Genomic DNA, 72,089 nt, shown 5'->3' on the forward strand with positions numbered 1-72,089 from the left:
TTAGGGTTGGGGTGAGAGACAGGCAGAATCCAGAAGTTCACAGGCCAGCATATCTAGATCAAATGGTGAACTTCAAGTTTAAGGGCAGACAGAGCCTATGTTGGTAGAATAAAGCAAAGAGCAATAAAGGTGGATTCCCCATATGCTTGAACATGAATGCATGTACTTACACAACACACACACACACACACACACACACACACACATGCACACACACATTTAAAAAGTAAAAGAGGACAATGATTTGAGAGCAATGAAAAATAATGGGCACAAGAAGGAAACCATTACAACCAAATAAGCAGTTTGAGCTGCTGAATGTTGTTTATGTTTGCCACTTTTGCTGGGTTTAGTCTTGGACTTCACCCTGAACCCAAATGTAGAGTATTATGCAGCCCAGTCCTTCACGTTTTGTCTGTTTTTTTTTTTTTTGCTTCTGTCATTCTTGGACAATGGGTGATGTCTCTATGGAGTTCTAATCTACTGCTCTGTTCAACATCAACCCAAAAGTTCTAGCTATTACTTAGACCAGTGATGAGAAATATCTCTTGCTCAAAGATTAATGGTTTAACTAAAGAGAGGGCAACAGATTCTCAAGCATTTTAAGTAATCTTATATCCCTGGAACAGGGTTGCACAATTGAAAAAAGTTGGAAATAGAAATCAGAGGAATTCCTTGGTACAAGAGGTCAGTGAGATAGTCTCTGCAGCTGGATGACAGATCATGTAGTTCAATGGCCTCAGGAAAGTCAAGACAGGCACTTGAAGCCAATTGCTTTGTCTTTCCTCCAGGCCAGCTGCGAATGGTTTCTTTCTCAAAGCTGTAACTTGTGGTGTCAAAAGCCCATGCCTTAAGTGAAGATCCTTCAGCTAAATGTTCCTTGGTGGATGATTTGGGACTTGTATCTTCTTTGAGCAACTTGTATAATGATGCTCTTATGTTCCCCCTATAAAACAGTTGGAAGAGTTACCTGTATTAAAAGAATGAGAACATATCGAGTGCCTGGGTCTTCTTTTAGAAATGAAAAGTTGATATTCTTGTTTTTAAGTGGATTTTAGTGCAAGAAAAAATCTAGTATGAAAATAGTGTCTACTGAACATTCTCTGTTAGGTTGATAGCTGTCATTTACAATGCTGCGGTAAATTCTTACTTCCCTTGCAGTCACACTTTCAGTTGAGCATTGCCTGATTTTTATGGCAGTTATATAATACACCTCTAATACCAGTATTGACTGAAGACTTTCACAATGGAGTGGAATAAACTGTCATAGTCACAGTATTGACAAGTGTCACTTCCCACTAAGAAGAGGAAGGTCAAATGACAATGAAGAGAAGCAAAGGAGAGGGGATTTTAAAAAGATTGGACAGAAAGGTAACAAAAGAACTTAGTGACTAATATCTACTGCTGTTACATTTTCAGGCACTCCTTGTGCCCCCATTAAGATACTCTGTGAAATATTTGTGAACAGGAATGACATGAATGTGATGAAATTCCATTTTCAAGGGAAAATAAAAACTTTTTCCATGTTTTGGGATTGACTGCTTTATGGTTATTGCCGATTTAATTCTTTGATTTGTTTTGCTATTTTTCTTAGAAGAGTGGTAATGACTTGGTATGCTATACTCTCTGGTGACTGACTATAACGTGTAAATCATATAAATCATTTGCTTTCCATGAGTTTCTTTTAGTCATGATATTTATCACCACAACAGGATAGTAACTCGTAAAGAAATTGGTACAGGAAACATACGATGTTGCCTTCATAGACATGACCATGTTTCTTTAGGGGCGAATTGTGGAGGACTTTTAGAGTGTTGGGCTGGAAAAACCATGGAGTGCTCAGAGCTTAATGAACTGTTGTAGGAACTTAGAAGATAGCAAAATGAGAGAGTTGTAGGCAACAGAGGCCTGGATTGAGAAGTTCCGTAGTGAAACAGAGATAATTTGTGTGATAGGTTAGAGTAAGAATCATTGGAAGTGATATCTGTAAAGAGGAGCTTTATCTTTGCTAGCCACTTGGTTTATCACCCGCCAGTCACCTGGGTTCTGCCACATTGTAGTCCCCAAATAACACACAAGACGCTGTATTAATTATGAAGCTGTTGGCCTTGCTTTTTTCTTACTGGCTAGCTCTGACTTAAGTATTTACCCCATAATTGTTAATCTAAGTATGTCTCTTACCGGAGAGGTTTCCGAGCTTCCTACCCCAATGGCGGTTACATCTCGACTCTCTCGTGTTTCTCCTACCCAGAGTCCTCCTGGACTCCTAGTCCCTCCTATCTAGATTCCCTATTGGCCAGACAGTACTTTATTGACAAATGCACAGGCAAATAACAGGACTTCCCCAACATCTCCTCTTTTCTGTTTAAACAAAAAGAAAGGTCTTAACTTTAACACAGTCAAATTGTATATAACAGAACAGTTATCAAATAAGAACATAGTTGCAAGATTTAAAGAAAATATCATCCAGCCCATCCTTGTGAGTCCAAAGTTCTATATGTAGCTTATCTTTTATCATAACTAAGGAGACCTATAATTATAACTATCTATCTTCAACTCCATCAAAGACCACAGAAGGATAATATATAAACACTAGGATTGACAGAGACATCTTACTGCCTGGACAGTCACCCGAAGTTCCACTGTAATGTTGGGGCATCCATCTTCAGCCCATAGGCCACAATGTATCCAGAAGATTTCTCAGCCAAGCAGGAAATTTCAAAACTGTCCATCTGCATTGGCAGTCTGTCGGTCATTTTTCTTTGTCCTGCAGAACATCTCCTAGACTCTTCCATGAAGCAGGAACCCTGTAAGACTGAGTTCAGCAGTCACTTTCCTGTGGGTCCTGCATGTCCCGATTATACAACAACAGTCAAGCAGTACAGACAAGAGCAGTTTCTTGCCCAAATGGCTAATGTTGAAAGTAAACTCCATAACAAGTTTCTTCGATGCCCATCTTCCTCTCAGACATAATTGGTGCTGCCAGGAGCAGACATTTCTCATTGTCAAAAAAAAACCCTAGACCATTTTAAATGCCATGTTCTGAAGGTCTTTGAGAGGTTTGAAGACTGTCTATCTGTCTCAAATATATTTCTGTATATCTAGAAAACCTAACTTACCTAACTATAAATTCTATTGTAAGTAACTATCTATAGTCTGTATTCAATTATGCATTACATTTTAGAAGATCAGTATAAGCACAATGCTTAATCAAGAGGAGAAATATAAGCATCACAAAATTAACCTTGAATTTGTATCCATAAATGAAAAACAATACCCATACCATAATTCCCCTTTTTTCCATTAAAAAAGGATTGGCTGTGATCACTAGCCAATTATTAACAATCCCATTTAAATGAAAACAAAGATTTATAAACAAGATGGGAATTGGGACGTCGCTCATTCTAAACTGCTTCCCGCTGGAAGGGGGCGCCTTTCATACTATGGGGATCATGACAAAACTCAGAAACCTGTATAAGTCCATATTTTCGGGGTCTGTAAGACTGCATCATCTTAGCTGTTTCAATTGTTGGAACATCTGATCCACTGCTTCCGGGAGTCTTGGTTCGTTGAACCACAAAAGCCTGGAAGGAATCCTCAGCTTTTCATTTTCTGTATAAACATAAGCAAAAACTCCTTTTCCGAGTAACATATCCTTATACTTAAATTTTGAAGTCAAGGCATTTTCAAAAGATAGAAGTTGGATTAATTCAGCAGCATTTATAATCAAGTGTACTTTAGCAGCTGTTCCTTCCTTGGCAATCAAAAAACTGAAAAACACAATACCATACAGTATCCAGACTCTCTGTGTATTTTTCATCTTTACGTGGCTTATTTATTTATCTATTATAACTTTATTTATTTCACTTTTGTTTATTTTTCTTTGAGACAGGGTTTCTCTTTGGAAATCTGCCTGCCTCTGCCTCTGGAGTAAGTCCTACCAGCGTGCGCCACCACAACACTGGCTTTTGTATTTATATCCACTTTGCCGTTTCATTTTCTCTCTCAATCTCACGTATATTTTTAAACACACTGTAAACCTTTAGAGGCTTTGTTCATCCAAGTCTGACTTTACTGTAAATCTTTATGTTTTTCTGGCCACGTGCCTTATCTGTAAAACCACGGCTGTTTTAAACTGCCGTTTCAAGATGGCGGGCATAAGCGTGATTCCAGCTTACCGCCTCAGTCCATGCTGACATCCAGCAAAAGCTGTCACTTCCAGCTGTACGTACACACCTTTCAATCGTTAGCAGAGTCTCTTAAAACAACCTTGTTGGTTTTGTTTTTTCTTTTCTTTCTTTCTTTTTATGTCGAGTCAGGGGGACTCCAGGAAGCGAGCCACGTGAGTCTCGGCTTGTTGCTAGCAAAACAGAGAACACCTGAGAAAAATGCTGCTACCAAAAATCTGTGCTTCTCACCGTTCTTCTGTTTCTAAAATTCCTTTAAATCTTTTGTTATTTTGCGTGGAAATTCAATCCCGCTCCTGACAACCATTCTGTAAAGAGAAGCTTTATCTTTGCTAGCCAATTGGTTGATCACCCGCCAGTCACCTGGGCTCTGCCACATTGTAGTCCCCAAATAACACACAAGACGCTGTATTAATTATGAAGCTGTTGGCCTTGCTTTTTTCTTACTGGCTAGCTCTGACTTAAGTATTTACCCCATAATTGTTAATCTAAGTATGTCTCTTACCGGAGAGGTTTCCTAGCTTCCTACCCCAATGGCGGTTACATCTCGACTCTCTCGTGTTTCTCCTACCCAGAGTCCTCCTGGACTCCTAGTCCCTCCTATCTAGATTCCCTATTGGCCAGACAGTACTTTATTGACAAATGCACAGGCAAATAACAGGACTTCCCCAACAGATATCTCTGCTTTACTGAGACAATTTTGATTAGCTGAAGCTAAAGGACCAGATTGAAGAATTCATAGAAAGAAACTTGGGCTTGGAAGGGTTGGAGTTCCTGAAAAGTTCATTAGTGATAGTGCAGTCATTGTTGAGACTCTAGGATACTGGAATGCAAGGATAGTGGCAAATATAGAGTGAGGCAGTCCTGATCAATACATAAAGGCTGTGTGTGCTGTGGAGAGCTAAAGACATACAGATGCCCAAGCATTTTGGAGCCCTAAAGATCATGACTGAGTTCCAGCTGCCAGACATTGAGCTACAGGATTTGGTTTGCACAATAGATGTGCTAGGGGTTGGCTTTGATGTGCCCTAGGTTCTTCCCTCTTAGAATAAGAAAATGTATAAGTTTCAACTTATTTTATAGGATCCCATAGTTAAATGAATTTGTATTTTTAAAGAGATAAACTTTTAAAGTGTTGGATTAAAAGTACTTTTGAGTTTCCGTTATACTAAGTTTCAAGCTCTCCCAGAGATGTCCCCTGATTCCAGCTGTCTCTTGTAGTACTCTCTCACTCTAATCTCCCTCCATCTGGTCCCTCCTATTCTCATCCCTACCACCCCATCTAGAACCCTCCCCCTATCCACTGGAGATGCCTATTTCACCTTCACAGTGAGATTCATGCGTACCTCCTTGAGACTTCCATTTTACTTAGCTTCTCTGTGTCTGTGGATTGGATGATGGTTATCCTTTACTTTTCAGCTAACATCCACTATAAGTGAATACATACCATGTTTGTCTTTCTGGATCTGGTTTACCTCACTCAGGATGATCTTTTCTAGTTCCATCCATTTACCAGCAAAGTTCCTTATGTCATTGTTTTTAACAGCTGAGTAATATTCAATTGTGTAAATGTACCACATTTTCTTTATTCATTCTTGGGTTGATGGACATCTCTAAAGTGGCTGTACAAGTTTGCTCTCCTACCAACAACAGAGGATTATTTTCCTTGTTCCAGCATGAACTGTCACTTGTGGTTTTGATCTTAGCCATTTTGACAGGTATAAGATGGAATCTCAGAGTTGTTTCAATTTGTATTTCCCCTATGGCTAAGGATATTAAATATTTCTTTAAGTTCTTTGCAGTTATTTGAGATTCTTCTGTTGAGAATTCTCTGTTTAGATATGTATCCCATTTTTAATTGAATTATTTGGTTTGTTGATGTTTAGCTTCCATGAGGATGACCCTAAATAAGACTCCTAGCAATGGGGGGATATAGAGCTTGAATTGGCCATCTTCTGTAATCAGTAGAGGGATTGGACTACCAACCCAGTCACAAAACTGGTGACTTGCAATTTGTCCTGCTTATAAAATGGGCTGTGTAGATGTGGTGCAGAAGTTGTAGAAGTGACCAACCAATGACTTGTCCAGTTTGAGACACATGCCATAAGAGGGAGCCCACCCCTGACACCGACTAAATGTCCAAGACCCATAAGCTGGAGAACCCAGAGATCTAGGAATGCACTAAACATGACAGGTAAAATATGTCAATGAAATGATTCCTATGATATTCTCCTATGCTCATAGGTTGGTGCCTAGTCCAGTTGTCATCACAGAGGTTTCATCCATCAACTAATGGAAACAGATGCAGAGACACACAGCCAAATATTAGGCAAAGCTCTAGGAATCCTGCAGAAGATGGGAGAAATGATTGTAGGAACCAGGTTCAAGGACACCAAAAGAAAACCACAGTTCATAGGGACTCTCACAGACTGAGCCAACAATCAAAGAGCCTGCATGGGACTGACCTAGGTTCTCTGCATAAATGTTATACTTGACTTGGTCTTCTTGTGGGATTCCTAACAGTGGGAGCAGGGACTGTCTGTCACTCTGTTGTCTGCTTTTGGTACTCTTTCATCCTACTGAGTTGCCTTGTTCAGCATTAATAGGAGAGGAGGTATCTAGTCTTTCTACAACTTGATATGCCATTACTGGTTGATATCTATGTGAGGCCTGCAATTTTCTGAAGAGAATGGGAAGAGTAGATGTGGAGGGGCTCTTAAAGATGTTTTGCATCTTCTTCTGTGATTTTTTCCTGAGTCTTAGGTATGGAAGTTGTATTGCTGATCTATTATTTGGGGTTGGAGATCCCATAGTCTAAACTTTTAGAATATTGAAAAGATTTTAGGAGTTTTAAGAGTTGCATTGTGTTTTATATTGGCATATTGATTTGACATCTTGGGATTGAAGAACAAGGAAAAGTTAAAGTGATATGTTTTTATGTCAAAGTTGACAGGAGGTGGAACGTCATAGTTAAAATGTTCACTGAATCTAGACTCCTATGAACTACTGCTGATTTCTTCCCAAATCAGTATCTATACCAAAGAGAAAAGAACCCTATCCTTGATATGTATCTGTGATAGAAGGAAACAAAACATATGTAAAAATTTTTATTAAAAGCATGAAACGTATATAAACATGAGTGTATAGCTTGCTACATTTTCAAATTGGAAAACATTCATGCAAATGGCACTCAGATGAAGATTCAGCGAATCAGAAATCCCATCTCTATTTATGTTCCCTGCAGTCATTACTGCTTATCTTGTCTTCCAGGATCATAACCAAAATTGCCTGTGATTTTCATTTTCTGTAAATGGAATCACAGGTGTCTGGATTCATTCAGTTAAAATGTGTGTGCATTTCATGTTAATAAGCATGGTCTATAAGTAATTTATTCTAGCAGAACTATGTGAGTAAATCAGAATTTATCCATCCATTATAGTGTTAAAGGCATTTTAGTTATTCTTAGTTTTATTTACCATGAATATCGATGCTATGAACATTCCTGTACATGTCTATGGTGAACGTGGGTATGAAGTCCACTGGAATGTGCCTGTTATGTTTTAATGTGGGTATACATCTACCTTTAGAGAATACTGACAAACAACCTTCCAATGTGATGTTAAGTACTAGTGACATGCCCATCATACGTGAATGAAGACTCCTATGTCCTTTATATTCTCATTGAAATTTAATAGTGATTGTCACTATATTTTACTCTTTTCAATGACTATAAATGTAAACAAAATAACAGCAACATAGGCCAACAAAGAGCTGAGTATCAATATCATCAGAACCAATTCTAGCATTTCATTATACTGCTATACTAGAGCTGTTCTATTGATATATACAGTGAAGATAGTTCAGGAAGTACTTTAGGTATGCCATTACTACATATCCTAAAATTCTTTTCGGGGAGGATTCATGGAAATATTTTTATACTCTCTGTATCAGAAGGGATAAATAGCTTTAATTACTACAAGGGGGAATAAGTACATTTGAGAGAGCAAAAGAACCTAAGATCTATAGAGGTCATTTTGTTAGGTCTCTAACACTATAATCTCTGGGATAGGACTCCATACTTCTTGGTGCTAGACACCAGAAATCTGTAGTTACCATGGAAGATTTTAAAACATGAAGCTACAGTATTTCCCCAAGTGTTCTTTCATAGCATGGATATAACATTGAGAATGGAAGATAGTTATTTTTGGTATTTAAAAACTGATCACTTTAGTAAAATAAGGATGACATGTTTTCAGGAGTGCACCACTGAGACAATGGTTAGTAATATTAAGGTCAAATTTAATTATATTTTTGTCAGATGATATTAGTTATGGTTGATGTAATTTTCTGAGCTTCTACTCGTCTCGGAATGCTGAATGAAAAAATACTAACTAACAACAGTAACTTGTTCCATCTTATATCAACTATGCATTGCTAGAACAATACTGAGTTCCCATAAAACCATCCTTTATAGGTAGCCACAAACATCTACTTGCTTTTTTTGAGTTTGGTGATTCAGCAGATTTGTGCTAGACTTGGCTGACTCTGGCTGAGCTTGTTTGTGATCCTATTTGGTACAGACTGGTTACTCCAGTGAACTTGGTTGAGCTTGCTCAAAGTTTAGAGGTTAGCTCATTTAGAATGGGCACAACTGAGATGACAGAGAGCTCCTTGGTTCTCCCTATCAACTCAGTGGCACCCAATAGACATTTACTCTACTCCCAAAGATAACAAATTTGCAGTGGCTCTGATGTCAGTTGGTGTGTTAGTGATCTATTGCAACATGGGAAGTTGTACAAACAGAAGATTAAAATTATACACATCATAGGCCAGGTGTGGTCCTGCCTGCCTTTCATCCTAGCATTCAAGAAGAAGGAGCAAGCAGATCTCTATGAGCTCTAGGTCACCTTGTTCTATGTAGTGTGTGCTAAATCAGCCAGCCAAGGCCACTTAGTGAGATTTCATTGTTTAAAGTGCTCTTCTCCCTCTTCTTTCTCTTCCTTTCCCCCTTCTCTTTCTTCAGTTTATTTGGTTTCTGCTTTTGCATGTCACCAGGTAATGGATACTGATATCTGGGCTGTTCTTTCATCTGGAGGTTCAATAGAGGAGGAACCTACTTCCAATTAATCCAGGTTATTGGCCAAATTCAGTTCTTGGAGGCTGTAGGATTGAGGTGTTGTATTCCTAGTTTAATTCTTTATCCTGATACAAGAGCCTCTTTCACTGTTCAGATGTATCCATTTCCTTCTTCATGATTGGCCGAAGGGCAAGAATAGCTCTAATGAGATGATTTTCTATGTACACTAATACCATCATAGGAGTGGCATTTTTATTTAAATTGTGTCACAAGTCACCCTCATACTCTAAGGAAGAGATTTCACAGAGGCATGGATAGATTTTCTGTCAACAGATATGAGGGGCAATGCTCAATGGCAAAATCCAAGGCAAGTGAAGGAGCGAAAATGCAGAAATGATTTATTGTTTCATCTCCTGTCACCTCCTTTGCCAAACTATGTTACATATTTAGAGACATGACGGGGTGGGTAGTGAAAACTATGTGGTAAATAGTCTAGAGAAAGGAAAAGTGGCAAACTGGGGCAATGAACAGGATATTTTCTTCAGGTGTGGGATGCAAACCTTAGCTCTATGTAAATCTCTGATCACCCTCTCCTCTGGCCAATACTTCTAAAAGAGCCAAAGACCCTCTGTATGGCCACACAAGTGCTCACCATCCTCCTTGCCTCACTTTTCTTGCTTTGTCACCTCCTGTAGGCTGTCTGCTGCTGGCTGAGTGGGAGCATAATTATGTGCACTCTCTGCCATCTCTCTTCCATGAGACAAGCTGAGCAGACCTGCTATTTCCAGGACTCCCAAAGCCAAGCAACTGTCTGCTTCTTACCAGAAAAAGAGATAATATTGCTTTATTCATCTTTGTCATCTTCCTTCTCTCAGGCAATCATTCATGAAATCAGTTTCTACTCATCATTCTTCTCTTGTTGAGGGTGAGGCTAATTCACGGTACCCTATCCACCCACCAGCATACACTAGGATATCTGTAAAGTATCACGGTGCTTTCTACTGACTTACATGCTTTAGAATGTCATGTGGTCTAGTATGTCTCAGCACTATGCAGAAAGTCACCTGGGACCTTTCAAAATCCCGATGTCCAGGGCTGGGAGTATAGCTCAGAGGGATAGCATTTAATGAGCCTGCATAAGGTCAAGGTTCTGTTTCTAAAAGAAGTAAGCACCCACGATGCATCCAAAACAGTCTCTAGGAGCCCAGGTACTGAGAGACATCCCCAGAAGATTCTCTGATGTGAGAAGCACTCCTGTTAATAGATTAGAAAACCAATGTTAGGCTCAAGATGGGTATAAACATTTGCTTGGTCTTGATTGTAATAAGAAGCATTACTTGTTGTGAAATTTTTAGTGAAAAAGTCTTTATGTTTATATGTAGATGGAACTAAGTTTACTGTTAAGCATCCTCTCATGGACCTCTTTGAGCCCCAGATGAGAACAACAAAATTGTGCTAGGATTAATTCACCAACTCAAGGTCATAAAACTAAACAAAGCCAGGACTTGGTCCAAACTAGCAAGATTTTCTATTTTCAAAATGTGTACCTTAAAATTTATACATCAAATTTTTTATTGTTACTATTTTTCATCAAATGTTGAAGAAGATGCTACAGAAGTTAGTGGCATTCTCTGGAAAACGAAGTAAATGGATCTCACTAGAGTGAAACATCAAAGTAGTTATCAAGATATACAAGGCTATCTTTCTGATCTCTGAAAATTAAGTAGCAAGTTTTAAAGTCTATATTAAAAAGTCACCTATTTATTTTTTACAATTTTTATTGTCTTTTGGTTAGTATATACATTTTAGGGATATAATGAAAGAAAAATATATTATTACTTGAAACTTTTGTGTACTAAATTTCTTCTGAAAGAAATGCCTCCAAATGCTCTGTAGATGTACTTTTAACATTGAAACTTTTAATCCCTACTTTTTGAGGGGAGAAGGAAGTGAAATGTGTCTTATTTGCTAATTTTTTCCTGTTCTGTATGCAGCACAAGAGTTCCTGAACTGAGGGTTCATAGAAAGAGATCTTCGCTTCAGCCCTCAGTTTCTGGATCTGTAGGCCATATATATGCGAGCTGAGCTCACTTTTAATTCACTATATCCTGATGCTTTGTGTTCTGGGGTCTTGTAGGTCCTGAACCAAATGTTCCCCACTCACAACATTTTCTAGTTTATAGAGATAATAGCTCTGTTGCCCACTTCAAATACAAAACAACCAATTCAGGGTTTACTCTTCTGGTCCACTCTATATTTACCTAAATCACCCACGGGCTGAGCAACAGGGAGCTTCAGTTCTGAGTTTTCAGCAATTATTCTAACTACTTGATCTTGAATCCGCCTACCCCTTCTAATGTCTCCTTCTTAGAGGGATCAGTTTCCCCCGAAATACCCCATAGCTTTTCCTTGCCAGGGTGCCCCAAGCACTTGAAAACTGTATGCAATAAACTATCATCTCAGTGGCAATCATTCTCTGCCTCTCATAGGTTAATCACCTTTTATATAAATAGCAAAGATATATTGAAATAAGTGAGATACAGGAGTTTTCACTGTAACATCTCCACAGATGAGCCATTTACTAATGGTCTTGGGTACACACTTTTAGCAATTCTTTCCTAAATATTTGATAGTTATCATATTCATGTCTCTTCATGGAAGAGGTAAGAGGCAAAGTGGATGGAAGCATGGGAAAATATGGATATGATCTCAAATACCAAGGTTTCTGCTCCTTATAGGACAATACAGAATAAGGGTTATTAGCATTGGGTTCAAGTTCAGTGGTGATTCTATCTTGGAAAATCCTACTTTCTCTTGTTTCTTAGCAACAATGATCTGTTGGTCTTTTGTGATGCCATAATAGAATTTGTTTGTCATAGTCCTTAGGATTGGGAATTCCAAAATCAAAATGCCAGCAGGATGTAGCGTTGGGTGCAGAATAGCTTTCTTTTAGGTAGTACCTTCACACTATGTCCTCACATGGTGAAAAGGCACAGCTAGCTCTCTGGACTCTACTTTTCAAAGTAGTTCCATTCATGAGAACCTACCCATCGTCTTGGAAGTTAGGAGTTGAATTAGGAGTTTCAACAGGACACAAACATTTAATGCATTTCACAACCTCATAGGATTTCTATAATGATTAAATGAACTAAATACTAGAAATGTTTGAGTATAGCCTATGGCCCATGACTAGATTTCAAAATGTAAGCTATTGTTATTGAAGTTATTTTAGGGTACAAAACGTATGTCACAATAAGTTTTTTGTCTTCCATTTATATAATATAACTTTGTGTCCTGAGTTTTGAATTAAGAACAATAGTTACATGATTAGAGAATCTAAGAATAAAATTCTACTATATAAGGCAAAACCCAGAATCCCCAGAAGAAACCCCCTAAGATGTACTCTAAGTAATAAAATTACAATCAATTAAATGTTACTCCAGGATTTCAGGTAGAAGAAAGCCCGGATATCCAGGTTGCTTCAGCTTCCATTTTCCTGTTGGCAAAGCCAATTGTGTAGTGATGTAACTCTTGTGTAGCTACATGGTCAGAGTTGTAGCTATGCAAAACCAGTCCCTCCTGGTTTCCCACTGACTATGCAATGTGCCTTGAGCTAAGGACCTGCCTGTCATAGGCAAGCTTTACCTGGAAGCACTTTGAGTGTCTCATAGGAATCATAGGAAGCTAGGTAATTACTAGTCTTTCTCCTTTGTTTGTTTGTTTCTTTCTTCCTTCCTTCCTTTCTTTCTTCCCTTTCTCTGTCTCACTCCTCCCTCCCCTCCCCTCTTTCTCTTCATTCTTTCCTTTCTTTTTTGTCTACTATTGTCTTATGAGAACAAAATTGGTAGGAAACATATTTAAATTTCCAGATAGCCAGTTGTATAGGGATTGATTTTAATTTTTATGCATTTTATGGAACATGTTCCACAATAAAACACAATTCATGTGACTTTTCTTTTTGAGTTAAAAAATAGACAATTAGACTAAGGGAACAGAATGTATTTTAGTGGGAAAGGAAAGAAGCTGGAGAAAAATCCTTCAGGTGAAGTGTGGATTCCCATCAGCCAGTGAGGATGAATAATAGGTGCTGGCAGATGGCTGTGTGGTGGGGTAAATATATAAATGGAATGTGGTCAGGGAAAGACTGTAACCAATATTGCCTCAAGTATAGGCAGTAATTCTTAAACTGTGTCTGACAACACAGCTAGCAGTTTTAAATTAAATATGGTGTAGCTAAAATTTCCTGAAAGCATTGTATTATTTAAGATTTTTGTGTTTGTGTGTGTATGTTTGTGTGTGTTTATGAAGTTTGCAATATGACTCATTGCCAGTGGATTATGACTAAAATATTAGAGAAATACTACCTTGACTATTTCCTGAAGTGATTTATTTAGGATACCAACATAGGCAAGAGCTAAATAACTTTGAATTAAGAGCAATTTTGTGAAATCAAAAGAATTGAAAAATAACATTACTGTATTTGTTGTTTTACAGAATTCCCAGAAGAAGCACCCTGAGATTGCTGTCTACATGATAAAAGTACAGCCAATGTGATCTTATCTGGGGATTTTATGTCAAGAGAATTGGCTTCTAGCCCAGTCCTTTGGCACTCCTGTCCCACCCTTGTCACTTCTCTAGGTCAGACAGACTACCTCTGCTTGCTTCTCACTTGTCTCTGCCTCCTTGCTCATCTTGGGGGTCCCCTTTGTAGAAGAGAAGCAGGCCTGGGGCCTGGAGCCTGGGACAGGAAGGCTTGCTGCTTATGTCAAGTTCTGCTGATTTTCTGTTCTGTTCCATTGCAGTTTCCCACAGACTTGGATTCCATGACTCTGCTTCCAATTGGTCCCACAAGGATTTCATTGTTTCCTTATTTGGTGATTTTCCTGAAGCATAAAATTGATGCAAAGAAAATATTAAATAGTACAGCTATAGCAAACAAGGCTGAAAGTTGTGTGGAACTGGCTGGGGAGTTTGAGGACAGTGCATTTGGGTGTCATTGCTGAATCCTCCCCTCTAGAATTCTGGGTGGTCTTGTGGATTTCCTCTGGTTAGCACTTTAAGAGTCCTTTTCATAGAGCAAATCAGACTGATAATCACATATACTCCCAGAACTCAGGTACAGTTTCTTTTCTTCCATAAAAATGAAGATACTCCTGGGGGACATGTTCTAGAAGTCTCTTCTATTGGTGCGGCATTGCCATTTTAACTCAGATATCTTGGGTATTGGAACTATTATTTTTCTTTGACTGGCCACATCCATGGAGAGAGAGAGAGAAAGAGAGATAGATAGATAGATAGAGAGAGAGAGAGAGAGAGAGAGAGAGAGTATGTGTGTGTGTGTCGTGTGTCTGTGTGATGACTAGACACTGCTTCAGCAGAGAGAAAGCAAATGCATGAGGGAATAGAATAGGGTAGATAAGACAGAAATCCCACTGGAGACAGATAACTAAGCTTACATGCCTGGACAGATTCAGTGGCTTCCCAAAATCAGGTTGTACTGCCTAGCCAGGTCATTATGGAAAAACATTTAGACCTTTGTGTGTAGAGAGCTGGAGAAAACCATGTGTGGCCCAAGGTCTGAAGTACACCTGTCCTTGTCCTCGTTTTCTGAATGGAAGATCCTAAAAATAAAACACAGGCAGCAAGTGTTAACACAGCCTTCGGTTTTTCCTGCTGTAGACAAGAACCCTTTCAGTGCAACAGAAAGCAGACCAGCAGGCTCAAGAGAGAGATGCCTTTGTCCCAGCTGAGACTTTTCTGTTTCAACACCAGGGCTAATTTTCCCTTTCTTTCAGTCAGCTTGGCACAGTCCTCATTGCCATCCACCACCCGCTGCCTCCCAGCAGCGTGAGAGCAGGAGAACTGCCAAAATATTCATCTGGGCACTTGCTGAATTGACCACTTCTCTCTGCCCCTTCCTCATGGATAACAGGTTGTTTCCTTTACTAGTGTAGGAACCTTGATAGTTCCTTGTGTTTTAAGACTTGAGATTTTTTATACTTCTTTCTTGTTCTTGAATGCATCCTTCTCTGAACTATATAATTTGAGAAGTGATGCTTTGATCCCAAGAGAGGACAGTTTTGTTGAAAAGAGGTGGCAGATTTTGAAGGAAAGTCCAAATTGCCTTCTGTATGGTTTGGGCTGCACTTGTTTGACAATTTGCTTAGAGGGGACAGTGCAGACAGAATGAATTGCCTGGCCAATTTGTGCCATTGGCAAGTGGTTCAGGATTGAAGAAAAGAAGAGGGCCCCCAAGGTTCCAGTTACAAGTTAAAAATAGCAATCCTTGGGCTCCTCCCCTTCCTGCTCCTGTCTCCTCTTCCAACAGGGAGAGCTTTTGAAAGGGAGTGCCCTCCCTTTGCCCTCCCCCAACCCTCTTTCTACCCCACCACTGACGCCAGTACATTTGAATGGAAAGATTTTTCTCAGCTGGGATAAGTGAGATACAGGAAATCACTATTGAAAGACGCCTTTATGCTTGGTGTTATCATTACCTTAGCATGAGCGAAACTCAGAGGCTCAGTGACGAAAGCCATTTTCTGAGTTGCAAGGGTGTCCAAGAGCTCAAAGCAATGGAGATGCAGCCATTCATCTCACATAGCTCTGAGGCAGAGGCAAGGTGAAAACCTTACTTCCTAGGATCAAATCAATGAGATCATACTTGACTCTTGAATAGTTCTTTTCTTTCTTCCTTCCTTCCTTTTTTCCTTTCTTTCTTTCTTTTTTTCTTTCTTCCTCCCTCCCTTCCCCCTCTCTTTATTTTGTGTGTGTGTGTGTTGCATGCATATGCATATGCATGTGCAGAAGCCAGAGTTTGACACTATCTGTTCTGTTCCTCAATCTCTCTGCATGTAAATTTGTAGACAGGATCTCTCACTGAACCTGGAGTTCGTTATTTTGCTGGTCTGTCTGGCCAACCCTGAGATCTGCCCATCTTGTCTCCACACTCCCTTACCTCCCACAGTGCTGAGGTTATAGACAGTTGGCAAAGCCCAACTTTTTTTTATAGGGATATTGGAATCCAAAATCAGGAACTCATGCCTTCACTGCAAGCCTTTTAGCTTCTGAGCCATCTCACCAGCCCCTCAACAGGTTTTAGATGATACATTGCTGCATTGCTAATGAGAGTCATGAGATTGGGGTTGGAGTGTTCTAAAAACACCCTCTTTCCTACCTCTGAAAGTGCTTGATACTCTGTACATGCTCTAAAATGTCTACTTTAATATTTAAAAATATTTGAGAAGAAGTAATCATTTTTATCATAACCCAGATGCATGTGTCATCATTTTGAGTTTATAGGCTCTGCAACAAATGATGGTTAACCCATTATACAAATTGGAATGAATAATATTCTGTCTTTACTTTTCAGGTTTCTTCTAGAAATAACATGTTTTCTTTCCATTAGTCAGGCCCCACCCTCCAGTATTTTATAAGTAGCTTTAGGAAAGAGCAAAATGATTCCATTGAAAGAAGAAAGTATTCTATGGGCAGAGGTACATCTGAGTGACACACAGTTGTGAGACATGAGATCTGGGACATTTCAGTATGTAACATCATTAACTAAATTTTTATACTTTATATAATGAGATATAAAGTAAACCGTCACAATGTTCTGCATGCCCCAATACATGTGGCACATTAACTTCACATATCTAATACAGTGACCACAATTAGAATAAATATAGAACATACTGTGTATCAAAAAGCAAGAATTTAGAATCCATTGAGATCAAATGAAATGGGCTATAGCTTTGCATAGCAAGTACCAGTTCTGCAAAGGATGTTTTTCTGAAATTGCCATGGGTTTGTAAAGTCACTGTTGCCCTTTGCTGAGAACATTAGCAAATGATTGATTTGGGTGGTCTTGTAAACTCAAATCAGCTTTCCCAATCCTTCTACTTCAAACAATTTAATTTTGCTAAAAGTACATGTCTTCTACAATTTTCAATCACTCTGAAGGAAATAAAACTTACGTTTGAACTTTCTAGATGCATGAACAAGTCATTTATGATCTCAGTATTAGGAAAGCAAATGCACAAAATATTTGAGTTGATTATTTTTTTTAATTAAATTATACTGTGGTTGAGTTCTCTTCAGGAACCTACTTGTTTTCTGTGTTGCCTCATTTGCCAATTAGTCTTTCTTAAGAACAAAGCTTCCTACACTCGGGTTTCCTGTGTGAGAATAAAATGAAGGCTTAATAAATTCACTGTCTCCTGATCTGCCAATTCATGTCTAGAATTAATTCTGCTTTTAATTTTCCATGTAACTAAAGTAGATTTGCTATTGTCATCTGGAACTTATACTTTCAGAACCAAAGGGAACCTTTGCTCTAACATTGTCCAGGCTTGTGATTTTTTTAGTGAGCAAACTATAGTGTAGAAATGTTAACTGAACATTATACAGATATTTCAGGGGTGGGAGAGAGTTCCCAAGGAGAATCTAAGGATGCTTCAATCTCCACACTGTGTGTCCCCTCAGTGTTCACCAAACAAAGTCTGAAGCCGTATGCTATCCCCAGTGTCTGGTTCATTACTCAGCTCCTTTGTGTGTTTCAATCAACTGAAGAACACAAGAACACAGGTTTCTCATCTTTTCTTTTTTTTTTTTTTTTTTTTTTTTTTTTGGTTTTTACGAGACAGGGTTTTTCTGTATTGTTTTGGAGGCTATCGGTCCAGCCCGGCCTCAAACTCACAGCGATCCGCCTGCCTCTGCCTCCCAAGTGCTGGGATTAAAGGCGTGCGCCACCACCGCCCAGCAGTTTCTCATCTTTTGAACGTGTAGATTATTTGTGTTATCATGGTCATTCCTGGAAAATAATCCTTAGCTGAAAAGACACTTTTCCATTACTTAAGATACAGTTTCTTTGGTCTAGTGTTATTTGTCCCCACTTTTTTTAATAATAAAATTTCATCATGCTTATTTTCAAACAGACTTTTATAAGGAGAGAGAGAATTTGATTAATTCCTCATAATCTACTCCAGATTTAACAATTGCCAAGGACTTGTGATTCTGACTAATTTTTTTAGTCTCTATTTTTCTTATTAATTTTAAAGCATATATCAGACATCATTTCTTTCCACCCTTACATTCCTCAGTACACATCTCTACTATATATGCCTAATGTGATTATCACATCTAAAATTAGAATTACAAGGTCATTAATTTCAGTTAACATTGAAATCCCTGATTGTATCAATGAATATTGTTAGAATTGCCTTTTCTTCATTTTTAATATGTATGGCTATAAATTCAGGGTTCTGTCACATGTTTTTAACTTAAAAAAGAAAAATGATGAAATAGTCAACTTTGCAAGAAGGATTTTCCAAAATTCTCACAGCTGTAATCTGGACACCGTTCAGTGTGACAAGCTTTGCACTGGGTTCCCACAGCTGGTTAGTGTTTTGAATTCCAGCTCCATGAACTCATCCCAGGCCACAAGGGCTACTGCTTAGCGCCCAACCTAGAGCTGATTATTTCTGATGACAGAGTAATGGAGAAAACTCAAGAATCGCCCACCCTTTCTAAATGCACTGTCATCTGCATTACTCTTCACCTCTGTTGGGAGAAAGTGGTTCTAACGATTCTTCCATTAATCTAACCCATGATAGAGACACACATGATATCTTCCAAGACAATTTTGTTGAAAGACCAGCAAAATAACCTGCGATACTGTGTTCAAGGCCCTGGAATTTCATACTCATACTTCTTCAAATTGAATCTTCTGTTGGAAACATACAAAGATAAGATAGAAAACATATACCTACCACATATACCTATAGGCTCTGGATTTTTGATATAGCTTTTATTTTTACTTATCTAGCTTGTGACTGACTAAACATTTTAGGACAGTCTCATCCTTTTAGGAAAGCCAAAACTTCTTCCATAAGAATGCACATTCAAATCAGAACTGCCCTACAGGGGAGCATTATGGGTTCTTGCAAATTTTCTATTAAGGGAACCCGCTCACTCAGCATCCAAAAGAGCAAAACAAACCAGCAGCAACAAAAAGTGTTATTATGTGAGTTTAAAACTTGTTAATGTAAATATTTTGTGTTCTTTCAGTTTGCATTGAATAAGAACAAGAGCCACACAGCAGCAGCGCACTCCTTTAATCGGTATGCAGAGGACAAATCTCTTAGCTCTAGGCCAGTCTAGTCTACAGAGTGAATTCTAGGACAGCCCAGGGCTCTTACACATAGAAACCCTGTCTGGAAAAAACAAAAAACAAAAACAAAAAAAGAAAGCAACAATACAAAAACAAAAGCAAGTGAACAACAACAAAAGTAAAATAAAAAAGATAAATGCATTAGAAATGGCACAGGTACACATAGAAAGAGAACACATGAAATGTCTGGTGTTGTACTCATGGAACTTTATATTCTAGTTAGACACTGTGACCCTGAACTCACCCTCAACTCATGGAAAAAGTTGTCTTCGCTGTTGGAAAGTTGCTACAAGTAGGCAGTGTTTCCTGGCAGCTACTCAGTATCTGTGGTGTAGAAATGCTTTGCAAAAGGGATGACACTTGAACTGTAGACGGAATGAGTGAAGGGGCTGGGCTGGCATGAGCATGTTCCAGCAGACGTCCTCAAGGAGAGAATGAATTGGGGCTTTGCAAAGGATGCTAAAGGTAGTATTTGTGATACAACCCTGTTGATGAGGGCCAGGTCTTGGAGCCTTTGTTCATGGATGAGAACCTGCTATCTCAAGATTTTGGGCACTGATAGCATATATTCAGCAGGCACATGAGCTTCTCAGTATGGCAGAAATTCTCAGACTCTGTAGACATTAGGATTCCTGTCCCCATTGAGGGTTTCTGATTGAGTAGGTCTTGAGTGGGTTCTGGGATTCTACAGTTCTAACATGTTCCTGGAAGATATTCAAAAGGCTGGTCCAGGGAATTACACATTGAAAGCACTGCTTCAAGAGCAGTTCAGGAGAGTACTGTCTTTGTCCATCCTTGGGAGTTACCTCAGTAAAGAAATTTCTAAGTGGAGCAGTTTGTATGGCAGGTGCTTGGCTACCATTATCATGTATCTCTTTCTCCTAAGATGCCTGCTTTCCCTATTTCTGAGAATGAATCTGACCATCTATGTTGATCCTCAAAGTGGAAGGAGAGTATTTCAAGGCCATCAAGTCTCCTTATTAAGTTGCTTCCTGTGGGTTCCCAGATGTTTTTCTTATAGGAACTAGAGGCCCTTGCATCTGTTGCTGGGGCTGCAATGCCAGATCTCTGATCTTAAGGTGATTGAGACCTGCACCCTCATCATTTCAGTCTGGGGCTCTTTGAAAAGACATTTACACAAGAGTTAAACAAGTTAACGGAGGCCAACAGCATCCCTGATCTCCAACCAGGAGACATTGAGACCGTTAGGAAACACGGGTGAGCAGATGTCTACAGAGCGTGTAATTGATATGATGCCTTGCCCTGTCTCTCAGCCCTTAGTACCATACTTCCTGTTCAAGGCAGTGAAAGTGAAAATATTACTTGCTGTTCGACCAAAGGAACAAGTGTCTTCCAAATGAACACATGATCTATTAGCAGTCTTGCCAAGTCTTCCCATGGGAAAAGGCATTTTACTTTGTTTTACAGCTAATTTCTTTCTTACAGCAGGTTCCCAGACACATCAAATGCCTTACATTGGAGGCTGAAGTCAAGATTTATAGTCCAAGTTCATGTAATTTAATGTCAAACAACTTTGATAACATAAAGGCTGAAAGTCAACTGTTTTCTCATGGGTTCCCATAAAAAAGTCATTTTAGCTAAATTGCCTTTGAAAAGCGGGTGTGTCCTGCTAATTTAATAGATGCTCCCTACCCATGAGCCCCTGGGTAAAGGCTGGTCATCCTTTTTTTTGCTACTGTAGCAACAGAATATGAAAAGGGAACCAAGTGATTCTTAGTTGCTATTATTGTTGGATAACCCAGAGTGGATTTTATTGCCTTATTCTTTGGACCTCCAAGAGAGAAGAAACCCAAGTGTTTTCACCTCTGATAGTGCACTAGTTTCACCCATGCTGCTCTCAACTCCTTTCTTTGTCTTCTTATCTGTCCAGTATCTCTCTGTCACCTACATGTCATGTGTTATAGTAGTCTAGTTCAGTAGATCGAAACCATCACTTGTGTAGGGAATTAACTGGAAAGGAGGTGTTTTCTTTGGTTCTTCAGGTTCATAGGTTTGCACTAATGATGATGGAGAAATGTGGGACCTACAACAAGTATAGTGCAACTCAAACGGTCCTGTGGGCCTAGCTTAAGCTGGCAGCTCAACAAATTGCTGCTGATATGTTGTTTACTCTGGTATAAAGCAATATTAGTAGAATGGCTCAATTGGAATGACAGTGTCAATCAGGGGCTTGTTAAAGATGCTATCTCAGTGCTCACCTCCTAAAGCAGTGGTTCTCAGCCTGTGAGATATAACCCCTTTGGAGTTCAAACAATCATTTCCCAGGGGTTGCCTAAGACCATTGGAGAACATAGACATTTACCATTCTTAGCAGGAGCAAATTATGATAATGAAGCTGCAACAAAAATAATTTTATGGTTGGTCACCACCACAATATGGGGAGCTGTATTATAGGGTCAGGGCATCAGGAAAACTGAGAACCACTATTCTAGAGAGTCAGAATCTCTTGAGAGTGGGCTCTAGAATTCTGATTTACTGTACTTTCCAGTTCGTCCTTACTTTCCTGAAATCTGAGGAGAATTATAAAGGGCTCCTGTCAGGAAGCTAAGTATGGTTGCTTGTCGATGATCCTAGGAATCAGGAGACTGAAGCAGGAGAATTAACTCAAGCTCAAGGCCAATCTAGGCTACATAGTGAATTTGAAGGCAGTCTAAACTATAAGTGAAATTGTATCTCAAACAAAACAAACAAGGAAACAAATCTACATTAGCTTGTGTTATTTATGCCTAAAATATAATCTTGTGAAGGAAATGTTTATTTTGGGGTATGGGAGCTATGTAATTATACTTGTTGTTTGAATATTAAAGCAATTCATTTCAACTCCTTTATATACTTGACAATGGAGACAGCTGTGAACAACAGAAAGTAATTGACTTTCTTTTCTCTGCTTAACTGAAAGCTGACTATAGCAATTTTCAGACAACTCTAGGTAAATGAATTCCATCATGAATTCAGGCTTATTTCTTAAAACAATAGAGGGATTAATACTGAGTCTTTATAGCATCCCACAGTTCAGAAGCCAGTGGCAGAAGGGAACTGTGAACACTTTGTAAGATCTAGTCTCTACCTGTAGATTTACTGTGGCCTCCTATGGATAAAAGGGCACCTGTTTGTTTAGCATCCAATGAGCTCCTCATTCCAAAGTCTGGTCCTAGCACCAAAATGCGGTATTTCTCTAGATAAGCCTCAGTATTCTCTTTCAGATTCTGTATCCTTTCCCATAAAACTGAAAGAATAATAGCTACACCATAGTTGTCCTTTTTTAGACTAAAAGGGGAATTGTAGGAGGAAGTCTGATGCCGCCATTAAACATGTGACTTACTAAGTCTATGCCGCCATTAAACATGTGACTTATTAGAGGCGCATACAGATGAGGTAATAAAAGGGCGGTTTACCACACCGCTAACCACACCCACTTTAGGCAGGACTAAAGACGTATACGGCTGGACGTAAAGACGTATACGTACGTAGGCGGAACTACGTTACTAGCCAGGCCCACTTTTGGGCATGGCTAGGGGCGTTACGGGGGGGAAGGCATAAAAGACAGCACACAGGAAGTCTCGGTCTCTTTTCTTGGAGATCGGCTTCCGGTCCGGCAGCTAACTGAAAACTGCTCCTCTGGGTTTGGTATCTTGTGAGTAATTTTCTACATTAAATACTTAGCTTCACTTTCAGTAATTGTGTGTCGCGTATCGTTACAGCGTCCAGTAAAGCCTACACATATATACTCTTTTTTTTCAGTCCCTCCTTTTGGTCAATAATTGTTTTACTGTAAGTCAAACAGAGTAAAGGCAACTGCTGCTGTAGATGACATAAAATGAGAAATGCACCAGAAGCAGGATACAGGGTGGATGTTGCAAAAAGACAGTAGATGGCAGCTTCCCGGGAATTAGGATGGTACATGTCTAGTAAATACTATTTTATTAACTTGTCTTGGCTTTCTGCATATGTTCCAAATATCATAGGCTAAAACATAATTTAGGTTCCAAGTGGATTAAATAAATGGGATTGTTAAAAACGGCCAAGAATCTATAAGGTCATATGGCAAAGAGGAAAATATGGAAGCTATGAAACAAGAGGGGGAAAAATGATGGGAATCCAATTGAAAGCACTGTCACACACCAGTGAGTCTCCTGGAGAGGAAGCACAGAGACGAAGGTCTAGTCTTAACATATCTGTAGAACTGTGTCAATGGCCTGATTTAGTTAGCATCCCTTCATACTCATTTATCAGTGAGATGGAAGCATTGACTCCCAAATATACAGTTTGTGATTCCTATGTTCATAGCATCTGTAGTGTCTGGGAGCTCCTTAGGAATTCGGGGCATGTTTCTGAATCTGTGTAATTGGACCCTAGGGACAAGAAAGAGATATCCATGTTTTAAGAAACCTTGCAAGTGAGTGTGTGTCCCTCTGATGTGGGAGAAACACTAGTGTGCTTTTCAAACTTTAAGGCACACCTGAATCAGAAGGCTTATTCAAATTAAAACCCTAAGCTGACCTTTCTAGTTCACAGATCACACTTTGAAAAGAAAAGTGCTGGATGATCTTTGAGGACTTTTTCTGAGCTAGGAAAAACAAGAAAGGAACAATATTAAGGAGAAGAAAAAAGAGAGAACGATAGAAAGTGAATCTCACAATGCAGTCACCTTTGTGTGGATACTTAGGATCATAGGCATTGCTCAGTAGCAACTACTATAATGTTCTGAAGAGAAACAAACAAACAACCCCCCCCAAAACAAGATTTGCTATGCTTTGGATTTAAAAAGAAAAGTTGTTCTGGAAAGAGGTACATATGGACTGCTTCCCTGTATCAGATTTCACACAGTATAATGCTGTAATATTCTTTCCTTAAACACTGAATGTGTATATTTGTATATGTGTAAGATCTATTATTTTTAAGAATTCATTTACAGGTGCATCAGCCAAGACACACACACACACACACACACACACACACACACAGAGAGAGAGAGAGAGAGAGAGAGAGAGAGAGAGAGAGAGAGAGAGAGAGAGAGAGAGTTTAGTTTCTCAGTGGTTCCAAAGCAGGGCAGATTCCTGAGCCAGTGGAGGTCACACATGTCTTGGCTCCAGACTAGCTTGAAGCTCTGTGTCTACACCACATTTAAATAAGGCAAACCCCAGGCTCTTAGAGTTCAAGCTATGGGAAGTGGCAGGAAGCTTCTGGCAGACAGATCCCAGGCCTGAACCTTGACTTTGGAATCTAAGTGTGACACAAACTGTCCAGAAAATTGTCATGGTCGGAGAAGTCTTGCCTGGTGTGTCTGTGTTTGGGGGAGGGAGGGATTAAAAAAAAGCCAACTGAATGCAAGTTGATAAAGATCAGTACTCCAAGGCTTTGGAACAGAGGAGACAGAAATGATTAGGGAAGAAGGAAGAATCACGAGTTTATTTGTTCCTTGATAATGATGATAGCAATATATACAAATATTTTGAGAATTTTAGAAAACTATCTCTTTTTGAAGCTTTATATTTTTATTTAGAACTTCTTGCAATCTTGAGAGCTGGACTCTATGACTAACTTTGTTTTGTAGATGAGGAAACAGAGGTCACAGGGTGCTTAAGCAGTTTGTATAGTCACAAAACAGTGTGAAAGTTTGTGACACACTAGAGGCATAGCTCTAAAGCTAGGATGCTCTGCAGGGTTTTAGGTGTATTAACTACATGGATTTTGTAATTGAACTCATCTGACACCAACCCTTCCTTTTTATAACCCATCCCTTACAGTAGGAATTCTTAGCAACAACAAGCAAGAGGTGATGTCTGTCTCTTACCCTGTAATCAGGTTTGGCCTTGCTACTAACCAATGAAAGTAAAGCCCAGCTTTCAAAATACTCCTATATGTCTGCTAATTCTAGGACCATTAGCCAAACCATGATATTAATTTCTGGATGGTAAGAAATGTATGAACAGTCACTTCCATTGCTCCAATTCATGCACAATTGTACAACCATCCCACAAAGAGTGAGACCATCCAAGTTTTTAGCAGCCTTGCTAAGTATGAGTGTAGCAAGGTCAGTCAGTTGATTGTGGCTCAGATCAATTGGACTATCTAGATAATATATAGATAATATCATATAGACTTGATGTTTTAACACAGGAAGTTTGGGGTGGTTTCTTCCTTTTTGTTTTTAAATTAGCATTTTTATTGTTTTTTTTAATTGAGCGTATCTTGGTGGTCTTACTTTCACGAGTGACCAAGACCCAGGGAAAAGGGAAAGAGACCATCTGGGGCAGAGGTTATTTCTACAACATGTCATTTATACACACTATGAAACAGATGAACAGACAAGCAGAGTCACAATTGTGACTGGAAACTGGCACCACAGAATAGAGAGAGCAGGGGAGTGGAAATGCCATAAGAAAAAAACAGGGTCACCTCAAATTGAGTGCCTAGAAGAAAAATACAAGTCCCCTCCGAACTGGGCACCTTGGGGAAATTTGTTCTATGTCCACTCAAGAGGAATAAGAAGACCCAAAGATGGTTTACAAAGGCAACATCAGCAGTGACAGAGGGAAGACCATGCAGATGGGTGGAATGAGGGCTTGACAACTGGGTGAAGGGATTGCTCTACCCTTATTGGGACCCTCCCAGCCCATGTAGCTTGGAGGAAGTTGGCAGCCTGTAATACCAATGAACAGGTCTGCTACAGTCAGATGCTCCAGGTAGGGCCTGGAGGCTTGTCACTAAAACTTGCCCTCTAGGGAGATGGCAATGTGGCCATTTTGTTTTCTGTTAGTATGCAGCAATTCTTGATCTCCTCATAGTAGTTTCTTAAAATTCATCTTCGTCTTGATGGTACCCTTGGTGCTGGCATAGATCATTTCATTCTTAAGGAGTGCATTCTTTGGGTACCAAGATGGTGAATATAAAATCTTCCCACTTGTCTTTCATCTATTAGCTGGCATCATAGAAAGTATAGCAACAGTTCTGGTACACTGCATCTTTTTTTCTAATTAAAAATGATTTCATTTAATCTGTACAGGTGGTTTTCTTGCATGAATGACTATATACTGCTTACATGCCTAGTGACTAAAGAGTCCAGAAGAGGATGCTAGATTTCCTGCAAACTGGGGATAGAGGTGGTTTTGAGCCACTTTGCAGATGCTGAGATTATTGCACAAGTCCTTTGAAAGAATAGCCAGTTCTATTGACTGCTGAGCCATCTGTCCATCCCTGTCTGACAACAATTTGACAAAGGTAGTAGTATAGTTATCATCTACAGTTTGCCTTATGTCACCTTTCCCATGTGATGGTGTTCTTATGCTTGTTTAGGCAGATGAACACTGCCTTCTTGCATTTCTTCACTTCCTCTGCTTTTGGTGACTTTTGAAACTACATGGCATTGAAAACCCTGATGACTCCATCACAGGCAGCTACATCAGAGGCCAGGTTTTCAGAAGGGAAATGGAGACAGGAGAGTCCACAAGAATTGAGGTTCCATAGCTACTAGGGCCTGAGTGAATTAGATGGCTTTTTAAGAAGTACTAGGTAACTAATATATTAAATTATTCCAGGAAAACTAGTTGAACTTTTCAGTATTTTGACAGAACAGATCAGGTGAAACTACCCTACAAACATTTCTTAAGTCCATTATCATCACCCTGGTGTTCTGTTTAGCTTTCTGAAGAATATGTGGTTCACCTTCTTTTCCTGCGATAAAGGTTTAATAAATACCTGATTATCCTGTAAACCATTTTGTGAACATAGATAGGAGAAGCCTGTTGTTATGGATCTTGTCTCTACTTCTCCTGGCTTTCCATTCACACTGGAGTTTTCTCCCTCTCTGTCTGTCTACCCAAGGATATTTGGTAATCCACCAATGTCTACTTGTGGTTTGCCTCTTTGAAGCCTTAATTAGCAGCGTCTTGAATCTTGAGTACTTCAGGAGGAGCCAATGCGTTTGACTTTCCAAAACATATACCCAGTGGGTGTGAAAGATGCTCACTCATTAAATTTAAGGAATGCAAAGAGGTCTTTATATAAACATCCAAGAAGATAACACATCTTTTTGAAGCTCATTCTCACTTTAGTAAGCAGATAAATGATTGGGAGATGATAGATATGTTGCTTTCTGCTGATGGCGAACTCTCTTCAGTCATTAATAACATTAACTTAAATTCTGGCAGAAAGCACACTAATCTGATAACTATGGTGTATATTCCTTTAACTGCAGTGTGAAGGCATAAAGTCGGTTCTGCCTCCTAGAAAGGGGAGAAAACAGATCTGAGTTGTGCTGGTAACTGCTTCACTGAATCTCTCTGAGTATGCCACATGTGTGTGGTTTAGCTGGCGACCATGGTGTCTGTATGTATGTGGTCATAGATTTGTTAAAACCTCTTGTCTACCAGGGCAAGACCACTAGCTCCATTTTAATTCTAAGTTAACCTCAGGCTGGAGCCAATCCATGTTGCTCAAACATAAACGATGACACTCGAGCCAACCATCATTTTTGGCCTTACAATTTGTTGTTTTCTTTTTCTTTTTTTTTCCTGAGGGAGTTTCAACATTTGTTAACAATCCAAAGCCAGCACTTCCACAGGACACAATGATTACATAATCTTTCATGGATCCTGATACTTTGTGTTGTAAACTGCCATGGTGTTATAAAAAGCATCAAATTAGAGAACAATTATTAAATGGCATAACTGTAGGTAGAGCATCTACTGTCATGATCATTTTAATTCTTTTGAGAAACGCAGAATTAACACTTTAAGTGAATTTCTCTTTCTAAAGTGTAGATTTAGCCAGGCTCTTATTTGTTGTCTATTGAGTGCATTTCTTGTGTATTTTCTCAGGGGGACAATGCATATGTCAGGTGACATTATGTAAGAGAAATTGAACTACTTTCCCCTCCCTTCCCCCCTGCCCCATTAGCTTTCTCTTTTTCTTGAAGGAAAACAAGAAATGAATCTTCTAAGCTTTTCAAACCTGTTTAATTGGTATCGTTCATTTAGCAATGATAGGATTTTCATCCTTAATTTCTAAATCTGGTTTTGTTTCCCAATACTTAAACAATTCAAACAATTGTGAGCTTAACAAAGAGTTGGAAATTTTTTTGCCCTTGTACTACTTTGTGACAGACTTCATGATGGTCTTTGCCCATTGGTTCAATTCTAAAGTCATTTGACCTATATTTAGGTTAAATACTATATGTCTATAGTTGAAATGATGGCTGCATTTCTAGATTACTTGTTCTTCAATAATCTTGGTTGGTGATTTACTGTTGGTAACATTACCAGAGGTTTCTTTCTGTTACTAGCTGAGTCTCATACCACCATAATATCCTAAAATATTCTCCTGGTGATTGGAAGAAAATGACAGACAACTGCTCAAAACTTTGGAATTGTTATGAGTGATCTCAGTTACACAATTCCCTAGGTGTTGAGAACTAAATTTAGTGCCTACAAGACTCCTCTGAGGTGGACGATCAATGGGGTGAGAAGTCAATGGCATAGTAGATGAAATACAGGGTAGAACTTATCAGATAATTTGGAGCTCCAACTTCATCTATACTTGTCCAGTGTTCTGGAGGTTGGGCCTGTCATTCAACTATGACATGACTTCTGTGTCTTCATCTTTAAGAGTTATTTTGCACAAGTAATTTCTAGTGCTTTACATGGTCTCTTTGCTTTCCTGCCTTGACTGTCATTTTCTACTAGAGAATACAGCACAGAACTGAATGCTGCATGCTAAATGCCATGCCTTTGCCATGCTGTTCTAGCTCAAATTTTCAGCGGAGTATTTCTTTCTGCAATCTCTCCACCCACACAGAAATCAATGTTCAGTTTTCAGCTATGCTACTCATTGGTAGGCTTCATGGTGCTCACTGGCAGGCTTCATGGTGCCTAATGCTCTCCTCTCCAGAAGTGACCCCCTGTCTCCAATTACCTGTCAATCTTCCGCTATTGCTTTAAGGCACAACCAAATCATCACTTTCCATTAACTTTTTCCTCAGTCTGTGCATTTCTTCCCCAATCTCCAGTAACCTTCATTTATCCTGCTAGCTGAATGTCTTGACTTTTCCCCTACCACTCACTGACTTCATAACTGCCATTATTCTGGTTCACCTCAACTTCTTTCTAATTTACTAAGAATCTAATTCCTGGAAACATTATAAGCTCTTTTCCCCACCCCAAAACAAAATTATTTTGTTTTACAAACATCTTATTTAGATAGTCATTTTCAGGTTGGGCTGACAAGGCATGTACACGTAGAGATTGCTGAACTTTGCCGATAAGACAAAGCCTAAAATCTCAAGTCAATGTCTTCATTTAATAGATGAGGGAAATAAAGCCAAGAGAAAACGATAGGCTTGACAAAAGTTAACATAACTTGGCAATACAGAGGAAAATAGACCCATATTGTCTGGTTTCCAGGTCTGTGGCCTTCCAAGCTCACAGTAGACTTGGTAAGGAATAGTTGACTCAGAAAACGGCATCTAATTACCTTATGCTGACAGTTCTTGGTGTTACTTCAGGGACTCATACTTGTTCAACTCTCAGTCTTTCTGATCCAGCAAGGAAGGGATAACCCACTACCCTCAAGGGTGGGCATGTCATATTGGAGAGAAGAATCAGCACATTCTACCTGTCTATACTGTTTGATTGAGTGACAGACATGAAAGTCGGTTTCACTGAAAGGCGATTCCAGAAATTTAACTGGAACTCTGTAGAAGGTTCTGTGGAATTGTTAGTCATAAAGTGGGGATTAAGACTGGTCCTCTGGGAGTCCCGAAGTAGGGGATGAGCTTAAGTCAAACGGACTCTAGGATAAACAGTGAGAGAAGAATGAGAGAGAAAGGATAATAGGGTGACAGAATGAGAGACTAAGGGCAGAGAATATGCATTTGAGCGTCTAGATCCAGCTGTATTTAAAACAGAATACCCTGGAACTTTTAGACACATGAACCAATAATTCTCTCTTAAACCAATTTAATCCGAGTTTACTGTCATTTGTAACTAAAAGAGTCCTAAATTATTCACAACCTAGCTTTCTTGTTTATTTATTACAACTAGAGAGCTTCTCCTTTCAGAGAAAATATGTTTCCATATGAAATTTTAGTTCTTTTGGGGAAGTTTTTTGGGGACTGCCATCAAATGATACTCATTTACACAATATTAATCCTATCAATCTATGCGTATGGGACATGTTTCCATCTTCTTGAATTTTCTTCAATTTCTTTCTTCAGTTTCTTAGATTCTTTGCTCTATAAGTCAGTCACATGCTTAAGTTTATTCCTAGATACTTTTGTATTGATTTCCTTCTCAGTATGCTTGTCATTTGGATATTATAATGCTGATGATTTTTATATATTAATATATAATATATAATCCTGCCACTTTGCTGAAAGTTTTTTTAAGCTGTGGAGTTCTCTGATGGTGTCCTATTTTATGTAAAGAACCATATCATCTAAAAATAAATACACTTTCACTTCTGCTTTTCCTAGTTGTATCCACTTTATCTCCTCTATTGTCTTGTTGCTCTAGTCAAGACTCTGTACTACATTCAACAGGAGGAAGAATAGTGGACATATTTGCCTTGTTCCTGATCTTAGTGGAAATGTTTTCAACTTTTCTCCATTTAGCATGATGCTGCCTTTGGGCTTGCTTTTATTATGTTGAGATATGTCCCCTGTGTCCCTAGATTCTCCCGGACTATTATTCTGAAGGGGTGTTGTCAAAGGCTTTTCTGCATCTAAGGAGCTGATCATGTGATTTCTGTTCTTGATTATACTTATTAAGTTATGTATATTGAACCATTTCTTCATCTCTGGGATGTAGCCAACTTGATTGTAGCTGGATAATCTTGGATTCATTCTACAAGTATTTTCTTCAGAATTTTTGCATATGTTCCTTAGATTGGTTAATATTTTTCTTATTTTTTGCATCTCTATCAATTATCCCTACTTAATAGAAATAATTTAGAAGTATTGATGTTAATTTTTCAAAGTTCTGGTAGAATTCTCTGCTATATCCAAATGATACTTGGCTTTTTCTTAGTTGGGAGATTTTTTTTTTTTTTTTTTTTTTTTCGAGACAGGGTTTCTCTGTATTGTTTTGGAGGCTATCGGTCCAGCCCAGCCTCGAACTCACAGAGATCCACCTGCCTCTGCCTCCCGAGTGCTGGGATTAAAGGCGTGCGCCACCACCGCCCGGCTTAGTTGGGAGATTTTTAATTACTGCTTCTACCTTATTGGTTACCATGAGTCTATTTGAATTACTTACTCCACCTTGATTTAATTTTGACAGCTCTGTGTATTGAGAGTTTTTTTATAGGTCATATATATGAAATTTGTTTAGCATTTCTACTTTAGCAGAATATAGATTTTAAGGTATTGCTTTGTGACTCTCTGTATTTCCTCAGTATCTGTTGTCATCTTACTCACTTACCTCTCATTTTATTAATATCACTCATTTCTCATTCTTTTTGCTAATTTGTTGGTTTGCCAATCTTTTCAAATAATAAACTTCATTTCTTTGGGGGTTTTGTGTTGTTTTCTCAATAATTTTAGCCCTGACTTTGAGCCTTTTACTGTTTTTAGGTGCACTGTTAAGTTATTAATGTGAGATCTCCAGAGTTTTTGAAGTAGGTACTTGGAGCTACAAAGTATACCTCACATACTTTGATATGTTAGGTTTCATTTTCATTCCATTGTAATTTTAAAATTTCTTTCTTAACTTATTTCATGACACAATTTTCATTTAGTAGTGTTTTGTTTAGCTTCCATGAGTTTAATGTACCTTTTGCCATTCCTGTTTTTAATACCCAGTTTTACACATTTGTAGCCAGGAACAAACAAAGGACATTATTTCAGTTTGTTGAAGTACTATAATTGTTGAGATTTTTTTTATGTTGCAATATTTGCTCAATTTTGTAGAAAATTGTATGGGCTGCTAAGATGTAAGTGTAGCACACAGCATTTATTCATATTCTTATACCTTTGAATTCATTGAATATATTCATAATCAATGTGCCAGTTAACTTGCTTTTCTCAGGGTACATTACAATGGGATATTAATTTCTAGAGGAGGTATATTGTCTTGGTTATTCATGTTGTTTGTATTTTGCAATTGAATACAGACAGATGAAGTCAGGTTGGTATTTCTTAGCATGGATATTTGCTCTCACCATTGTTTTAGTGGGTGTTTTGATGTTTGTTTGATGTTACTTCAACTTGTCAGATTGTGGCTTAGCTGTATGTTCCTTCAGGTTCAGTCTTAGGAAAATTCTGTGTTCCTATACCAATGGGATGTCAGAAATGGTCCCAGCTAAGCTGTGGATAAGTGCATTTTCTGAGCCCAGGAACAAAACTTCTGGAGGATTAGAAGTCTGTGGAGGGCTAATGGTCCTCTAGTGACAGGTACTTAGGTCACTATGGAAAAATCAGTGTTTTGTTGGACCTGAATGCAGGATGCTACACAGTCCTCAGGTGGAGATTGGTTGGGTAAAGGCCATGCTGGGGTCCCTATATGGAGCGAGGGCTGTAGATCATGGCATCCTGGTGGGTGGGGTGACAGAGTTGCTTGGATCCCTACTGTTATTCAATATCCTAGGATATCATGTTCTTGGACAGGCTGGTAGATAAAATGGATAACAAATGTACAGGCTGACTGGCTATGCGGTTGGTCATCTGGTGTCCTGGTAGTCACAGGACATCACATTGTCCCTGGAGTGGGTGATTGACAGTCAGGTGGGTAGATAGGATGTCTCTGGAGTTCTGGGTCACAGCGACAAAATGTGATTTTGAATGTATACTATGTGCTAAGTTTGTGCAAGTATTGCTATACAGAGCAAATTGGCAACATTCTCTGGGAGACTATTAAATGGGACACAAATTTATATGCAGTTCCAGTCATAAGCTCTGCTTATTTACAGAAAGGAGAGATGTTTGATAGCAGAGTACACAGAGGGACTCAGTGTAAGGGGAAGAGATATGGTGATGATTGAGCAATGGGCAAAGCTGATTGTTCTCAACTTTACACACTGTACCTTGGAGGCCTCCAAAGGGCTCAATCTCATGCCATATCTGAACCAAATGACATCAAGGAGTCAGGAGTGGATCCTAGCCATCAGCATCTTTCTTTCTGAGCTCCAAGTCATTCCATAGTCTGAAAGCCATGGAGTTGAAGGCTGGATAGGAACTTTTTAGTCAAGATGGAAGGATGGCAGCACTTTTATGGAATATTTGTTTAACTATGCAAAAATATGTTGCATTTATTTAATTATATAAAGATATATTGCTGCTTTATCTTGCCTGTCTAAGGTACCTGACTGGTCTAATAGAAAGCTGGATGGCCAATAGAGAGGGAGGAGGCATAGGAGGAACTTCTGGAAGGGAAAGTAAGTAGGAGGAGGAATGTAGGCTTGGAAAGAAGAAAGAAAAGGAGATGACAGTGAGATGCGTGTGACTACCCAGCCAGGTATGGAGGAAGCAGGAAAGTAGGAAAACCAAAATGAAGGAAAGGTAAACAGCCCTGAGGCAAAATATAAATGAATAGAAACGGGTTAAATTAAGTTAAAAGAGCTAGTAGAATAAGCCTAAGCTATGGCCATTCATTCATAATTAATAATAACTCTCCATGTCTTTATTTGAGAAACGGATGGTGGCCCAGAGAAAATGCCAACCATAGAGCACAGAGTTAGTGTCAGAACTGAAAGACTAGATAGGATAAGAGCATGAAAGCATATTTGTCCATGTGTTGTACACCCACTTAATGCAGTGGATCAGCTACTTTCATAGATGGAACAGGCTCTTTTCTTGTTTTCTTCTACCAAAACTCAGAATGGAACTCAAGTCTACACATATGCTAATCAAGCATGTTACTACTACTGCACTCCAACCCCTATAGACTAGCTTCTCATATGTGTTCATAAAATAGACTGTAAGAAGTCTGGCACTTTACACAAAAATACCAGCAGATATTTAGAGAATTACTGCCACATGCTCTTTATTCATTGCTCTGAAGACCAAGCTAGATTTCACAGTGTTTCCTCTCTCACACAGTAGACATAGAATTTGCAGAAATAATTCTTTTAGACAAATAGCTTTGATTTCGGTATTGAATTGTAATGTAGTTATGGTCATGTTACAACCTAAGTGAGAAACAAAAGATACATGTGAAATGTTTTGAAAACTGAACTGATTCTATTTGATGTCCTACTTCCAAAGTGATTGAAGTAACCTGGGCATAATTACTTAAAGAAAGAATATTGTCTGAGACTACAAATGGGAAGGATGGATTTGATTTTGAGCTCTTATTTATAGTCTCTCCCATGTTCACATTATCTATAATGAGAATCACAGTTGCTAGCAAGAAAATGAGTAATCTAGTTCTCTTAACTTCGACCTGGTTTTGGCTGAGGACACTATGCAATGCTGGTTCTAAGTCTGGCTTCCACAAATCTTTGTATGACTCATGTGACTCTGTGCCTTCTTGCTTAACTAGCCCAATGGAAGATGAGCAGCATCTGGAGCCCAATTTCTCCTATTGGCTCAGCCATCTGCTAGTCAAGGTGTATCCTCAGAGTTAACCCGCTGACTGGAGGTACTGCAGACATGTGATGCAGCTCAGCCCATGTCAGAAAGAACATAGCTGGATCCAGCTCAAATTGCTCATCTGCAGCAGCCGAAGATAAATAAACAATCATTATTTTAAACCACTGCAATTGCTAACTGATATGAGATTTAGAAGACTCTATAATTATTTCACATAATACATTTTGTGAGTCATGACACTTCTGAACAATAGGTATGTGAGAACAATGCTAACTAGAAATAACTTATACTTTTTCTGTTGTAGCAGTTAGTTCCTATTCTTTTCCTGTATTATAGGTATAATTACTAAATTTCATTGATTCAAACCCAAAACAGGGAGGCTTCTGGGTATTGAAAACTGTAGAGACAAGAACATTCAAAGACAAAGCCTTTCTTTTTTTTTAATTAGAAGAAGCATTATTTTGAGTAAGAGGCTTTAATATATGTTTTGTTCTTTTAAAACATACTCATAGGCTCATGCTTTCCTAATCCAAGGCCACAGATAATTTAATTAAGGTGTATTAGACAGGGCAGATGAAGAAATTATTACCTTTTTCCTTCCTTTCACAAGTGTATGTGTGCATGCATACATGCATGCATGTACATGTGAGTTTGTGTATATCCATGTGTCATATAATGCATCTTCTTTAGGACTAGTTTTTCTATGCTCTAGGGAAGAAAAGCGCGGGTAAACCACTTGATCTTTTCATGTATTGTCTCTAACACATTGTCTAGTGTGTGGTTTTTCTCCCAGGGCCCCAAGGTGCAGTGTTCCTTCCTCATGAGTCTTTCCCACTATGCAGGAAGCTGAGCAACCTGTTGGCCATGTATCAGGAACAATTGAGAAGCATGGCAAATGTGCTCATGGCTAGAGTCAGCTGCTGAGGACAGAGGTAAATTGTATATTAACTAAATTTGAATATATAGCCATCTTCAAAGATATCTGCATTTATTCCAGAAGCTCCAGTGGCATCATCAGGTTAGCATGTGGTACGTATACAGCACCAAAATTTCAAGATTGTGAAATGGAAATTTAAAAAAAAAACAAAACTTAACTTCTCTTTGCTTTTTAAAACCAGTCACTTGCTAGTTCCTGAAATATCTTTGCTGGGAATTACATTGTTTTGCTGACTGGTCCTCTCTCTGTCCACTCTGCCAGTTTTATTCTCCATTACCTCTATAGAAGAAACTGGGGAAGCCACTGGCTATGAAGCATAAACTAGTCCATGGGCATAGTTCACAGGTCCAGGAAAGAGTCAGTGTCCTATGGTAGGACTGAAGCTGAATGAGGGTTTGGAGAATTCACTGTCATTATCTATTCACTCTTTCCTGAGTGACTGATCTTTTTATTAGTTTTATTTTTAAAACTATCTTATTTTACGCACCAATCCTAGTTCTCTCTCCCTCTTGTTCTCTCACTCCCCCACCATCTTCCCACCCCACCCCCACCTACTCCTCAGAGAGGGTGTGGCCTCCCATGGGGAGTCTTCAAAGTCTGCCATATCATTTAGGGCAGGACCAAGGCACTCCCTGTGGTATCTTGGTTGAGAAAGGTATCCCTCCATAGGGAATGGGCTCCAAAAAGCCAGTTCATGCACTAAGGGTAATTACTGGTTCCACTATTAGCAGCCCTATAAACTGCCCATGCCCCTGACTGTCACCCACATTCAGTTGGCCTAGTTAGGTTTTATGCAGATTTCCCAGCTGTCAGTCTGGATTCCATGAGTTCACACTTGCTCTGGTCAGCTGTTTTTGTGGGTTTCCTCACTCAACATGGTCTTGACCCCTTTGCTCATACTACCGTTTTTCTCTCTCTCTACTACTGGATTCCAGAATTTTGGCCCAGTGCTTAGATATGGATCTCTGCATTTGCTTCCATCAGTTACTGGATGAAGGCTCCATGATGGCAATTAAGGTAGTCCTTAATCTGATTACAGGGGAAGGACCCTTAAGGTTGCCTCTCCACTATTGCTCAAGTTCTTCATTGGGGTCATCATTGAGCTTTCCTAGGAATTTTCCCAGTGTTGGGTTTCTCATAAACCTGGTATCTCTTTCCGTGCTCTCCCTCTCTGTCCCTCCTGATCCCTCATATTCGCCTCCTGCTTCCCTTCTGACCTCCCCACTCTCCTACTACCCTCTCTGCTCTACTCATGCTCCCAGTTTGTTCAGAAGAGCTTGTCTATTTCCCCTTCTGTGGGGGTGTGTATCCATGTATGTCTCTCTTAGGGTTATTTTTATTTACTGCCTTCTCTGGGGTTGTGGACTACAGACTGGTTATCCTTTGCTCTATGTATAATATCCATTTATGAGTGAGTACCTTACCCTATTGTATAAATGTACCACATTTTCTTTATCCATGCTTTGGTTGAGGGACATTTAGGATGCTTCCAGTTTCTGGCTATTACAAATAATGCTGCATTGACATTTTTCTCTCCTATGTCTCTGCCCTTGGCTTTGACAGTTTTCATTATGTTTTGAGCTCAAAAATTTCTTAACATCACAGAATGCAATGAGATAGTATTTCAATTGAATGCTAATTGTGAATAATTTAGAGGTGTTTCCATTTAGCATGTCTGCAATGAAAAAATGTCAGTAGGCTTTGATTTGTGGAAGGGAATTACTCATATGGACTTTGACTATGTTATGTGACACACTGGCTTTTAACTATTTATCAACTTCATGAAGCTATCCCTACAGATTCACTGAAAGAATTTCATGATTATTCAGAGCACAAGGTTTCCTTTTAAGAAAAAAAGCTTTCCATCTTGGGAAAAAATTCTGATCAACCTTGGGAATGCTTCAGTAATGATTTATGGGTTTCTATTAAGCCATTGGTTATTTGTTTAGACAAAATGAGTTTTCTATTGATTTGGATGTTTCCCGTGATTGAACTCATCTTTGGAGTGGAATGTAAGGATGGGAAAAGAGAAGGGATGAGAAATGTATCTTTTCCCCCTGGGAAGGCTTGAGAATGAGGCTTTTTGTGTTACATGGTCCTTGTGTCATTCTATTTTCACAGAAGTTGAATGACCTCCTGGAGTTCATATGATCAGATGTACATTTTCTGGTTTGAGATACTTAAAGTGACAGTATTTCACAGTTACATGCAGGGAACTAACTGCTTGTGATGTCTATCTCTGTTATGCTGATATAATGCTTATATGGTAAGATATTTAGCATTAATTTGCAGGGCTATGGCACTTGTATTCTGAAATTCACAAATCATGGCAAAGACAACCTAAATGGCATTCTTTGTTTGTTCTGACCTCATATTTGATCTATGATATACATATAGAAAAGTGAACTGCTTGTGAATTTTACTAGTTGAATAGCCTCATGGCCAGACCCTAGGTCATTGGGCTCCTCTTTCTCAGTCCTCAAAACTCCCCTGTACCCTTTCTAACAGAAATTAACATGTTTTAACCTTCTGGCATAACGCCTCAGTTTTATTTTTTTGGTCCCCCAGCATTGTTTTTTGTGTCTGGATTCCTTTTCTCATGTTGTAGAATTTATCAATATCATTAGGATTGATGACTTGTCCACCTCAATGCTGTGGAGCAGTCTGTATTATACATCTGCACTGTGCATTTGTCTATTCCCCTGTTGAAGTGCACTTGGGAAACTTCTGCTTTGGGCTATCATGAATAATACTACTGGGAACATTCCAACACATGCCAACTAGTGAATGCATGTATACCATGTACTTCCCTTGGGGCCAATGTGTAGAACTGCCAAGTCATGGGTATCCATTTTTAAAATGGATAGTATTAGAGTCAAAAGGCAGGATGGACCGAACCATAAAATGAGATTACTATTGTGACACCTGAATACTATTGGTGGAAAGAGAGTATTGTCTCAGGAATACATCCTAGGTCCTGAGAGTTCACATTGCTAGTTCCCGTGTCTGAGTGACAGGATGTTGAAAGGGTGCTGACGGGGTCATGTTCTACCAAGCTGCTCTCAGCCCACAGTTCTTGCCACATATACTTTTCTAGTCTAAGCCTTGAGAGTGTTATGGGAAGTGGCCTCAGCTCCTTTTATGTTCTCTTCCAGTCAGGTTGCTCATCTGTCCCTGTGCCCATTTGAGGTAATAAACTGACAGTTGTCAGGATGAATCATGACTCTTTTTCAGACACACAGGAAGACCAAGATTGTGACTAATCAACAAATCCTCTGGACACATGATGAGGCACCAAGAGCCATCTCATCTAGGCAAGTTCAGGCCTGAGTTGCACCTAATAGCTGGAAGAGAAAGCAAGCATTGGCAGAACAGTTGTGTTTACTTGATTTGCTGATTTGGGAGACATGCTGTATCTTTGTTTCTCTCCATCTCTACTTCCTGTACAAAAGCTTATTCGTTTATTTATTCCCTTCAGCTTTTATCTGCTGAATCCAGGTAGTGTGAGAATAAATTGAACCTCAGGAAATCTGTGAGCCCCAAGCTAATTCTAGTAGTCTTACAGCATGACCTTCTTCCCGTCTTTCAAAATTGCCTGACTCCTCCCACCTCTCTGTACAGATGTTACTGGATTAAAATGACAGAGAATTTGGAAGTGTTCAAAAGACCTGAGATATAAGGAAGGACAGTATGAGACTTCTGGTGTATATACTGATATCCAAGAAGCTTTTATCTTAAGCTTCTTAAGAAATGATTCTTCAGGAACCCCAAGCCATCCCCTAAGGCAGTTCTTGAGAATCATGTACATGTATGTACATAGCTTGTTGTCATTATCACATATTTGCAATCATCTATGTGCCTGCTATTGGTTTCACAGCATTGCTGTGGAAATAGACCCTTCACTCTGCGAAGAGTATATCTGATAATTTCAGCTGTAAGTAGCTATTTCCTCCATGTGTGCTGCATGACATTTTAAGTTCCTGGAATTTGCTTTCCCCTTTGAAACATCTTTCATATTGCATGGTTTGCTCAAAGGAAAAAGGAGACAGGGGCATAAACCATTTGCAAGGGTCTGGACCATTTCATTCTCACCTACTGAAAGCACCATGTTTGTTGTAGAGAAACTTTCAGAATGGACTCAATTAAGCACAGACAGTTTGATTTAACTTGTTTTTAATTGTAACTGGTTATTTTTCCTGGCATAAAGCCATATAGTATTTCATCTGTGTACGTTTCTCAGATAATCTCCAACCACATTAACAATTTTCTAAGTGGTATTCAGAATATTAATGTGGGGGTATTTCTTTTCTCTTTCTTGACATCGTTTAGTATGAAGATTGGTGTGTGTGTGTGTGTGTGTGTGTGTGTGTGTGTGTGTGTGTGTGTGTAGTCCTTCCTACAGATCTTATCTGACTCCAGAGGCCATAGTTGCTTCTTATAGAACTAGAGGCTCCAATGAAGGAATATTCCATCCCTATATTGAGAATTGATCTTCCTGATATATGATGGGGTTACAGTTAAAAGGTAAGCCCATCATAAACTTCAAATATTATGTAATAGGTATGTAAAATGCACCTAACACCCCAAACGTCATAGCTAGCTAACTTGAACCCACTACAACAGTTACATTAGCCTATAGTTATGTAACATCTAACATAAATGTATTACATCATATAGTGCTGAATATCTACTGCAATTTGGTGAATACTGAACTGAGAGTACAAATACAGATCAGTTGTATAGGCATGCTTTCTCATAATCATGTAGATGAAAACGTCATGGTGTATTGGAGATTGAAATTCATTCTCTGCCTCAAACTTTAGGCCCTTCTAGCCTGAAGATTACTGAAAAGGTCTCCTCATCATCTCTGATAAAGGATGAAAGAATTAATGTTAAGGAAACATGCAACATTTACCTCTTTTGCAATAGTTTGCAAAGTTAGTCCTAGAATAGTAACATTAACATGGTTAAGAGCTTCTCTTAGAGGCTGGGCAGATGGTTAAGTAGGTAATGGCATTTACATTGCAAACATTGTGGCTTTAGTTTGAATCACCAGTAGCCACACACAAAGCAGGACATGGCTGCATGTGCTTGTAACTCCAGCAACTGGGAAAAGAGAGACGTAGATTCCAAGAGTTTACTGGTCATCCAGTCAAGCTGAAACAGTGAACTTCTGTCTCAATAAGGCTGAAAATTAGAGAGGATACCAGTAACCTCTGCTGGTCCCTTCATAGCCTCATATGGTGCACACATCTGCATAATTCACAAACATATCACCCCCCCCACACACACCGCGTACACCCACACATGCTCACTTGAACATATATATACACAGAGTTATTAAAACAAAAACCAAAAACACTTCTTTCATACTCAAATCTATTGTGGGAATGATCCCAGCAGTGGATGTATTGATAAGGCTTGCAGGTAAGGATGAAACAGGCTATAGAACAGGCCCTGATTTGTATTGCTTTTACCAGACTTAAATGTTAAAACCATAAGCTTTGAAATAATGATATAGCTATTTTTTCTTTGCCCTTCGTTTTCAGGTTTTTCTGTGGAGGTAATTTGTACCACAAGTAAGATGACAGCAATAAAATAAATACAAACTATCAGTTGGAACTTCCTTAAGCCTGCCTTTTTTTCTCCAGGCAGGAAGGCAGGCAGGCAGGCAGGCAGGCAGGAAGAGAAGCTGTTGTGTGTAGTATAATGAATATCTCCTTCTTCACCATATATGATATATATGATTAAGTCTTTAATCATAGACCTGTGGCTAGAATGCCGTCTCCATTGGCTTTTGCTGTTGTTTATCTAAATAAATAAAGTTCCTGTCTTTTTTTTAATCCTTTCATTTTTTTATTTGTTTATTTCTTTTTGCCCCCACTTGTTTTGAGGCAGAGTTACTTCACAACAGTGTTATCCTCTCTCCCTTCTGTTTCTTTCTGGAAGTTTCTCTCAGGGCACCTTTAATTACCTTTAATTGTTGGCCTCTCATTTATGTCAACAGAAGGTTCTGTGTTACAATGGAAGAGAATAGGATGCAGAGTAAACTATCTCCGCATTGCTATGTCAACAATGGTGGCTGTTCTACAGCCTGTCTACTGCACAACAAGTGCAGCATGCTGGGTCTTACTTCCTGATAGGTGTAATAATGTTGAATTTGAGGGAGTCAGGAGAAATCACAGAGTAGCAAACCATGCTGTTTTAATCTCCATGACAAGTTTAAGGAAAGCTTTGCCAACTGTCCATTTAATTAGTGGATAATCACCTGTGCTTGTGCTTATCAAGTTTATAATGAATGTCCAATAGATTGCTTCCACTTGAGGTATATTGCAGAGTTTTCTGAACATACGCTTTTGCTTCCTGAATGGGTTATCATGTTGGCTAATGACTTTTCCTTAAAGCAGGCACAGAGAAAACACGCGGTATTCCCAAAAGATAATTATACACAAGAATAGTTGGTCTGCTAGAAGATAATGCTAAAAGAGATCAAAGCAAGCTCTGATGAGTTGAAACCCTGGGAACTGAATAAAAACTGCAGTGGGAAGCTGGTCTGACAGAAAAGTGGTTAGGTTATCTGAAATAGCCACCCTGTAATGCAATAGAAAACATAAATACCTAAACTTAGGTCTCAATGTACATTGTAGTTTAAAGAAGAAACCATGCAAGACCTTGAACATCCTTCAGGACAGGACTATTCATCAGTCAAGAGCACTGGTTCCGTATCAAAAATTATTTTCTCTCCAGAACTTAGAAATGTCTTTCCTTCCTGCTGTCTCCTGAGACATAGGTAGCAGTGTTGGCTGAATCTTTCTGGTGACTGGGGCTGAAGTATATGCTCTTAGTCATTACTCACCCACATCAAGATATCTTTACAGGGGATCATTCTTAGCTAGGCAAAGTTAAAGCATGGTGTCAGAAGCCAGCAGTTACTCAGGAAGAGTCTCTGTGCATTGCATTTAATTGTTGTGTTTCTCCCTGCCAGGCAGATTAAGCCTTTTATTAGGATGAAGGACAAGATCTTGTATCAGATCCAAGTAAAAGGCTCTGAGCTCTACTTGTAAAATTCACTGGACTATTATCATTCTAGCTATGAATCTTTTACTGAATCCTCTTTCTTTTTAAAATCCCCTTATTAAAATATCATGCACACAATGTCAGACACAGGGTGAACAGTTTGATGAGATAGGTGATGTGTATTACTTCTCACCAATTCAGATTTTTATCAGTCGAGAAAGTTTCCTGCCTTCCCCTTTCACTCCCCCACATCTCTATCCCAGGAAACCACAGATCTGATCTCCATCACTATAGGTTAACTCTGTCTGTCTTAAACATTCACACAAATGCAATTATACAGCACATGCTTTTATGTCTGGCTTCTTTCACTCAACATAATATAAACATCCAAGTGTATGCCCTAAGCTAACATTTTCTTTGAAAGCAGAAACCATGGGAGAATTTGAAGCCCCTTTAGAGAAAAAAAAGCAAGAGCAAGGATTTGTGGCTTCTATCAGTGCATTTCTCTTTTATATCACTGTGTAGTATTCTACTGCATTGGTATTCCTAATACTCCATTGAAGAATATTTGGGTTACTATAGTTTATAACTATTATAAATGAAGGTTCCATAAACATCTGTGTATGTTTTGTGTGTTTATGTGCACATATGTTTTCATTTCTTTTGAGTAAATGAATACCTAAGTAAAGAATATCTTGGTCATATTTGACTTTGAAACCAAGGGTTAATTGTTTCTAAGGGCGGTTTTTAAAAACTGTCTGAAGGTTCTAGCTGTGTCACACTCTTATAAAGAAATAGATCTCACAAAGAAATATAATGTAAGTTTTTATTTAAAAAATGATATGTCTGGGTATTTTGTCTGCATGCAGATCTGTGTACTATGTGTGTGTCAGGTGCCCAGGTAAGCCAGAAGAGGGTATCCAATCTGCTGGAGCTGGTGTCACAAATGGTTGTGAGCTGTATTGTGGGTGCTTACAATCAAAGCCATGTCCTCTGGAAGAGCAGCCAGTGTTTCTTTTTTTCTTTTATTGAAAATATATCCTGATTCTGGTTTCCTCACCCTCTACTCCTCACAGTTCCTCCTCTTCTCTCCTCCCAGCTGGATCCACAGCCTTTTTGTATTTCATTAGTAAACAAATAGCCTTCTAAGGGATAATACAATATAAAAGATAAAACAAAAGCTATCACATTGGAGTTGGAAGCAAAAAAACAGAAGGAAAAGGGCCCAAAAGAAGGTAGGAGAGAGACTCACTCATTTGCAAACTCAGGAATCCATAAAAGCCAGAAGCCACAACACACATGCAGAAGACCGGATGAAGACTCACGCAGACCCTGCCGCCTCAGTCCCTATGAGTGCATATGTGTGCTGGTCTTGTTGATTACAGGACTTTGTTTTCTTGGTTTTATCCATCTCCTCTGGATCTTACGATCTTTCTACCACCTCTTCTGTACCTTTCCCTGAGCTCTGAGGGGATGGATTTGATGGAGACATCCCAGTTAGGCCTGAGCGTTCCAATGGCTCTCACTTGTGGGTGTTTGGGTTTGATTTTGTCTCCTGCATTAAGAAGCTTCCCTTCTATGAGCACAGCAGAATGTCATCAGGAGTCATTTTATTGCTTTTTTAGAAAAGTAGCATTTAATTTTACATTGGTTCTCTGCACTATCTAGTCTCAGATTCCTGGTCACCCATAGCAATGGGGAGATAGTTTCCTCTGAAACTCTCCTATTCTTTTCCATTGTAACCCAGAACCTTGTATTGACATAAGTGAGAGGCCAATGATTAAGGTAATTAAGGGTACCCTGAGAGAAACTTGTAAGAATATATATTTAGATATCACACCACTAATATTTTCTATTTATGATAACATTTCCTTTGACTTAAAAGTCAAATACTCAGTTTTTGTGTCTATATATACCTATGCTTTTTATTTATTTGTTTCTCTCTATCTAGGCACAAGTTGTTCTCTTATCTTACCTGTTACTGATGCTCCATTGCGCACACTCAATCTTAGTGTAGCTGGTATTTCCTGGTTTGTGGCCATCTCTCTCTTATTTTACACGTCTAGTCTTCACCTTGGATCCTCATTCACCTTTGCGTCTCTCACATAAGCACTCCTATGCTTATATTTATGTCTGTTGCTAAAATTTTTTTGCTCAGAGAGAGACATAAACATCTACCCCACCCCCACCCCCAGCTACTAGCAACACATTGAGATATGGTTGCAACAAAGCTTACTAGGGGGAACAAATGAGTTTGTTTACAGAACATAGGTAAGGAGTTATGGGCAGGGGTATAGGTGACTTTAAAGTTGCCACACTGGGAGGGCTGCACCCAGGATAGAGATGATGGCTTCTCAATAGCTGCATAGACACCTCATCCGTCCCTGCATATATCCTCTAGCTCCTCCTTCAAGACCACAGGCAATTAGGGAGAATGGGCTACATCTGGTTGGGAGGAGGAGCTGAATACTCAGGAGAGGGTCCCATGAGTCTCCCTGCTCTCTCCTTTCCAAAGGAAAACAGTCAGGAGGCTCAGCTGTGGTGATCTTTTGAGAGTAGGCCCACCTAGCAGAATACCTGAAGATGGTGGCAGTTTGGCACAGATGATAGTCCTGTAAAACAAGGTCTTACCTGGGTAATCTGGGATCATCTTCTTATCATAAAAACAATTATATCACATCAAAAAGACTTTCATTTCAAATAAGGTAATGTTTCAGGTTCCAAGGATTAAGCCCTCATATCTTGGTGGTGGATCAGGGTGGGAACTTTTCCACCTAGCTCAGGAATTTAGCTTAAAGCTGTTTGTTACTAAGTCAAGGTTCTTGACCTCTTCTGAAAGAGCAGCTGGAGAATACTGAAACTAGAAGGAAAAGAAGAAGTAAATGTTCTGATCTCATCAGCAGTTTCTGCAGGTTCCTGTTATCCTGTGTAATCCATCTGTAAATATTATGGGTCAAAAACTCCTCCTTTCCTCTCCCCTTCTCAAGGTTTCCTGACAGCATGTTTCACTTCTACTCAGTTTGTTTGATCATATGACTTGCATTGGTCAATAGACAAAGAGCACAAGTAACATTTCTTCAATTTGATAAGCTAAGGCCTTTATAACCTGACATGCTTGTATTGGTTCTCTTGGGGGCTCTGGCCTCTATCACAGAAAGCCTTTATTTTGGGTACTTATCAACTCCCTTTATCTTCAGCCTGGAGGCAAGTCTGTGGAATGAACCTGAGCTTCTCTCAAAGCTGGAGGTCCTGGAGTCTACACAACTCCTTCTGAAGTAAATTTATGATCATGAAATAAATGTTTATAGCTATGAGTCCTTGAGATTTGTGGAATGTTTGTCAGCTAGCAGTGACACAACTGACAGATGCACTGTGTTTGCATCTCAACCTTTTTTTGCAACTCTGGAAATTTTACTACACAATATACAGGGAAACCTCAAAGAGTCATTGTTTTCTTTTCCCTAAAATTCTAGAGCACCAGTGTGAATATGTCAGCTCCCCCCTTGTGCTCTCTCTCTCTCTATCTCTCTCTCCCTCCCTCCCTCCCTCCCTTTTTCCTCCTTCCTTCCTCTTTCCTTTTCTTTTTCTTTCTCCTTTTTTGATGCTCTTAGAATATGACTCTAGAGGGATCTCTAAACCAATGTTTCACTAGTCCCTAAGAAAATTTTAAAAAATTTAGCTAGATAGCTTCCAACATCTAATTACTTATACATTCAAAAAAGAAAATAGGTTAAATAAAACAGTTCCTTCTCTCATTTAAAAGGGAACCCCAACTTTATGACATCCTGGGACATAGGACAAGAAATACCTGAAACTCTTTCCAGGAATCTGGGGAAATATTTGTGGAAATCTTTTCGCTATTGCTGATTGCAGGAACTTATCAAAATGCTGTAAAATAAAGGATGCAAGAAGTGGCTTGTTCAACAGTTATAAAACAGGCAGCAACCATGCTGCTCTCTGGAACTAGATACTATTGGCAGGGTTATGTTTCCATTCAATGTGGGTATTTGTGGAACTCTGTGTTAGAAGTCAGTCATGGAAAAACTAGAAGAAAAATATCAAACAAAAAGTCGGTATGCCTCTCCACAAGCTCCAGCTAATTGTCCTTGTTTAATTAACATCAACCTTTTGCATCCATTTTCCTTATTGGAATCAGTGGTAGCAAATTATATCCAAGGTCTTTATCTATTTAAATGTGTGTTATCTTTAAATTACTACTTGATGTGAATTTTTCATTAAATGTGATTATTTGAATTAAATAGTGAAAAAGGAAAATAATTTGCAGTTTGTTGTTGTCTTAAATAAATACCTTTTCTGGATCCTGTATTAGAGTTCCTACTTAATATAAAAAAGTGGGGGGGATATACAAAGAAACTGGTAATGTAAAGACAAATTTACATTTGAGATGGTAATGATAGCCTTATCAATAGAAAATCACTGAGTTGGAGGCTGGCTGCCTTAGAGATGACTATATCTCCCCTTTATGAGGTGGTTGGCTGGATAGGGTAACTGTGTTGAGCCACCCTTACCTGTAGTAGTGAAGGTTTGAACTTTGTTCATCTGGATATATTTAAGGTCGTTAAAGTTTAACAGATACAAAAGTGGTTCTGTCTCATCCATTTAGGGTTTCCAGCATGAATTATTACTTTCTATGGGAAACCTAAAGCCAGGTCTGTTTTGTGTTAATGCAGAATGAAAGTGGGAAAACACAGCTAGGAGAGTTTCTGAAGGTCACTGACACAGTAAAAGAGAAAAGGCAAGGGAAGCAGGGCGACATTTCTTTCTCCAAAAGGCTACCAGCTCTGCCTTTGATGTTGAGATTATTCAACTATCACGGACCATGAAAGATATTCCCAATCACTAAATTGTCATTTCTCCCTGTCCTGAGTACTGTAGTTCACTTCATGCCTTACTGAGGCAAGATAAGCTAGGTTCAGAGTCTCCATGAGAAGGGCACTTTTTATTCCATGTAATTCTGACCTTGTTTTTCCCCCCATAGTAAACATAATCTGAATGTCGTTTTACTTACATGTTATTGTATCACATAGGCCTCAAATTCTTAGGACTTTATTATTTATATACTTTTCAAAAATATTATCTGTCTCTTCCTCCCTCCCCCTCTATCTCTCTCCGAATTTAATAAGCTAGATGTTTGCTGTATTTAAGGTGATAGTGATCCATCAGCATTCATGTTTATTCAAGATGTTAGGAACTAACTTCAATAACTTAGCAGTTTCATATATAAAGTATGCACATTGCTGGATGTATATTATCTAGTCAATAGGAAAACAAATGCTTGGTAATGGTTGTCAGTGGGGTCACAGATCTCACTTATTTTCTGTTGAACACGAATGCAAAGAATGGGCCCAGGATCTAGGCTTTCCACAGCGTATTCATCTGTGATCATGCCTAACATGGGCAGCTGAAGATGGGAGAGGCTGTCCTATCTGGACTACTCAACTCTGGTGAGGGAGATCAACATCTTTATCTGGTTTTATCAAGTTTTGTCTAGCTCTCACAGTCTACATTACAAACCAGCCAGCATGTTTATTCACTAACATGAACATTTGGCTCTGCTTCATTCTTAGGCTGCATTTCTTTGTCCTCGTTGCATAGTCTTCTGCATTCTGCCTACAGGGTAAGTTCTCCTCTGCTGCCAGAAAAAGTCTTGTTCTTAGGGACTCAGTACCATGGAAAAATGGCCTCTATTTCCCCTTTCTAGAAAGTCAGTTCCTTGGTTGCTTTGAGACTTACCTAAATCTTTGTCTTGTTTTCCATTTTGGGTTTCTCTCTCACACCACCTTATGTTTAAACCCTTGTCTTGAATGTCTAGTACAATGTTTGAAATGCTTAGACCCTATCCCTTTTTTATACAGATCAAGACTCCCCACTTTTACAGACGTCACTGATCATAAATGAGTAAACAGACAGACTGACAGACAAATAAAAGTAGTTACTTGTTAGTGAATGCATGTTTACAATAAAGATCAAATAATCAGATGACCCAAATTTTCCCCAAATTTGGACAGATATTTTATGTTTTATCATTTATATAGCTGATAAGTATTAAGAGATTATTTATGAAGTTATAAGATCTTTGAATTAATTAAATTAATCATTTCATTAATACATTAATTAAATTGATCAAAATGAAAGACATGACACAGGTCCCGTTTCAAACATGCAGATTCATGCATATAGTCTGGGATATTGTTAAGGAGAGAGAAATTGAAAGTTAACAAATAGCTGTTTCTTTCGGAAGCTCACAGGTTTCTGGTTTTCTTAGGGGCAATTCACCCCTCCTTCCTGCTTCATGGGTAGACCTGGTAGCTAATAATTGCTAATCTTTGAATAGATCCTTAGGATTCTTAGTTGACTCTCAACTTCTCTCAATCATAGTTCGGTATAAAACCCTCCATTGTACATTTAAAAATTGGTTCCTATTGCCAAAATTTGATTTTCCTGACACAGCCATTGTCAAGATTACACCTTTATTTAAAGAGTGAAAAACTGAGCTAACATCTTGCCCAGGATCTTTAAACAAGTGAATGACAGAGCTATAAGGGCTAAGATCCCTTGAAACTATCCTTATTGACCAAGTTTTTTTTTCACCAGTAAGTTGGAATTCTGTCTAGAAATCAGCTATGTCACAGAATTTATTTCTATCTCTTCTTACTCACTATGCCCCAACTTGTATCAACCCATCATTGTATACTTCGAGTCTACTGTTTGATATTTCTGAAGACTACTCCAGTCCTAATGTAGAGAGACCTTAGATCAATGGTTCTCAACCTTCCTAATGCTGTGACCATTTAATACAGTTCTTCATGGTGTGATGACCCCCAACCATAAAATTATTTTATTACTATTTTATAACTGTAATTTTGCTACTGTTATTAATTGTAATATAAATATTTTGGGGGGATAGAGGTTTGTTAAAGGTGTTGAGATCCACAGGTTGAGAAATGCTGCTTTAGACACTTCTTGACTCTACCACCAGAATCCCAGAGCACAGAGGTCCTACACTCACATTGAGATAATTCAAGGAGCAAAGGGTTCTAAGTACTGTGTCAGAATTTTAACCTCATAGTACTACCTTTTACTTTGAAATGAAAGCCATATTCTTTACTAATTACTAATGTCTGTAAGAAAATATGAAATACAATCAATAGCTAAAATTTTCCCTTACTATGTTTACTTTATTCAAATTTCATTTTAAAAAATGAGATCTCGGAGCCAGGCGTTGGTGGCGCACACCTTTAATCCCAGCACTTGGGAGGCAGAGGCAGGTGGATCTCTGTGAGTTCGAGGCCAGCCTGGTCTACAAAGCGAGTTCCAGGACAACCTCCAAAACAATACAGAGAAACCCTGTCTCTAAAAACCAAATAAAATAAAATAAATAAAAATGAGATCTCATTAATAATGTTCCTGAATGAAAAGTCTGCTTATTTGTAATAGATATCACACATGTTACTAGACTGAATTTGTGATGCAAAAGAGAAGCTATGCCTTAAAAATACAGACAAAGACTTAACTCAAGGGATTCAGCTAATAAGTGACAGAGAAGAACTGAGTTTCCTGTTTCACCAGGATTTCTAGTTCAATACTATTTCACAGTATGTTGGGATTATTTAAAAATTCTAAATGTTTGTGTGGTTTTCTGTGTCCCTAAACCCAACAACTATTTTGATAAATATAATATACTCTTTTTCTTAAGGAGCATATAGTGTTGAGAACATAGTAGATATTCAGCAATTACGTGCTGAATGAATGCATTGAAGACAGAAACCTTCCAGATAAACCCAATCAGATTATGCTTCCCTTTGCTTTGAGTCTGCATTGTGCAATGTTATCCTCAATTCAACCCTAAATCTATTTTCCCAGAAGCAGTGAGTGGTTTTCTACAAGTAAGCTATTTCTGGGATCTTTTGGCTCCAGCATTCTTGGTAAGAGCCACGACTTTGCAGATTTGAGAAGCAGCTGCTTTTTTGAATGATATACAGGACTATGCATGCTTTTTCGGCCCATTTCTTTTTTTCCCAACCCCAGAGGGATTGACATCAAGGACTGTGATTAATGGCAGTTGAGTATTTCCCTTGCCCTCCTGCACACTTTTGTTTTGTGAGTATCTTTCTTTAGAACCATCCATCTCCATCTATGTCTCATTTCCTCATTTTTCCCCCTCCTGCAAAGAAAATCTACTTGGCAAGTCCCCTTCTTATGACTTTGTTTTCCTATTAATTTATCATCTAATTTGGTTCTCTTTTTCTACATATTTTGCTTCCTTATGGAAGGAATTTAATTCACTGATAGTCGTGGTGCTTTGGAGGTTTCTATGTGTCTTCTAGTCTAGTTCATCTAGGTTGAACTTGAGATAAGTAGTATTTGTCTCCTGAGGGTTAAGGCAAGGTGTTATGAAGTACTTTGTATAGATTCACCACTGCATCTGGATCATGAACACTAAAGCTACTCCCACATCCACGTCTGGTGGTACTGAAGATGCTTAAAGTCTTGTTTGCCATTCTGTTAGTGACAGTAGAATCACCATTTTTACACATGTTTTTGAGAAGTAAAATTGGAACAGCTGAAGTGATCCAGAAAAGTTGAAATGAGAAGGGTCAAATTTCTAATTTCCTTCCAACTTCAACAATGTCAAAAGACCATTTAAAGCAGAAAGATTCTTTCCTAATTTTTCCTTAGAAAATTCTAGTACTTTAATACTCTTCCAATTCTTTCCCCAACCCACTCCTTTCACTCCCAACAGGTAACTCATGAAATACTCTGCTGTCAAAATAGATGCTATGCATTTCTCTGATTGTTAGCAAAAGAGCATAGACTATTTTCCTGTGGATAAATAATTCTGTCTTCATCTGGTCACACTTATCACTGTTCTCTTTATTTCCTCTTCAAATATCCTCCAAAGAGACTCACTCACTCTTCCTTACCTTATGGACTCTTCTTGCCACCTTCCACTCATGGTGGGACCTGGCCGTGTCTCTGTGATGCTTTCAAACCTGCCACGATAAAGATTACCCCCAACTTCTATAGGGCTCCCTTTAGCAATCCATCTGTAGCACTTGATGTTATTGATACCATTATGACTTTACTAAGTTCTGGACTCTATGACATTTGCAACACTTGTTTCTTACTGCAGACATTCAATAACCTCATTGTTAGTTGCTCAAACTTTTAACACTCAGTGTGTTTCAGGTGACCCTCCATCCACACTAAAATGTGTTCTCTTTGTTTGACTACCACTAAAATATTGTGACTGTTGCCTGTTCTGAACTTTAACTTTCTGTATGCTAACATTTGCTTGTTGTTCCCTTAACCTGTCTGTCTTCTCCAACTTTTAGACCTTCTTCTCCTTCTGTAATCCCTCTTTCAGCAAATAGTCTTAGTGTTTGTCTGGCTGTGTGAACCAAATTCCAGTGAAATTCTCACCATCTTGATCCTTTTAATGAAGTCAACCCTGTCTCATCCTGTCTACTCAGTCTCCAACTTCTCACTTGCCTGTCTTCAAATACTACTTGACCCTCTTGCTTTTATGCTATTTCTTTTGTTTGTTTCTTTTTTGGTTTTTCAAAATAGGGTTTCTCTGTATTGATTTGGAGGCTGTCCTGGAACACTCTCTGTAGACCAGGCTGGCCTCGAACTCACAGAGATCCGGCTGCTTCTGTCAGTGCTGGGATTAAAGGTGTGTGCCACCAACGCCTGACCTGCTATTTCTTGTATTGTTTCTACACACGTTCTTAGCAGTAACGTAAAAATGTATTAAGATGATCTTCTTGCCATCATTTCCTCCTTCATTAACTTACATCTGCACTGGAGAAACTATTCAAAAGACAAAATGTGGGAACATCTCTTACTGGGTTTTTATTATTTGGTCGTTTCCCCTCATAGACACTTAATTGAGAATATCATACTCTAAAAGGTATTTCCTGGTCCAGTCCAGGCCACCTTTCTAGCAGCATGAAGCATCTGCACTTGCAGTCTCCTCAATGCATCATTTCTACATTATTAACTCTTATTCATTTTTTTTCCTTGTTAGGAAAGTCCTCTGTCCTTCCCTTTTAAGTCACTCCTTTATTTCAAGAGTCCATTCATGAAGTTACTTGGATAGGGAGGTGATGAAGATCTGAATTGGGGAAGGGAAACATGACGAAAATATACTGTCTGAAAAAAATAAATGGAAAGTATATTTACAAAATAACCCATTCAGTTGTTACCTACTGCATGAAGCTTTCTAAATCTCTAGTTAAGACTAGGAGAATCTATCTGGCCCCAAGGAGGACATCAGTAAATTCTTAGTGAACTCTTCTTAGACTTTTGACATTATCCACATAGTGTTCTTCTCAATTTAAGCTCATAATTTAAGAAGACAGGAACTATAAGAACAGTTCCATCGTTTTTCTGACAGCAATCAATACTTTGTTCGTCTTCTTTCCTGAGACCCTTGAATCTTCTTCCAAAAGGAACCAACACTAGCAACAATAGTAGTTGCAATAACAATCTCAGAAACATAAATCATCTGGAGGAGAGGGGGAGGTAGGTGTCTCTGTAAATGAACCAAGTTCTTGTTATTTAATCAGGGAGTTAATTGATGTCACAAAGAAATAGTGGAATGAGCTTATTTCTCACACAGTTATGCCGGGAACCTTTGAGAGACTCTGAACTGGAAATGATGCATGGGTTATATTTGGGAAGGGGTACATGGGGGGAAGGATATTGGGTGGTCTGCATAATGGTATGTTTATCTCCTTTATAAATATGGCTTCATTGTGAGAGCGTTGTAACCTGAGATAGTCAAAAGGAAAATAGGTATTAATATTCATCTCTCCAGGATGTTGCAGAAATGAGTCGATAAATATCCAGATTTTTTAAATTTCCCAGTGTGTTTTAAGTACCTTATTATTTCATTAGGGTAGAGCTTGGATTACTTGTGAACAGATTAATGATATGAGTTTTTTTTTTCTTAGCCGCAGTCTATATCAGGATCAATTTCTTTTTATAATGCTTGTCAGTACCAGCATTGGGAGGACTAATTGGTTTCGGTTAATCCATGTCATGTGGCATTAACAAAGTACAATATAATAAAATCAACATGATTGATTACATTCACTGTTGGTGTAGAAAAGAGAATTCATGCACAAGTTTCTTGGTAGGCTTTCACAGCATGTCTTACTTTTTTGTTTTGTTTTATTATCGTTGTTACTTTGTTTGAGATGGTGTTTTCTCTACATATCCTGGACTGGCTGTGAATTCACAGTTACACTGCATCTGCCATCAGAGTGCTGGAATTACAAGTGTGTTCCTAGCCTATAGTTCTGCTCTTTAGAAGAGATGAAAAAAAATGGCAAGACAAGAGAGAATTTTTACTCTGAAAGGATTAAGAATTCATCAATGATTTTATTTGTGAGAAGTTTTTTTAATTAATCCAGATGTGTAATTACTAAATCTCAATGCCCAAATACTTTCTTATTGAAAATTGTCTTCATGCTGAAGGTATATTGATATAATGAGTACCAAGTGCTATGGTTTTTTTTAAGTCTCATTTTAACCTATGTCTAAAAATCATGGCTTGGTGTCCTCAGGAAAAAAAAATGCTTTAAATTCCTAGTATTTAAACTCATGTTATTGAAAAAGATTAATGTAGATAAATTCCTTTCAGAAAATATTAGGTAAAACGTTTTGTATTATAAATTCAATCTCTATCTCATTCTTGTTTTTTTAGGATGCTAACTTTCATATAGATACACACAAGAGTTTAACAATGCCTCCTCTTTCTGTTTCTGGACAGACAATACATCCTGCACCAATAAGTCTGCTTAATCGTCTATTAAATAAACAGGTTGAGAAGAGTGCTCATGTTTTTTTGCTTCTTAATTACTACAAGTTGAGCCCCAGCTGAGGCCCATCTCAGTCAATTTTCACTCCATCAGATAAAGGAGAATTGTTTAAAATTATTCTGTGTTTGTTATGAGCAATGTATGGACTTCTAAAAGGTTTGTCTCTGCATTGAGATCTGATAAAGGCAAAATATTAAGGCTGAAACAAAACAAGCATTGTTTTGAGACTACTCCCTGTCCAGTACTCTTAATGCATTGTTATAGTGCACTTGAAGACATTCCTAGTATTTTTATTCACTTGTCATAAAATTTTTAAAAAGTCATAGCATTTATTGCAATGACAATCTGCTAAATACCTAAAACCAGGAATTCAGTACAGGCTACTGAATTATAAACTTCATGTAAGTGAAGTGGTACATGGAGGTGAAGCTATTGATACCGAGGAATAAATAATGACTAAGACAGTAAGATAGGATATGGGGCATGAGTATATATGTGTGTGTGGATTGTGTACCCAGGATCCTTCTGATCTCTCTTCCTTTGTGGTTACACCTAAGTCTTCTGCAGAGAAGTACAGAGGAGATAGAGGTTTAAGGCTCATGAGAAGACACTGATGTGTCCACTTCTACACAGTCATGAAAAGCGGTGTCTGCCCATTTAAAAAATTTAGAAAACCTAGAAAGACAGTAGATAAAAACTAGCCACAGAGAGACGTAACATCTCCTTTTCCACCGGAGGTCCTGTTTCTTTTTCTGTAGGTCAGTTAACTTTTTTAGTTAATTTTCTAATCTGTTTCCTCTAATTTGCTATCTTTAAACTTTAAAAATGAACACTTTAAAACCATTTAAGAAAAACACATTATCTATGTGAATGGCAGTCCTTTACTCTTAAAAGAACCATAAGTGTCCCCTGCTCTAGGAGCCTTACCTTCGTTATGCAGTATGGACAATTTGTTCCTCTAGTATGACAAGAACAGTCATGCTCATTGATGGGGTCTGAGGATGTGGAAGGAGCATAACGAACATGTAACCCCAATGCAGCCAACCTGGCAAGACGACACAGTCATGAAGGCCTCTGGACAGTAAACTAGGGAAAGACTGGAGAATCTTAGCTCTGAATAGAAGGAGCCTTTGCTCTTCCAGTGTGAAATGCTTACGGAGGTCTTGCTATGGTACATCCAAAACCAAGGTGAGTGACATGAGTAGAATAAATTGACTAATAACAGCTAGCTATGAGTGGAAATGTTATTAACTTGGGAGTGGACTGAAAATCTAGAGATAAGTTAGAACTCTGGAAGGATAGGGGTAGGGGAATTTAGGGACACTGAGTGAGAATTTCAACAGCAACACCACAGATACCAGACACCAGGAGGGAAATAATAAAGGGCAATGAGATATTGTATCTAAATCACATTTACACACACACACACACACACACACACACACACACACAGTCATTAACATAAGGCATGCAAATCTAATGAAGAAAATAGAAATAACTTAAAATATAGATAGAAATGCAGAATAGAATACAATGTCAGGATTCACAGATATTTTGGCCATTGAACACATTAATATTTGTTGTTAATTGTATTAGAAACACTATCTTCTGTAATGCTGTAACTCCTCAAAACACAAAACAAATAAAAAAAGAAAATCAAATAGTTATATTTCTGAATGATTTGAATAAAAATATAAGGGCCAGTGAGATGACCGAGCCTGACAACCTGAAGACCTGAGTTCAATATCTGAATCCATGTGCTGGAAGCAGAGACCTACCTCCAACAATCCACTAGGATAGAATACAAAATAGAATAAAAGCAATTCAGAAATAAAATAAAAATAAAGGTAGGTATTATACTGAATCATGATACTTAGAAGAAGCAGAGTAACAAACACTTTAAAATATCAGTGTGGTAACTCCTCTACATTCATCACAGAATGTGTGAATTCAGTTCTGAGTTTTCCTTTGATTAAAAGGTTTACACAAAGTCAGTTTTTAAGCCATTTTCTTGAAAAAAAAACAGTGTTTATTGTAAATCTAATTTATTAAAATGTGGCCTATGTATGTGTCTCATTTACAATTAAATTTGTTTAAAATAAAATATACGTGCCCTATATTTACATCATATGTTAATCTAGAACAGCAACAGACTCTAGCATCCAAAGTAAGGAGTGGCAAATTCTTATAATGCAGCAGTAATAAAACCCCATTTGAAAAAAATGTCAATAACTTTGGATAAGCACTAGTCCACAGAAGACATATAAGTGTCATAAGCACATGAAAATGGATACAGTTAATAATGGGAATAATAGGAGAATGCAAATCAAAACCACAAAGTGATGTCACTTTACACATAATGAGAGAGTCATATTAAAAATGAAAAAGACACAATGAAAAACATTATCCTGGAACCCAGTGACAGAGAGAGAGGAGTGATGAGCAAAGGGGTCAAGACTGGGCTGGTGAAACCCAGACAAACAGCTGACCTGAACAAGGGGGAGCTCTTGGATCCCAGACTTATGGCTGAGAGGCCAGCATAGGACTGATCCAGACCTCCCCCTGCCCCCGAACCTGGGTGTCAGAGAGGAGGCCTCAACAATCTATGGGACCTCAGATAGTAGATCAGTATTTTTTCCTGGCATACAAATGAACATTGGGAGCCCATTCCACACAGAGGGATGCTCTCTCAGACTGGACACATGGGGAAGGGCCTTGGCCCTGCCCGGGATGATATGACAGACTTTGAAAATCCCCCAGGGTTAGGCCTTACCCTCCCTGGGGAGCAGAAGGGGGATGGTGTAGGGGTTTGGGGGAATTGGGGAGCAGGGGAGGAGGGGAGGGAGAGGGAGCTGGTAGTAACAAGTGTAAAAAGTTAAATAAAAATTGCTATAAAAAAACACAAAAACCCCTGAAAACCATCATCTATGATGGAGAGAAATTGGAATCTTTATCCATCACTGTTGAAAATGTACAATCTTACACCTACTTTGGAAAACTGAAAATGTCTCAAAAAGTTAAAATGTTGGTTTACAGTAAGACCCAGAAATTCTACTTCTAGAAGATAATTTCTATTAGAGAATGCTCACACAAAAACTTTGACATGAATGATTAAGGCACCAGCATCATTCATCATTGCCCCAAAATACTAACAACTCAAATTCCCATCAACCAATGAACGGACAAATGAAATGATGTCTATCAGATCAACAGAATACTACTCACAGATAAACCATAATGAAGTTCTCTGGCTTACATTACAACATGGATGGACATTGGGCAATTCTATATAAACAGAGAGTAATTGATTGGTTGCCAGGACTTGGGGCAATGAGGAATGGATGCAGACAGTTAATGATACATAATTTTCTCTTCTGGTAATGAAAATGTTCTTGATTTAGATAATAGTAACTGTTGCAAAACTTTTAGAATATAATTAAAATCACTCTATTTAAACCACTGTTTAAAAATGCTTAGGGTGTGTTTTTCTTATGGTGAATTATATTTCAATAGTAACAACAATAATATGAAAGATTTGTGGGAAAGAGACTGAGAAGCTTCACAATATCTTACAAGATCTTCAGAAGGACAGTATAGGAAAAATCATCAATCTTCCAACAGGTTGTTAGTGAACATGCTCATTATTGGAGTTCAGTGATAACTCCCAGAGAGAGCACACTAGCTGTGGAATAGGGTTAATAAAATAGACCCACCTATGGGCATAGCTGAGGAAAGTTCAAATCGATATAATAATCATGTCTTGGAATAATCAACAGTTATATAATTTGATTTAAGGCCCACTTACTGGGAAGGAATTCATGACTGGTTCTATAAACCTAACCAGTTGCCAATAGCTGGAGCAGTTATAACCCTAGAAGAGAACCTAATATTTCATGTTTCTTACTAATATTATTTTTTTTAAAAAAACAACAATCTTATTTTACTTATCAATCCCCCCATTCCCTCGTCCTCCCATACCCCCCACCAATCTCTCAACCCACCCCCACTCACTCCCCAAGGATAGTGAGGCCTTCCATGGGGAATCATCAAAGCCTGTCACATCATTTGGAGAAGGGCCTAGGTCATAGAACAAAGGATTACCAGCCTACAATCCATGCCACTAGAGAAACTAGGAAACAAGGAGGACCCCAAGAAAAAAAACATGGTCCCCCGAAGAAGGGGAAATGTACAAGAACCCCTGAGCAAATTGGGAGCATGGGGAACAGAGAAGAGGGAGGTAGGAAAAAGAGAAGGGGAGAAGAGGAGCGGGGAGGAGAAAAAGAGGAATCAGGAAGACTGAGACAGGGGAGGAACAGAGGGAAGCAAGAAAGGAAATACCTTGATAGAGGGAGCCATATAGGTTTAGAGAGAGGTCTGGCACTAGGATAATGTTCAGGGATACACAGGGATTACCCCAATCAAGAATCTAGGCAGTAGTGGACAGGCTGCCTTGATACCCTTCCCCTATAATGAGATTGATGACTACCTTGGTTGCCATCCTAGAGCCTTCATCCAGTAGCTGATCAAAGCAGAAACAGGCACCCGCAGCAGAACACTGAGCCATACTAACATTTTTTCTAATTGTGTTTTAAACATTTATCCTTATAACCACAGATAAGGCCAATTCTTGCCACTCAATTTGAGAGGGAGTAAGGGGGCACAGGGGTTGTTGGGGGAAGTAAGGGGTGGAGTTACACAGATGCACTGCTTGTATGTGGAGTTGTCAAGAAAAGACTATGAGGACTGTTGAAAAATATTTATATACACAGGGGATTTTGCAGTATTTTTCTCTTGGCAAGATTCCCATGCAATAACATAGGAAGCAGATTCTTTTTAAAGCATCAGTTTCAGTACCATTGTTGATGAATTAGAAGTACTAATATGTGGAGAAATGGAGACATAAGCTGTTACTGTGCCCTGAGACTGTCCATCCCTACTATTTCTGACACCTTTGGATAGATCACTGAGTAGGTTGACCTCTGGGTGCTAAAAAGCTCTTTGTTTCTCCTCCTGATCTGTTGGAATGTGAAAGAACAGTGGGTCTTTGCTCTGCCACGTTCCATTGGGACCCTTCCAACTCCAGCTCATTAGAAACACCCCCGAGTCTGAGGACTATGATGTCATATGTCAAAGCAATGAAGTAATTGCGGTAGGCCAAGGCAAAGAACAATTAAAAAATTTTCAACTTTGAGAATTTTTCTCATATTGTTTCAAATGGAACTCCTACCTCTTAAGTAAGAATTACTGCATGTGCATTCACAGGGTCAGAAGAAGTGGAGTCTGGTGGATGGGATCAGCCTGGAAGGACCCCAGGGGATAGTCATGTGGATAACCACCCTCTTTCTCAATTTCGAATCCAGGTATGTGGTATGTTAGTCATATTCTGGAAGAGTGAATGAGAAGGCTGCAAGGAGCTCTCTAAGAGAATCTCTTCACAGTGTAATAATCAAAGAAAATAATAACTATATCCATTACCACAACTGGCCCTTCATATAAGTAATTTTGGAGAGAAAATTACTAATCTGGAAATGACATTTCTATAAGTTTTCTTTCATCAGATAGAAGTTTTCTGTTAAGTAACATTTTCTTGCATTTAGATTTTGAGGAAAACAACATAGATAATGATAAACTCTTAAGTTTCTTTTATACTGATACACTTTTCAGAAATACTTTAAAATGAATCCAGGGAAGTTTGTACAGACTTCTAATTTTAGATACAAGCTTTTGCATGTCTTGAATCATACTCCAAGTCATGAGCTTGACTAGAGAACATGTTTTCACAGACCTGTTCAGAACAGAGACTGTTGCTCCTCCCATCATCATCTAAGTACTACAGACAGAGGAAGTAGAGAACAGTACAGCTGTTACATCCAGAATTTTAACAAAACCCTTCCTGTTATCTCCCTTTCATTTTTTTCAGATCTGATTTTTGTGATGATAATTTATGAAATGTTTTGCTTTGAAATAAACAAGGCAATTTGTGGTTCTCATTATATCTCAGCATAGTATATGACACACAAAATATTCAGAATCCTTCCAAATTTGTACTTTTATTTACTAACATTAATGCATAAAATTCAAAATTAAGTATAAAGAGTCAAGGAATAATAAGAATATAAGAGGCTGGGCAGGCCATGGACATATGACATGAGTGTTGCTCTTTTCCTGGTCAACTAGTGTCTAACTTTCAGAGTAAAGTGACTCTTTTTTTGTCTGTTTTTACACGTGGAGTTAAATAACTGCTACCACCTTCATGGTAATAATGTATTAGTCAGATTTTGCTGTCATGTCATTGTAACAAACAACCCCAGATTCTCAGTGTCTTATAATTATAAGCATGAGTAAATGCATATCTGGGTAAAACAAAAATTATCTGCCAAACAAAACTTCTTCAAATGTTGATATTGCTGAAGAAGAAATGCAAAATCATACTCCAGAAAACAAAATCAATTCATTTGGTATGTGACAGATCTGCTGTCTTTATTCTTCCCCTCCCATCTTCTCTCCTTTTCTGTTATAAGGTATATCATTCAGGCTGACTTGAAACCCACTGTGTAGTTCAGGCTAGACACAGACTTGTGGTAATCTCTGACTTCAACCTTCCAAATGCTGAAATTATAGGTGTGAGCCACACTGTGCCTGACCATCATTTCACTCTTTCTCTCTGTATTCCTCTTTTGAAAGGGTCTCACTAATAGCCCATGCCAAATTCAATTGTGATTCTCCTTCGCTCAGGCCTCTGGAGTGCTGGGAGCATAGGTGTGCACCACCACACCAGCTTGTATTTGTTTCTTTCGAGTTGCCTAGCCAATGCTTTCAATTGCTTACTTCATTAACCTCTCAATATCTACAAAACTAGCTTGTTACTTTTTAACTTTTGTAACTTATGTCACAACACAAACTTTCCAATGATACTGGAATCGTTCATGTTTATTTATGTCTAGAATTACCTAAACAACTTTTCACGCATGAACCCTCTCCTGACCTGTTTAAAACGTATTACAGCTTAGTTCTTGCCTTCCTTCTCATGTGCTTCCCAGTTTGGTGTCTTTCATTGATTGGATTCTATTTTCTCATTGCTCTTTTTGTTTCCAGTCTTTCCTGATGTTTACTTGCTGTATTCACAATGCAAAGATCCCCATGGAAATCATACTTCTAGGTTTTTATTTCAAGGTTCTGAAAACTTTGGCTCCCTTTGAAGTTCAGAGCCACTTAGTAACTTGTTAGGCACCAAATCTAAACAGGGAGCCAGACAAAATAACAACTAAAACAAGTCTGAAATACAGTGTTCATTAGCTTTTGTTATATTTGATAAGATATAGATAATATCTGTTTAATGTTTATGTTTTCATTTTAGTAATTATGAATTTTTAAAGATATGTTTGTTCTGTGTCTTTACCAAAAATACTTAGAGGAAAGGGTGTATTGTAGTTTATACATACATGCCATAATTCATCACAGGGGAAACCAAGCTAGGAACCTAAAGCAAAACAGTGGGAACATGCTGCTTACTGGCTAGCCCTCTTGCTTACTCAGCTAGCTTTCTTATACATCCAAACTCACCTGCCTAAAGGTAGTGCCACCATAGTGGGCCGGCCCCTTATACACTAATCATCCATCAAAACATGCTTCCATAGACTGATCTGACGAAGCCAATTCTTTAGCTGAATTTCTTCTTCCCAGGAGACACTAGAACATGCCAATTTGGCAATAAAAGCCAATCAAGGCAATATTTAAAATAGTACTAGATTGTCAAAGTCGTGCTTGCTGAGTTAGCATAGTACAGAAGGATTAAGAAATCAGGTTAAATATAAAGCAATCTAAAGATACATAGCAAATTAATAATAAAATAAAAAGAAACATGTAAAATGGTTCAGTTGATAGGGTTGGCATTTGTTCTATCAGTGATAATGCATATGAAGAAGGACCAAGACAGGAGGCAAATCTTCAAAGAAAACGTGTGTGGTTCTTGTAACATTAGGCTGATTTAATCTGTTTCTTCCTAAGTTGAGGAAAATCAAGCTTATGGGTGAAGGTATCAGTTGAGTTTTTAAAAATTAACAAAGAGTCTCAAATAAATTAGTGATTTGTTACAACTAATTATTTGTTTCATAATTCTTGGGGCCATTGATTTGGGTTGGGCTTGAGTGGATTGCTTTCTTGTCTTCTTATCACCTTGATCAGTTATTAACTTGCCTGGGAAATGCATCATCTAGGACAGCAATGATTCAAGGGTATGTATCATCATCTCTGTTCTCTGCTCCATATGGTCATAGCCTCACATTTAGTAGAGTAGTGAGGTTATTTATTTAGAGACTGAACCATTTTTAAAAACAGTATAAGCAAGTAAGTCCCTCTGATGCTTAGATCTAGAACTTTCACAATAGACTTCTGTTACTTTTTCCCTTTAGCCAGAGCAAGAGCAAGTATTCAAACATAGCAAACAAACTTTATTAGATGGAGGAGTTACAAAGTCTATTTTTAAAAGGTATGGATACAATGAAGGATGAATGATTGTTTTTAAATATAAAGCCTAATTATTTGGAGGGTTTAGAGTGATTTACTTGTCACAAACTGTAAAATAGTAAACAGACCATAGTCTTAACTGAAGTTAAGTAAAGCTTGAGACTATAGAAGTAATTGGGATCAAGTGATACTTGAAGCGTATTGACCATCAAGAAAACAAATGTAATAGATCAGGAGATATAATATGGAGTTCAATAGTGTGTGCTGATGGAAAATGGTACTTGAAGAGTTGTGAAAAAATAACCCCAGGACTCAGCAGTGGTGACCTTGTAAAAGGATGAGTCATCTGGTGAAGAATGGAGGATTGTGCTTCTGACCAATCAATGAGATGATGATGCAATTATTTGAGATCAAGGAATGAAGAAGGAGACTTAGTTGAGATCAGCTACAGGTAGAAGAGTTGACATGCTAGTGATATCCCATGTATGTGTATCTAGGAGGAAATCTGAAATTTGTATCTGGAACTCAGTAATTAAATATAAGTGAAATAGTGTGTCATTCATATATGGGTAAAAAGTAAGCATGGGTGAGTATGTGCACAGGGATAGCATGTTCCTCAGATCCTCATCAAGCCAAGACTTTGGCATAGCAAGAACCGAACTGATAATTATCTAGACAATAGACAAACAAAAAACAATCTCCCTTCTACACTCAGGATCAGTACATTTCATTTCTTCATAAACTCAGTGTAATACAAGAAATTATAATGGAAGTCACCTAGGAGTAGAGGTTAATAATAAAAAATGATTCTTTGAAAAATGCCTGTGTAACTGTTTCTAATCAAGGCAGTTTTCCAGTGTTAGCTCATGAATTACAACATTCATCTTCTGAACTGAGCATTCTTTCATCTCCTATATCACAGATGAACATGCTGAGGTTTGGAGATCATCTTTCCTCTGAGAATTTTCCAGGCCACAGAATATGATGCTGTCTTAGCGGCTACTACTAACTAGAAACCGTGGATCCCAATATCTAGTACTCTCTGTTTATAGCCAAGGCTATCAGTGTCTTAGAAGATCTATGACTGGTGTGTGGCATATTCAGCTTTAGCCTGTAAGTTTGGAAAGTGTATGTTAAATAAATTTCTCAGGAGATTAGATAATAGTCAAGCTATGTTAAGAACTCAATTCTTGCTTAAGATTCTACTGTTTCAAATGGTGGTTCTACCTAGTTTTATACTGTGTCATTTGAATCACATTGATTAATGATGCCTTTTGCTTTTGCAGTTTTAAGACTGATTCAATATTTTAAGATAAACACTAATGGAGCTTTCCTTTCCTTTTAACACATTTTCAGATATTACAGGACATTACACCACAAATTTTTGAGTAAACAAGGTACTTATTTTATTTTCTATTATACAGACACACAGATATATTTAAGAGCATAGTTATTTTAATGTCCTTTACAATCATGAAATATTCTCTCCACTGGAAAAAAATGGGCTCTCGTTTAATTGTTTTGTTTTGTTTTGTTTTTTGAGTCAGGGTTTCTCTGTGTAGCCCTACTAGCCTTGGCTGCCCTGGAACTTGCTCTATAGACCAGGTTGGTCTCAGCCTCAGAAATCCATCTGCCTCTCCCTCCAGAGTGCTGGGATTAAAAGTGTGTGTAACCATGTCCAGCTTTTCTAGATTAATTGTAATGAGCACATTTTGGTTCAAAAATTTGACTTACATCAATTACTACCAATCCAGAAAAATTTGACATATCCAATTTCATATGTAATCAGTTTGTCTTATTATTATCTTAATAATCCATATCAGATGTGTCGGTCTCTTCTGGATACACTAAAGGAGCAGCCGTGCTTGTTATGTTGTGCTATTATAAACACATAGTGAAGGTATACCTGGCTCATATATATGTTCATCTAGAAACAGTGGTAACATTGCCATAGAGATGTTGACGGTAAAGGTAGTAAGAAAGCATGGCAGAAGTTACGAGGGAATTGAAGGTGGTTCTGGTAATGATGGTGGCTGAGTTAGTAGAGGTAATGATGCTGAAGTAGGTGGTTTAATAATGGAGATGACAGTAGAAGTCAAGGTGGAGATGGTGATGGAGGAGCTGACAGGGGATTCATTTGTAGATTAGTAGAATTGGAATATTGCTAAAGTTGGTAGGGGCTGTGATGCAGATAATGGGGATGGTGGTAGTAGAGAAGACAGATAAGATGGTGCTGGAGATAATGCAGTTGGTTTTGGAAAATGGAAGAAATAACAATAGTAGAATTTAAAGAATTAGAAATGGTTGCACTGAATGGCGCTGATGGAGATGTAGAGAACCTGGTGACAATGGTGGTGGTGACAGTGCTAGAGCGAAAGTGGTGATGACAGCAACAGGGGCTATGATAGAAATGGGAACTGAGGTGTTAGAGGTTGTGCTGGTATTAGCAAAGGTATAAAGAAGGCAGTGAGTAGATATTGGTGGTAGAGCAGAGGTGGAGAGACCACAGAAAAGCTAATGATAAGTTGTGATGGTGTGATGGTGGGTGGTGAGGTGGTAGAGGACATGTTGGAAGTAGTTGATAGAGATGTCAAAGCAATTTGACAAAGTCTATAAGGAACAGACCTGGAACACATGGTAAATCTTTTATATTAAGAAACTATGAAATGGGGTGACCCATCCCTGAAACTGTGAACATGGGACACTATTACCCATCTATCTGGTGGCAGCATGGGTTTGGGAGAGTTTCCCTCAGCCACCCCTCAGGAATTTCTAGGGCAATTTGAAAAGCTTGCCCTGTGGTTTATGAGCAGTGGAGCTCTCCCTGACCCCCACCAGCAGTAACACTTGGAAGATCAGGTCCTGTACTTCACCAGGGAAGCACAATAGAGCCAGCCCTTGTTAGTGCAGGTATGGGTGAGTCAGATCTAAAATTGTGAGCATGTGAGAGATGTCCTCGTTACTTATCTGTCTTGTGATGGCATGGGTAGAGGAGAGTTGCCTTTCTCCTGAATGCTCACCAATGTCTGGGGGAGGTGGCAGAGCTGAGCCTGTGGTCATAAGAGTGGGAACACTCTCTCTAATCCCCACCAGCAGCAATACCTGGGAGAGCAGGTTCCATACCTTACCAGCACAGAACAATAGAGCCAACCCTGTTAGTGATGGTTTGGATAAGCTAGCTCTGAAACTGTAAGGATAGGAGAGTTGCCCCAGTTTCCCATTTGGCAGACCAACCCTACAGATGCCCAGGCTCAGACCCAAGAATATGACTTGGTCTGCCCCATCATCTACCCCATCTATGATCTGCTGGAGCATGTGAAGGGAAGTGATCTACAAACCCAAAGCTACAGGATCTCCACAACACAGGGCACCAAGAGGATATTGAAGAGGGGCCCTAGTGAGTATCCAGCATAGATGGGGTAGTAGAAACCAGAAGCCTCAAACCAGACCAATGGCTCTTTGCAATGAACACTTGCAAGTAAAGAGAAATGGACAAAGGGATTCACAGTGTGACTCACTGTGTCACACTGCTCCATGATGAGATTTTTAAGTTTCTCCCCCTTTTAATTTATTTTGTTCCTTTTTCCTCTTAAATTCTGTTTTATTTGGAGGATGTTCAAGGGCAGACGGTGTATGTGAAGGGACAGGGAAATAAGTGGGATCAAAATAAGACATACAGAATATATATATATAAGAAAAGAAACCATGAAAATGAAGAGCAGAAGTCTGGTACAGTGGTGCATGCATACAATTCAAGAACCATTAAAGAGAGTGGGTCTGAGGCTAGCATGAACTACATAGTACTGTCCTGTTAAGAAAAGGTAGAGGGAAGGAGGGGAGCAGAGAGGGTGAAAGACAGAAGATATCTCTTATGAAGATAGTTTTAATGTAATTAAGAGGAATTCAAATGTCAATGAGGGTTAAAATGGTTCTTTCCCTTTCAACTGTAAATACTGATATTATCCCAGTTAACTCTAAATTTCTATGTTCCTTTAACTTCCTGGTCCATTACCATGCCCTCTGTTTAACTTTACTTCCTTCAAATATACTATTTATTGTTGATTGTGCGTTTGTGTGTGTGTGTGTGTGTGTGTGTGTGTGTGTGTGTTCATGTACTGTGCTCGCGCGTGTGTGTGTTGGAACTCTTACTTGGAAGTCATGATAGAATAAAATCACACTTGTAGTCACTTGTCTCCTTATCTGGATCCTGGATCCATGATTCCTGTGATAAGATGATTGGCTAATTGTATAAACACAGTTCTTCTCTAGACCTTCCATCCATTATTATTCTTATGTGTTAGCTACATGCTGTGAAGATTCAGACTGTCTGGTTCCATCTGACATAATTCTTCTGTGTATAAGCATGTGAGAAACCCAGTCTCTGGGTCTGAGCCCTGGCCTTTGCCCTTTGTATTCAGTTGGCCATTATGTTTTTGACAGTCTTGCTTCCTTGGCTGCCTGAGGCTCTGATTTGTTGGGCAGTGACAAATTCCACCCAATTAAGCCCCATGTATTATTTTTTCTAGTACTTTCAAAATGTCACTTCTGAACCAGGCCATTTGGCCAGGGGCCATGACTTTATGGCAGTTGAGAAGGCCATGGCCCTTCAGCCCATTAGTGCAAGCTAGCAGCAATCCTAGCGACCTGTCAGGCTTCCCAGGATTTCTTATAAGTCTGATGTTTGTGCTTGCCTTTCACTTTGGCAGATCTGAGAATTTCCACCCTTGTTGATCCATCTTCCATAGCCACAAAGCTGACTGAGACCTCTGGGGTCTCTAAAGTGTGTGGGTGACTCTGGAAAACATTTCTGGTACCAAGCAGTGGAAAATGTCCCCTGCCAGGATGGGATCTTTTGGGAAGTGCCTACTTTGATCCAATTAACAGTGTTTTATTGCTCAGGGCCCTGCTACTTGCTGAAGCTTTGCTTTCATCAGCTCAGCTTTGTTAAGTGAATGTTTACTGTTCTCACTAATCTTTTGCTCTGACAGTCTCCTGGCCAATGGAATCACAAGTTCAAACGATGGACATAAAATGCATCATATTTATTATACTCTTAAGATGTTTTCAATAAAGCAGATATCATCTGCTTTGCCAAGTGAGTATCATGACTGTTCCGAGGTTTTGGCTAGTTAGCAGCCTGCCAAGGCAAACATGCTGTCTTCAAGCACTCTTGTGGGTGTCTTCTACCTCAGAGTCTCCTACACAATTATGTTTGGCTTTCAGAGGAGACACACCAAAGCCCTTTGGACCAAGGAGAGTAGCTCTATACATTCATAGTGCTTAAGACAATTTTTCTTCCATGCTTTGAACATTTCCATCTTTCCCTTGAGAATAATCACCTCATTTCATAGTCATTGAATAATCATGACATGCCCAGGCTGTGCCAAATGATTTGTCCAGCTCATTATGTTCTGCATTCAAATCATGGATGAGGTAGTGTTGCTTTTCCTCCTGTTTTATAGATGATGAACTAAGGCGTAGAGAAAGTGATGGATTTTCTCAAAATCACACAGCTAGTAAGTAATTACTTAGGATATGAATATACTTTACTGTCACACCTGGAATAAAGAAAAAACAGAGAATTGTGAAGGTTTGATTATGTGAATGGATAGAGATCATTTGGAATTTTTTTGGCCAAGGAACCACTTTTTGAGAACTGCCCAAAGAATATTTGGTTTTCATACTTCAAATGTTTGTGAAAACCGTTCTATGCATAGAATGTAACACTGTCATAACTCTTTTCTTCTGTGCTTCCATACTATACCCTTTTGGTTAACTGATTCAGCCTTACTCACCCCTGCTTTAAGTACCTATGGTCTGATTCCATGAAACATTCTGGTTCTCTGACATACCTAGTATGGTATGTTAACTTGGGAGACCATCAGACAAGTCAGTTTCTTCAATCACTTTAAAGATGGCAGATGGTCATATCTACAGTAAAATTGTTCCTTCAATCCTCATCTTAGGATTCTAGATAAATTGACTTTATTTGTCAGTATAAGGGGTTATCTTTACACAAGGTAGGTAGTTACATGCTGTAACTACTTTCAAAAGGAATGGAAGGGAAGTTTGATGAGGACCACAAGACATTTCTGTGATCTAGCCTTTGGTTGGATGGATTTGATACAGAAAATTTCCACCACCACCTGAGCAATGTATCTAATATTAATTAACATTTCTGGCACCACCTGGGACAAACTAAGCAACTGTGTTGAGACAGAGATCCTTTAGATCTTGCAATAGGATCCCAGGGAAGAATCTCAGAGAACACTGATGCCTTTTAGAGACACCATCAGGCCTCTCTGCAGTGGCCAAACCACCCGCGGTATTGATAACACAGAGAGAGCAGCATTGTCTCTGGAATGGATCACCTTACAGAGGAGCATTGCCCTTATCCCATGGGCATACCCAAGACACTCTCAGAAGAGCTGCACCATTCAAGCCTCAGAGAAGCACTTTGAAGTCAGTGACCTCAATAAGATTGTGAGAACAGGAAAAGGTGGAGCTATTCTTCAGATAAGAGAACATCAAACGTTTGTGAAAATCAAGATAAAGAAGAGCCAACTGAGAACTAGGTTTCATATTCATTGAAAAATAGTGTCTTAGATAGTGGATATAGAGAGGGTGCTATTTGAGACAGATGCTAGCTACCCTGTGTATTGAAAAAAGTAGGTTAACAGGAAGGCAAGAAGGAAGGAAAAGAAAAGGAAAGAAGGAAGGAAGGAGAAAAGACAGGGAATTACAGAAGGAAGATAGGGAACATGGGTATAAAGGGCTGAAGGAAGAGAGGGAGGGAAGAAACAGGAGTGGAAGAAAGGATAGGGGAAGGGAAAAGAAGGAGAATGGGCTAAAGAAATAAGCAAGGGAGAAAAGAGAGGAGAACAGAGATTGAGGGAGAAACAAGAGGCCTTACACAGTAGTGGGTTTGCTGGTGCTGGGCTGTACACTTGGAAGACGAATCTGTGATAGGAAGGGGTAGAGACGATAGTTTGAAATAATGCAGCTGTACTCAGATATCCCAAATTCTCATGCTAGTGGCCACCTTTCCTTATGTCTGATGGGCAGGGAGGCCTCTTCCTGTTTGGAAGGTCCCTGAACATCCCTGTTCATCTGTTATCAGGGAAATTTATATTTAGGAATGACAGAAACATCCACCTTCACCACCCTGGGACACTGGGGCTTTGAATAGGAAGTACAGATTTAACTTAAAGGTTTAAGCAATCCATTAGGTTTCCTAATGTTGGTACATAGTTAAGAAAAACAAGTTTGAATCATGTGAATTTTCTCCCCTCATGTTCAATTGATAACTCTAAAGTGAATTCTTTGTGGCATTGTGTGGTGAGTGTTGTGAGAGAACACTGGCTTCCCAACTCTTTGGCGGGTGGTCTAGCCCAGGTGTTCACTTTCTGAGGATATTGCAGATTCTCAGTAAATATTGCTTGGTTGACACAAATTAAAAATATGATAATCATTCTTCCAGGGTCCTAGACATATTTTATGATGTTTTATAGTCAATAAATCCAAATATGATTAAAAGTAGCTCTCATTTAAAAGAAAAACATAATTCCAGCAGTGGAAATAAGCCTATAAGAAAATTCATTTTAGATTTTGGAATTGGAAGCACAGACATTATGAAGGAAAGACTTTGAAATGTGGAGGTGAGGCTAAGGTAAAGTCTATGTTTCATGTTGATGGCTCTGCTACAAGAAATTAAAATGAGAGACTAGAGCATCTCCATTTCAAAGAAAAACCAGTGGAGCATGTATGTTTCACACGTGTAAAACCTCATGATTTCATAAAACTTCATCCTTTGCCCAGAGCCTTGCTTCAAAAAGTGTCAGGATGAGATATTTACGTGTTCAAAATGGAAATTATCACAAGAACATTGTGACAGGCAGTAACAAATGGGAGAAGTGATGAGACATGACAGTCTAAAGGGAATGTGACCTAATGAAGGTCTTTTGGATTATTGTTTCCTTCCCTCCACAGATTAGTGTCAATGGCACTTGTTCTTTATGCATGGGAGACTGAGCAAATATGTCTTAAGAGTGAGACTGGAGTCACCACACAGAGGCTTATAGGAACCAAACTGCAAGGGATGGGCACAACAGAGTGCTTTATTTGTCCCTAGAATATCCATTTTCATTAGTGACCCATAGTTATTTATTTCCAGTGGGATGCATATAACTTTATAGTAAGCAGAAAGTCAACACTATCTTAAGGGTTTGATTAGGTGGGTCAAAATGTTGTCAACTAGTCCAATAGAAGTGTAAGTGAGCTTAAATTAAAAGCACATGTACTGAAATTCTGTTCTTCAGTAAATCATTCATTTATTAACCATCAAGAAAGGTATTGCTTAATATTTATTTTATTACTTTAAGTGGGAAGTAAACATTTACTCCTTCAAATTATGATTATCCAACCTGTCTTCCCTTGGCAGTTCCACATTTAACTATTATGTTTTGGTTTTCCCACTGATCATAAAATTGTCCTTGATAGCCTAATGTTTTTTCATTCATACTGACTCATACATGTGGAAGAGTCTGCCTCTCACACCATAACAGTAGCTCTGTAGATCCTTCGACTACAGGTTTCATTAGGAAGTAAAGGAATTAAAGGTATGGGTGCCATTATCACACCACACTGTTGCTAAGACAGAAAAGAAGTGACAATATAATAATAAAATATAGCAGTGGAGTACTAAATCCAAAAATCTGTAAGAAAACAAAATGTCAAGAATTGTGGATTGTCATGTGTTCTGCACCATAGAAATTTGTGTTCGCTTGGAAGAACTACTCTGACTCAAGACTCATTTTCAGATGTCACAGAGCAGTGAACTACTAATTGATT

Source organism: Mesocricetus auratus, unplaced genomic scaffold (assembly GCF_017639785.1).
Source record: "Mesocricetus auratus isolate SY011 unplaced genomic scaffold, BCM_Maur_2.0 Super-Scaffold_100004, whole genome shotgun sequence".
NCBI classification, from domain to species: domain Eukaryota; kingdom Metazoa; phylum Chordata; class Mammalia; order Rodentia; family Cricetidae; genus Mesocricetus; species Mesocricetus auratus.